Raw genomic sequence first — 72,089 nt, forward strand, 5'->3', positions numbered from 1 at the left:
ATAACAACACATAATATTTGTAATTAAATATGTAGATAAATTAAGTAAATAGTTTTTTTTATTTTATTAAGTAAATACTTTAGTTAACTTTTGATCAAAAAAGTTCATTAATGGCCTAATACAATTAGTTGGGGTCATTATTAATTAGACACATTTAGTTGGGGTTATTATTAGTTAGTTAGGACAAATGCTGGCTAATTAAGGTTCATGGTGATTAAGTGGTTTAAGTTATCATCAGCTACGTATAGTTAATTAGAGCCAATGAGACCAATTATAAGATAACTATTGTCAATTAGGATGGGTTATGACATATATTATGTAATTATTGATCAAATGTGGTCATTATTGGTCAATCGAGGTTAACTATTATAACTAGTTTTTCTTTATATGTTTGTTATTAGTTAACTAGTTTATTGATGGCCAACTAGGATCAATATCAGCTAGAGTTGTTAATTAGCACTATTTGGTCATTGATAAGTAAAAAGTGTTAATGATTGTCAAGTGGGACCAATTATATAGTATTTTGAACGAGGATAAAGTAATCCTACTTTACTCGAGCATATAACTACTTAACATCTCAATTGAGACTTGAACCCACACTGATTTAGTTGAGCGGCTTAATTACACTATTGCTACTAGGATCAACTCATGATTGTAGAATTAATTAAAATCTAGAAAAACCTATACTTTCCAGTCCAAGAATAATTAATCTATCATTCTATCATGTATGGTCGCAAATAGTGCCAACTATTTAAATGACAAAAGTTTAGTAGGATTTGCAATATTTGGTAAAAAAAAAAAATGTAAGCGGGAAATTATAAAGATTTCTAGCGGCTCTTTCATTGCTCCCCAAAATTACACGAACTCAATCAATCAATCGCTCCAAAACCCTAATATCCCTAAATCGAACCATCTTCTATTGTCCATCACATCATGAACCGCCCCTCCTCTCCAACATCACTATCGACGCTACCCTCAATCGCAAGAATCGAATGGCTGTTACACGGTTATCCAGAGGTTTAGTTCGTTTCTCTTTCGTTCTCTCTTATAGATCAGTTCGGTTATATTATTTCCATAGTCTATAGAACAAACTTTAAATCTTTGTTGATTAATTGCATGTCTGCTTGTTGATTATTAACTATTTGATTTTTTGTTGAGTGAGATTTCTTACGATGGAATTAAAGACAAGACGTTGATGATAGGTTTCTAAGAATATTTATATTTTAAGGAGTTATCTCTACATGTGAATGACACATTTGAACTTGGTATTTCTTGTGGAAATTATTTGAGTTTTAAGATTTGTGTTAGTTTTGTTTTCATAATCAGAAGAGCAGTTAGTACGATCAGATCTAGCCTTAATCGTTGTTGGCTGGTATAAGAGAGACTTGATATTGTTGTAAGGTATGATGCACATCAAGAATCCTCATTCTAATTAAGGTTTAACATTTACTTTTTGGTCAGAATATGGGACATATCAGCCAAAAAGCTTATACATGAGTTCAAGTTCAATGATTGGGAATATCTTTGTGATATGTGGCATGAGACAAAACAGGGTAAAGTCATAACAATATACTAAGGCTATGTGTAGTGGAGGGGCTACAATTGGAGGCGAATTGTGACACGTGGCGCCCAGTCAGCATGGAGTGAAAATTTGTTTTTTAGGTGTAATGGTGTAGGGGCTACAAATTGGGCCCACAGTGTGTTTTTTTATTATTTTCTTTTTATAATTAAACTAATTAAAAAAACAATCTATTTAAATAATTAAATAAAAATGCATTAAAATTAAAAAGAAATACAAAAAAAAACATAACTAACAAAAATACACGAATAATAAAAATAAATTATAATAAAAAAACACACAAAAATAAAAATACACATAAAAATTTCTATAAAAAGACTAATCTATTCGTCTTCGTCTTCGTCTTCGTCCCCGTCCTCGTCATCGTCCTCCTCGTCGTCCTCGTACTCGTCTTCGTCCTCCTCCTCGTCTTCGTCCTCCTCCTCAACGGGACGATTTTCCCACACGTGTTGAACCAAATCCGCCTTCAGTTGGTTATGTATATCACTTGATGAGAGCTGGTGAATGTTATACGTTCGTTGTTCTTGGGTTGGTTCAGGGAACTGTTCTGGAACGCTTCCTGGTATATAGTGTTGACATATTGCTTTTCCCTCGTCTTCTAAAATCATATTATGCAATATGATACACGTATACATGGCATCGCTCATTTTTGCCAACGTCCATACACGACAAGGGTTTTTCACATAATGCCAACGTTTTTTTAGAACCCCGAAACACCTCTCGATATCCTTTCTCGCGGACTCTTGCTTCTTCTTAAAATAATCTCTTTTTTCTTCGATAGGGTCTTGAAACGTCTTGACGATAATCGAGTACTCTGGATCTATCCCACCTCCCAAATAGTATCCGTGACGATAGAAGGTATCGTTGGCATAAAACGGTAAGACCGGCATGCTACGGCTGATATAATACTCTAACACGGGTGACGCGTTGAGAACGTTTATGTCGTTGTTGGACCCGACTGAGCCGAAGAAGGCTGACCAAATCCAGAGGTCATGTGAACAAATGGCTTGAAGACTAACCGTTGGCACTCCATGGTCACCACGAGTGTATTGACCTCGCCATGCGGTTGGACAGTTGGCCCACTCCCAATGCATGCAATCTATACTCCCGATCATGCCTAGAAAAGAATGTTTGCTTTTGTGTACATCATATTGCGAGTCAGGTCGTTTGAAGTAGGAATCCTCAGATAACGACGAGAGTATAATTGTATTATCCCTATACAGATAAATTATTAAACAATATTTATATTAAAAACAATAGTTAATACAAACAATTTAAATATTACCGATGCAAAAATTCTCCAACGCATCTCTCGTTGTTTTCTCAGCCATCTTTAAATACTCGTCATTGATATCGGTCGTGTTGCTGTATGCGATGATGCATATAGCCGAAGTACACTTTTGGATGGCGGAGAATCCTAAATATCCTCCTGCATCGGGTTTCTGTTGAAAATACTCATACTCCCGCTCCATATCTCCAACAATACGCAAAAATAAACGCTTGGACATCCGAAAACGACGTCGAAACATAGCGTCGTTAAATGTAGGTGAGTCGTCGAAGTAGTCCTTCATCAAACGAGCGTTCGCTTGCGTACGATCCCGAAGGATATATGACCGTCTACGTGATGCCGCAGATGGAGCAGAGTCGGACACCATGTTATTGACGACGGCCCGAACCGCGTTCGTGACCTCTAAATGCTCTTCCGCCACTTATCGGTGAATCTGATGAATTCTTCGACTCTCGTTTATTAATTGATCCAAAATCTCGGCAGAGTTCGTGGAATCCGGGGAACTCATTGAGTTTGAAGAAGTATGAAAATAATAAAAATGATTGGTATTTTTATGTTTGTGTTTGTGTATGATAAGGTGAAAATGGTTAGATAAAGTTTGATATATATATTAAGTTTTAAATTAATTTTTTTTTATAAATAGCCGTTACCCAACGGCATTATTATTATATTTTCTTTCCTTCTCCGCAGCGACAAATATATGCCGCCTCCGCCTCTTTTCGCCCAATTATCGCCCGGGGGGTAGTGTTCCTCCAAAAAATCGCCCCTCTTCGCCCTTATTCCCACCCACTACACACACCCTAACTGTTATATTATTACTCATTATTTAATTTGGTTTCATATTTTTTGTTTATTTATGTTATATGTTGTTAATGAAGATTGCCAAAAGAAGGTTATGGCTACTGGAAAGTGAAAATTAGATAGTAGAGATGGTTTGAAGAGTACAATACGCTATCACATTGAGTGTGGACTGTATTTGGATACTTTATTGTGTCGCCTAAGAGTTAGGGACTTACAAATTGGGATGCAGAAAAAGGTCGAATATCCACATATGCGGTTGCAATACATGTAAGTTTACTTGCTCATTTGTATCGCTTAAGATTTTGTTAATAAGTAAATAATTATATTGTTGTACTTGTCTTCTTTTTCTTTTTCTTTTTTCTCTAAAAGGAAGATACGATGAAGCTGAGAAACCAGCTATTATGGAATCAATGAGCGACAAGTCGGTTATTGAAAATGTTGGCTGAACCTTTGTTTGTTTTTCCTGGGTGGGGACATGATCACGTTATTGCTAGTAATATTATGGGTGCTATACAAAAATAAAACCGTCTTACGACAAATTAGTGGATGAACTTGAAACCGTGAAATGTACATGTGCAATCATGGAGCAAATACTGAGTTAAAGTAATATGACGCCTACACCAATCATATGAGTACAATCCCAACGTGATAGATGAGAGTGTGCTATAAACATCAACGAGTGAAGTAGTTTTAGATTCTATAAATCTGTTAGTGACCTATGTAGAGTTTTAGCTTTGTTAGTTTAATTATTGTAACTAGTACTTAATATGTTTTTGTGGTTTGAACGATGATGTTTCAACATCTTTAATTAAGTATGGCAATTTGGTCACATAGTTTATGTATTTCTTTTTTATTTTTTTGTATGGATTTGAAGACAATTACTTACGTATATCGTGGTTAATGTCTACACATAAATACATCTTTATCAACACATATATATTTTGCTCTACGAATATTAAAATATATACCTACACATAATATTACTATTACCAACACATATTTATGACACATGCCATCTGCCACATCATCTGCCATGTCATCTACCATCCAAGCAAATTATTATACTTTTAACTACACCTATTTATTAGTTTTAGCTACATATATATGTGTAGGTATAAAGTACTATATACCTACACATAATTGATGTGTGGGTAAAGATCTATTTCAACAGTCCTGAGGCAACACATCATGACACTTAGTTTATGTGTAAATAAAGACGACTTCCAACACATAATAGGCTTTTACCCACACATAATATGTGTGGGTAAAGACCCCAATTTCTAGTAGTGAGCATGAACTCGGACATGCTATTTATAGAGCTGATATTGGACCCCATCGCGCTACGCGATGGGTTCCTTGGCAAGCCCATCGCGTAGCGTGATGTAGGCTTGCCGAGTCACAGGGTAGACCTGCCACGTGGCGACACGTGGCAGGCGCCGCGCCATGTGGCGGACGTGTTGCCACGTGGCGGCAACCGTTGCCACCTTGTGCCACGTGGCACACGTGTCAACATCTGTCAGACACCCCATCGCGGTACGCGATGGGTGACTCTCTTGACCTGTCACGTAGCACGATAGGTCAAAAAAACAGATTTTTCATTTAAGCCCCTGGAGTTTGGAAATTGACAGAATTGGTCCCTGTACTTTAGAAAATTGACATTTTTGGCCCAATATTTACGTGATGTTACAGTCCTCCAGTTGAAAAACAACTTCAATGAGGCCATGAGTCCATCGAAAATGATCGGAAAAAAATGTCACCCTATCAATTCTGTCAGAAACAAGATGACGACTACAAGGAAGCGGCTGCCTGGTGTCCTTGAGACGGTCTTGTCCTTTCATAAGGCGGATGTTCAGAAGTATTTTTCCCAACAATAATGTATAGCAATTATAAAAAGAATCTAAACATGAAAGTTCTTTGATAAGGTGAAATATACCAATAATTATTCACCTTAGAGATGCATGGACGACTAGATGAGTATACTATTATATATAAAAGAAAACCTAAAGCTAAAGTGATTTAGTATTGGTCCAATCAGTGTGGCAGCCACTTATGTTTATTTAATATCTCGAAATCTTTTTTAATATTAATTCATTTGTAAGTAACAAAGAAAAGAAAAGAGTAGATTGCTGTGGTGGTAATTCTATAAGGTTGCAACTTGACGGTCTTGAGTTCGAGCTTTCTTGAAGCTGTTTTTCTCTTTTTTTATGTTTTTTTGATTGTTTGTTATTTTTAAATAGAAACGACCCTTCTTTAAGCTATTTTTTTTGTTTTTTGTGAAATAAAAATAGTGTTTGTATTTGAAGATTTCATATAGTATCAAGCAATGGAAAAGTAAGGTGGTGTGGTCTTTCGTTTTTTAATTTGTATTAAATACGTTAGTTTGATTAATTTTTTTTGGGTTTAGTTTGGTACCGTAAAGAACGTAGCCGGTAGCAACCGAATTCGCGTCAACTTACGGAAAACAACGTCACAGAACAGCCCGGCGCAACGCGCCGTGTAACAACCTAGTTATCTTTAAACGGATCAGTGAAATGAGTCAAATTTACCCGTGAGTTACAACACTACCACATGGGCTAATACTGACATGGCCCATTACCATACTGTAATTAAACAATGCAGTGATAGTTTATAGGTCCAACTTAACTTGAAATATGGATGATTTGCTTCTCATGGTCCATGAATGGTTGCCTGAGTTATAACCCAAAGTATACCCTAGATCATTTTGTTAAAAAAGATGTTTCTAATCAAATAGATTAAATTGTTAAAAAAACACCACGTTGTTTAAGTGAGTGAGAATTTTTTATGTGATAACCTTAAAAATTCAAAAAATAGAAGTGCATATGTATTATGTATTACAATCCTAAAATGTGAGACAAAGACGAAAATACAAAGTGCAACGACATATCTGACTCCTTTCAATTCATCTACCTAGAAATTATGACAAATACGAGTAAACGTATCATAGCCTCTTCACGTCTTTGGTATAAACCAAAGAGAGCTAAAAACATTGAAAATGACAGTTTAATGAACCGAGTTTCTACTAAATTCGTCAAGCCATATAGTTTTAATTAATGTCATTTAACTATATATATGCTAATATAAATGGAAGTGTTTAGCAATAATATATTAGAAAGTATTAATTGCAACTAATTAACACTTAACTTATGATTAAGGTGAAACAATTAGATGTTTAAGTTGACTAGAGAGACATCATTATGTGCATCATCATCACCATGATGCAATGCAATGCTATGCAAATGGTCCATGGACATAATTCCCTAAGCATGCCATGGTGGAGAGGGGAACCTTCCAACCCCAATACAAATCATGGTTTATGAATAACATAAATCTCCACTTGCTCATTTCTATTCATATTATAACCATACCTATGTCAATAATCACCTAGGGCCATTTAAATATATATACATCTAGGATTCCTTATACTAGTTTGTGTTTTATAATTTCTAGTATTATATACAAAGGGGAGAAAAAGTATTATATGATGGACAATCCATACACATGTAGATGTGTATGTATGTATTTAAGGTTTAAATTATGATTTTGATAAACTATCAAAATAATTTAGAGAGAACAGAATTGAATATTGATGTTGAATATATTTTGTGTATTTTATAACTCGTAGTTCTCTCTTTATATATATAGAAACAATACAAAACAAGATAATTTTCAAACTTCAAAAACTATCTAAATAAGCTAATGTAGATATAAGTAGGGGTGAGCAAGAAACAAAAAAAACTGATTCGAAACCGAAAAAACCGAACCAAAACAAAAACCGACGATTTGGTTTATGTTTTTGTAAAAACTGAACTAACGGTTCGGTTTTGGTTTTGCATGTAAAAAAACCGAACCGAATTGCTAATTTTTTGTTTTTTTTTATTTTATATTAAGTAATTTATATGAATTTAATAAATATGTAACTTCAAAATTTTTGATCATATGTATAATAGTCTATTATTTTACAATTAATTAAATTATTTATACCTAAATTCATTATTTTTTGTCCAACTTTTTTTTTCGGCTTAAAATTTTCAAGCTCAAATGGTAAAAACCGAAAAAACCGAAACGAAATCCGTAAAAACCGAAACCGAAACGAAATCCAAAAAACCGAAACCGAAAAAACAGTAACCGAACGGTTTCAAAAACTCCAAAAACCAAAGTTTTGGTTTTCGGTTTGGTTTTAGCCAAAAACCGCACCGAACCGCACCACACACACCTCTAGATATAAGAACAAAATAGAGACATATTTTATTTCTCAAACAACAATATATTATTTAGACGAAAGAAAACCGTAAAGGGGGGGGGGGAGCTTAAACGAGCTGAAACGTCAAAATAGATATAACATTATAGCTGGCTCCTCTAATTTAGTATTCTTCCTATGATATGAAATCAAGTACATAAATATAGATGTAGTATGCCGCTAATAAATATTAAAAATTCACATGTTAATTTATTAGCGTATTAAGTTTTTACTCATATTTTATTTAACTAGCATACTAAGTTCGGGAAAACATCAACTACAATAGTGCACTTGTGTAGTCAATAAAATATGTCTGACATATCACATATAAGTGTTTAAAAAGAAAATATTTTGGTTGTTTAGAAGTAAATAATGAAAGTGTGAGAAAGATCATGTTAACTAAATGGCTACTTGACCATTCAACCAAGTTATTCATGACTGGCCGTTATGTTGATTTATTTTAGTAGAATATTAATAATAAACACGTATAAAACTATGTGCTAATAAGCCGTATGCATTTATGTCCATATGTGTGCATGTATATATGTCTATTCATAACAATGTGCTACAAGAATTTTAACAAACATGCACGCATATGTAATCATTCTATGACTATGCAAATGACATATATGTGAGTAATATGTGTACATGCAACATGCATGTATCATGTATGTGTATCCATAAAACTATTGTCAAAAGAATATTACTAAAACACACACATGTATATTCGAGTAAAGATATACCCATCACCTCAATGTCTTACCTCCCTCAATCCAAATTTCACATCTAACAAACTTTTATTATATATTTTTTTCAATTATTGTCTTGTTTTGTCGTTTTTATTCTTTTAACTTTTTTAGATTCTAATATTATATATATCCTAATCCCCTTAACCAGTGTTGCAAAAATCCCGACTAGGCACCGATTAATCCCCGATTAATCGCTAGTCCCCACTTCACTGATTAATTTTGGGCTAGTCGGCCAATTAATCGGTTAACGGTCAAATCCGGCCAAAATCGACGGTTTTCGACGAAATTCCAACCAAAATCATTGATTTCCGGCGAGATTCCGACCCTAATCAACTATTTCCGGCGATATTGCAGCAAAAATTAGCGGTTTCCAACGAGATTCCAACCAAACTCCGCCTAAAATATGTTTGTGTATGTATAAAACTGAAAATTACATATAAAAATGTGTGTGTATATGTATAAAACTGAAAAATACACATTAAAGTCTGATCCGATTATTCCTGATTAATCGCTAGTCCCCACCCCACCGCCCGACCATCGACTAGCGATTTTTGCAACACTGCCCTTAACCATTATCGTGACAAATTTGCCGATCGCGATGATATTTTGTGAAGGGATGAAAGGATCGGAATAGAAGGGAACAATATCCCTCATTAGAATCGGCCAAAAATTTTATCTCGTCCCAAAACGACATCTTGCACATTCAAAAAAAAAAAGATGGGCTGTTATAAGATCTATTTATGTTAGTTACCTCATGTTTCTTTTTTGTTACATATAAAACGTAAGAGTTAATGAATCAAGCTTTTCATTTTTTGGTCGATATTATTATATAAGCTATTAGAAATTTAAAATCTTTTAATATATGAGAACTGTTAAAACAAGACCACCCATATGTAAAACATCTATTGTGGATTGTTGCCTTTTTCACATATTCAGATTTGCATACATGTATAGTATATTAGTATTTACTTTTATTAAGGTTATAAGCTAAAAGTAAAGGTGGGGAGAGCTATTTAGACATAATCATTGCTTTTAACATTATAACTTTCATGGCCATCGACTTTAGTCTTTTTGTTATTTCAATTTTTTATACTTCAATTTCCAAATATGCCTGTCAAAACGTACATATCTATATGTGTGTATATTATATACATGAAATTCCCATATATTAATACCTATAGATAGAAAGATAGGTGTGTACAATCATATAGAATTTCTAACAAGTGGAGCCTAAGGGCATTTGTGTCAAATGGGGTTTTGTCCAAACTCCCCAAAGATTTGGTGTCCATTTGGTTGTGAAAACAATCACTTTGATGTGTGAACCATTCTTTCTCATGATTCTGGTCTCTTCTTTTCATGTGCATGTGTTGGTGGGACTTCATTCCCCTTTATAGACCATCTCCCCTCTCTCTAATACCGATTTTTTTTTAAAAAATTGGTTTTTATTGATTCCAAATATTGCATTTTGGTCATTGTCGGTTCTAACTAACGAATTGGTCATTGATGGTCCCAACTATTAATGTATTTGTTCCTAACGGTCCGCGGCTAACAGAATCCTAACGCCGTTAATTTCAGGTCGCCGGAAAAACGTTTTTGACCGGGAAAATCAACTTTTTTTCTGGAAAACACCACCTGAATACCGCCACCACCACCAATTGATTCACCGCCAACCAATCACCATCACTTAAGCACCATCAACTGATTCCGATGATGGTTCTTGGGTTCCGGCAACCTCAATAATTGGGGTTTTTACTATAAAAAGGTTCATAAAGGTACGATACAAAGTTACCATGATGTTTAGGACAAAATTGTTGAGTTTTCTGGAAAAAAATGTGTGTTTTCCGGGCAAAAACGTTTTTCCGGCGACCTGAAACTAACGATGTTAGAATTCTGTTAGTCGCGGACCGTTAGAAACAAATACGTTAAACGTTGGGGTCGTCAGCAGCCAATTCGTTAGTTGGGACTGGTAGTGACCAAAAGACGATAGTTGAGACCAATAAAAACCAATTTTCGTTTTTTTTTTATAAATATATTGTAGAAATTTGATATCATATGACTAATTGCCTAGGCTCAAGTCTCAACCAACCAAAAAAAGGGAAATAAAACAAATCTAACTATATATATTGATGAATAAACTCATATACAACTATACAAGTTAATACAGAAAGGACTAGTTCGAAATGAGCTACCATAATAACTTATTTCCAGACAAAATTGAATATGGTTTTTCGTAGGTTTTGTACTTAGATATTAAACCATGTTGGTAAAATGTAAATCGTGCTAATGTTCACACTGTAGACAATAATTGTGCTAAATAAAGACAGGGAAGCTCAAATGGCAAAATTATGAATCCAACATATCATTCGCGTGCATTTGATACCCTATAATATTCACTTCAACGCTTATATGGAGAGAACGAATCGTCGCTTTGAAGATCATGATGTCAAATTGAAGATAATAAACTATATACTAAGAACACAAAGACGTCAACAATGTGTATTTGGACAACCTCCCCATAGTATATTGTGAGTGATATAGGAGATAGTCGATATTGTTGGTGCATACCTGTTACTCATATCAAAGTGCATCTTTTTATGCTTATAAGAAGTAGCAACATGAGACTCCATTGCTAATTCTATAAAGATCATATGCTCAAAATCTTCCCGTATCTACGCCTAAGGAACAAAATATATTCAAGTGTTCAAAACAAAGATGAAAAACAATATGCAGTCTTAAAGGTTGATACATGATCGCACCATGGGTCAACTGTGTGGTAACTACCAAGCACCATTGCACAATTTTCATAAGAGAAAATGTTCAAGACATGGATCGATCGCAAATTGATCATGTCGATCTGAAGAAAGATCTACGTACGAGGACTTAAGTTCAATAACCAACCAATTGTAAGATTATAATTGCATCCACTCAATTGGTGATTACCATATATAAAGATGTAAACCAGTCAGGGGGCTCTATATATACTAATAAGTCCTAATAATACCATAATGATAGTATACGTTCCAGTACCAACGACTTGATCTTAGAACACTGCATCCAAAATAAAATACCCAAGTTAACCATTCCAATTTCAAAAACTACAGTAGATCTAGGATTTAATCAATGATGAACCGGTCGATGGTTTGACAAGTTTCTTAAAAAACTATTTCAACAATTCAGGCAAATATCGAACATTCACATTCATACTCATTCTAGAATTATTCAGTATGAGGAAAGTTGACACATGATGATAAAAACGAGCGACTATAGAACCGGTGTACGTATAAAGAATTAAAGACATACAACTTTTACCGAAGTTAGTTAAAGGTTTTTATAAAAGAAAACAATGTTTAAAAGCATTATTGTTATGTTATAACCGTAAAGCTTGTGAATTGTAGATTCCACTAATTCATGCATTTATTAATTAGTTGTTTATTCTATCTACTACATTTAGAATTCATTACCAACCTATTTCTCAACCTTTTTTAAAATTCTTTAATTCAAATTTCTATCCTTAAATTTAAAATAGAATCGGATGAAATACTAACCTATTTCTCAACCTTTTTTAAAATTCCTTAATTCAAATTCCTATATTTAAATTTAAAATAGAATCGGATGAAAAACAGTAACTTTAATTTTACATTGTTACAAATAAAAGTGATACCATTTGGTTTTAATATATGTATGGTTTTCACTAAACCAACCAATGTTCACTTATATATTATATAAATATTAAATTAAACCAAAATGTCTTCTTTCTTCATTTTAAAAATAAAAAGCCAAAACACAAAAAACATAACATGCTCAACCGTCGTGTCCGTATTTACTTCAGTAACTACCTTTCAACCGTAAAAACATATAACCGCTACCCCTCCAAACCTATATATACATCCTCATATCCATCCATTCTCATAATCCATTACTATGGTGAAAGGAAGTGATCACAACAAGATGATCATGCCATCTTCTTCTACACCACCGCGGCACCGCCAACATACTTGCATCCAATCACCATTACAACAACGAATGCTGGCCGTGTAGTTCAAGCGATGGGGTTGACAAACCGCACCGAAAACCTACAACACACCGAACAATAAACAATTCCGGAGACGATGGAGAATTTTATTGGTTATATGTGAATTCATACTCTTTCGGCGGATGACGATATGATCAGAAATTTTGATTGATTACATAAGTTATCAAAATGTGCATAGTATAACCATTTTTTATGTAAAATTCATACCCATGTTTCAAATTACTTACATGGCAAACGAGTGATGGTCCGGCAAGTTTTGGAGAACGATATGCGCTTTCTATTGCCTCCTGCAATGTCCGATAGTTACCGCCGGTAACTACGCCGTCCTGTGCCACCGTTATTACTCTCGCCATTGATATTGATCTTCAACAATATTAATAGAGACATAGATATTTTTCCATTTTTTGATTAACGTAACTTTTCCATGTTTTTTTAATTAACGTCATGTAGAAAACGGGAGAAATAATAGCGTTAACTGTTAAGGCATTGGCGGTTACCGGCTAACCATCGCGTCTCTTCATCAACATTATTAGGGTTACGTGCATGACGGTTAACCGCGAACAATCGCATCTCTTCATCAACCATCGCAGTGTGTATCTAATAACCAATTAACCGTCAACGGATAACCGCCACCACTCCCACGGGCCTATAAATCTTCGTCATATCCACCGGTTCCGGCGATCACTCCTAAATTTTAATTATCACAATCGCAATGATGACAAAAATAAGAGCACCAACTACCGTCCACCGTTTTCTCTATCGTTTGTCACCGTTACACGCCCCACCGCCATCAAAATTTTCCTGTCATGTTTTCACACATCTGAACATTTCTGATGAAGTACAGGGCAAAACGTTGTCGGTGAAGTGGAAGTCAGTTGTGACCGGAGTTTTGGGAGAGAGCCGGAAACCTTTCTCTGACAAATATATTAAGTGTGAAATGAAGAAATATCATTCGATTGCTCTCTTGGAATTTAAAGTTTAATAATAATAAAATGATAGCCATAACGTGATATCAACTTATGTTTTTGACCACACCGTGTTAAAAATTTTACTTCCAAACCGGCCTGAACATTTTTTCCCCTAAAATGAACACAAATTATTTTGTTTTTACACTAATTATTACTAATGTATTTACACACACTAGAAGAGTGCCCCCTCGTACTTTGATAATCATGCAACAAATTTTTAGGTGTTCATTATTTCGTTTGAAACTGTGAGACCGTTCACCGTGAAACAAAATAATGAACACCTAAAAATTTAAATATGTACGGCCAACTCCGGTTTCTAGGTGTAACAAATCATGTAACAAATTTTTAGGTGTTCATTATTTTGTTTCACGGTAGAAACCGGAGTTGGCCGTACATATTTAAATATTAATTATTTACTTATTTAGTATTAGATATAATATATATTAGACATAGTTCAAATATAGTTAACCAAAGTTTTATTTAATACGAGCAAACTCATCTATTAAAAATTTTAATTTAGCCAAATTTACAGTGGTTTTTTTATAATATATGTTCTTGTTATGATTTCGCCTTCTATTTATTCTAATAAGGTTTATTGTTTATGTGACCAAAGTTATCTTTGTTCATGGTATGATTCTCTTAATAACGTATTAGTTGATGCTTAGTTTGAAGTTAAGATATATGCTGAGTAATAATTCTTATTTTAAATTTTGACTCGATTTTTTTTTATCGAAGTACAAACTATATCAGAACCTAATCATTGGCAATGGTTCGGTTTAGTTTGGTTTTAATTAAAAACAATTTAGTTTCGGTTTTCGACGACAAAAAAAACGTGTAAAGTTGGCTCATGATTTAATTTAAAACCATCAAAAGCAAACCATAAACACTTTTGCCCAAATTTTTTTACTTCGAAAACTATAGCAATATGATACTCAAATTAAAGATAATAAAATGCTTGATTTTATGATGACATTTAATTTAAAAAATATTAACGTACAAAAGTTATGATTGTTTAAAAACCGTAGGGGTAGTTGGGTTAAAAGTGAAAATAAAATAGTATATAAGTAAAAGACTAAGGATCAATATTGTAATTTTAAGGGATGGAAGTTGTAAACATATTAAGGAAATTGCAAATGCACGCGAGATTAAATGTAACAATGACATTTTTGCCCCTAGTTGATGTTGTAACTTATGCATAAAGTGTTGTACATTACTTAAAAAAAGCATTTTAATTTGCCCATCATTAGTATATTATGTATAGTATTGATAAGTATTATTCTTATACTAATATCAATTATCAAATTATCAAATTATGTAACGTAATGAAAAAATATTAGTTTTATCACCATTTATTATGAAACACCTTTTTTTCCTTTATTTGTACAAATCTCACCTAAGGAAGAAAAATTAACGGAAATATGTTTGGTGTTGTCCCGTTTCAAGATTTAAACCCTCAATGCCATCTAATTTTGTACAACGGTTACACTGACAATGCACCGTCTCTTTGCATGTGTATGATTAAGAATGATTGATTCATGTTTATTTTAAATCGGAAGTACTTTTAGGTTTATAATTGAGTTCAGGGACAAAGATCGATGACATTGGATGGTTGGGATTCGGAGATGGGCTTTCGTATAAATACATTGAAGTATAAGTTTGATCCATGGATTCTCTATTAGCATTTTAGCCCACAAACGTAGTTTTTTTAATTTGCTTTCATATTGTATCGTTTTTCATTTAGGATTATTTTCAACATAACAAAATCCAATTAGATTTCATATATTTATCCTAAGTTAGTAAGTTTCATATAGAAATATTTCAAGCCTAAAGAGAAAAATAATCACAAATATAAAGCAACATTAAATCCATTTTTTTGAACACTACTTTTTGTAGTGAATTTAGGATTATATAAAATCCAAATTCAACCTTATAAATTGTGCCATATCAAAATTTTATAACCAATAATAAAAAGTATATCAATATTCAATAAGTCGTAGCAAATATGGCATAAATTAGTTATGTTAAAATTCACGTACAAATAGTCTACATAAAAAAAGCAAACAATTTTATTGCTTTTAATCGACAAAAACAAGGGAAATTAATTGGGATGCAATGCTTATTTGTTGCAACTATTTTGAAGAATTCGTAAAACAACATAAGTGTTCACAAACACATGTAACGGTCCCATAAGGTTCGAGATACGAACATTGTCGCAACACACAAAAATTTCCACAAGTTATGGTACCGTAATACTATTATAAAAAACAATTCTGCCAATTAAATTCCCGCCGCAACGCGCGGGTTAATCTTGCTAGTTTAAATTATTTTTATTTCTAGATTGTCAATTTTGATTTACTATACTTTGGTAACACCTACCAAATTTAGAATGTTAAGTAAAAAAATTGTGTTTGATGTAGTGAGTTTTTATCGTTCAAAATCATATCATTTTCTTTTAAAGAATGCATTATTTCCTTTAGTTCCGCGTGAAAAAAGGACATGTTTATTGATTGTGCAATTGGCCAATTAATTTACTCTATGTTCAATGATATAACGTTGCATATACATAATTTATGTTTGTCAACGACAGGACAGTCTCTGAGATTTCAAATGCCTCAAATAACTACTAAAATATACCCCCTCTTTTCGGAACTGGAAATAACTAGAAGACGCTTAATGGTTTCGTACGGCAGCACAGGGCCAGCTGACGGTGACTTTTTACCATTGGGTCACCTCATTCAGAGTACCTCTTTCCAAATACAATTTGTTTACTTAAATGGATGTTAATTAATCCCAGAATCCAGTAGGTGTATTGATCATCCGATAATCCACAAAAACTGACCATACCCATAAAATTGAGCCTTAAGTGGCCGCCGAGGCCCGCCTCACATCTTGCCCGGTTTTGCTCAATGTGGTCCATCATAAGATCAACGAGTGTAATGTGTTATTTTGGTCACTTTGGTGCAAATAATACGCGATAACATGGGTTAAACATTTATAATACCAGTTCAGATGATGGATTGTAATGAACATGTATTATTTTGTTTTTATTAACTTAAAAAGGTTTAGTACGTTATGTTATAAATAGAAACTTGTTGATGTTAGAAAACAAGTATCGTGTATATATTGTAGATAAACAAAGTGATATTTCAAAACTAGTAAAAAAACACATATTAGTCCTAGTCGATATTCTTTGAAATTCCGGTCCGATCTGGTTTGATTCGGTTCGGCCTAGTAAGATAAAAGTGATTCCACTGTTGTTGATTTTGTTTTCAGTATGTCTCCTTTTAGATGAAAACCTATTACATGTAACTTCAAATGTCAAATGTGTTGATTTTGTTTTCACTATGTCTCCTTTTAGATGAACTAACACAAGCTTTTCGTTCGGTCAAGCATAAACACAAGGGGACACATTTGAATGTGCATGATATCACTTGCATGCCAATTGGTCGGTCAAGGACTCAAGGTTATATATATCTAATAAAATAATATATGATAGTAATAACTAATAACTATATTATCGACATAAATTCATTTATACTCGTCAGGAATTGACATGATGACATTGAAAAGCTAGCCAGGCTAAAAGAAACTTCGACATATGTAAAGTCAAAGGATTTAACTCTAAACACATATTATAAGACAAATGAAATCATGAAAGGGATTAGGATTTCACCTAATTTTTTGGGCTGGATCTTTTTTATTCCATGATAAAGATAAACCAAACTTCAAATTCTAATCAATTCATGTTTCTAAACCCATGATATTGATTCAATTACGAAGAAAAAACAACAATTTGTAGTGGATTAACGGTGAGGATATATATGTGCTTCACCAACCGGTGACCAGCTTGGGTGATTTTAAATCCAAGTCAAATTTTAAAATTTAAAAAAAAATCTATATATTGGAAGTCTAAAAATATTGAGGGCCTAAAGTTATTGCTTTAGCATCAAGCCCATTAGGCTGATCCTGAATAGATCGATCAACAAACTACTTTTGTTCGTGTTAAGTGGTTTTTCATTGTTTTGTCAACTTCGATTTATGATGTATACTTTTAGACATCACTTGGTGCAACAATGTTTTTATTGGTTTGATTCAACTCTCAAAGGCATGTCTCAAAGGAAATAGTTCACTAGTTTGGACTTTGGAGTACCACGAATCTATGTCGATAATCTTTGTTATTAATTAAAATTACTCAAGATAATCTAAAATATTATACAATGGTGAAAGTTTTATTTAAATTTTGTTAGGAAAAAGAAGACAAGGGTGGTGGGATGCATCATTGCCGTAACTCAAAAAAGGGAAGTAAGTGTTAGGGTAAGGAAAATAGTATTTACAAATTCATAGCCCATACTTACACACTAATTAAATATTACCTCATCACATATCTAAATATTATTAATTACGTACCAAAGGTTTATCCATTTAAATCTTTTTTTGTTTCCACTTGTTTATGTAACATGTTTAATTTATTAGCAACTCGCACTTTATTAGTTTACTAGGCAGGTGCCCGCGCTATGAAGCGGAGTACGTGTACAAACCGATGACGGTTAGTTTGTAACTCGAAATTGGACGCATAACACGTGCAAGCTAGTACGTGTGTAACTGACAGTTGAACTGTCACACCCCAACCTAAAGCGGAAATGTCGGGGCGTTATCTGATTGCCACAGCTTAAAAGGTACTATCATGCAATTGTAAAGCAACAATATCTAATTAATTTATTAATTGTCAACGAACATTTAAGTACAACAAAAATAGAGAAAATTACAATACAAAACCAACTATTCTTGTTTATGTTTAACATCCTAAGGTCATATCTACGTGAGCTTCAGTTCGATAAGCAATCCAATCTATAACCTGCAAATGCGTACAAAATATATATTTGTCAACAACACATGTTGAGTGAGTAGGTTCACGAGTTTTGACACGAACAAAATGATAATATATAATGATATAAATAATAGAGTAAAAATAAGCAAAACTGTTATCTGTGAGTATAAACAATGAAAGTGTTAAGCAAGTAATGAGTGTCGGTGAAACCATTGCCAATGCGATCGGGCTCCGGCCACTACGATGGTCGTATGATCATACTATAATGAGATTATGTTGGACCTCTCCGAATGTGATTCATGTAAGCAAGTAAGCAAATAGCAAATAACAAACAATCATTCAATTGATACACAACACAAAGATCATAGTTTGCGTTTGAGAAATAATTTGACAAATGGTACGCAAGTGTCCCCAAAACATTTGAAAACAAGTAAAATAGGGGAGTGATTACTCACCTAATCGAATGAACGAATTACAAATGAGGATCATGTGAGAAAGATAAATCCTTCAAGATATACCGTCAAGGATTCCTAGTTGAAATAATATAATATCAAGAATTAATTAATAATGAGATAACATGTATAATGAATTTAATGTTCCGATGTGATTTGAGTTATGGTTTTGATTAGAACGTTATTGATTGAAAGATTAACCTCTATGGATTAGTTGTTATTGAGAAAACAATATTATTAGTTATCATTTCATTAAAAGAAACGTTTGCTTATCATATATCCTAATTTACGAATAATTAGCTTAAATAATTATGAGATGCGATATATTATAGTAATAAAGGTTTAAATAGTTAATTATAAAAAGATTTATATTTTAGAATCTTTAACGAAACCCAAAGGTAAAATATAGTTAATTCGTCCAACGCGTTTAATACGTTTTATTACATATTCGTTTAAAAAGAACAATACAAATACATAACATATATATATATACATACTCACACACTAAAACCTTGTAACAAAATTTAGTTGATACAAAACGTTAACTTTATGATGTCGGTTTAACAAGATAATGTTTATTTTAAATTTAATAATAATTAATAGTTAAAAAATAATAATTTAAATGCTTAAAACACAACACAACAAATAGAAAGGTGGACTGCTGAGTTTCGAACCCTGGCCAGTTGGCATAGAGGTGCACAAATCGGTTTTTTTAAAAAAACCGGTTCGGTTATTAACCGGACCGGTTTTTTTTGGCCCGGAAAAAAACCGGTTCGGTTAATAACCGGACCGGTTAATAACCGGTTTTTGTATCTGAAAACCCTAACCGGTCTAACCGGTTAGGACCGGTTTTGGAACCGGTTAGAACCGGTTAATAAACCGGTTTTTTTATTAACCGGTTTTTTAATAACCGGTCTAACCGGTTAACCGGTTTTTTTTTTTTTTTTTTTTAAATAACCATTATTTTTTCACAGTATAAACAAACCGGTAACTACAAGGCAAACCGGTAACTACAAGGCAAAACGGACTGACTTCATTCTTTGCTTTCGTTGTTAGGGTTCTTTGCTTGGAAGATTAAAAACACATAACTTTCATTTATAGCTTTTACATTAAAAATACAAACATTAAATCGTTATCGCATATTCGTAACTCAAAAATACAAACATTAAAGAATGCTTAGACACGATTACATTAACAACTTGCTGTTTCTTACTCATTATTTTATTCGCTACCCGATCCCGAGCTATTCCTTAGGTAATCGTCGTACGCGGCTTCTTCATCGGTCATTGGTTGAGTGTGTCCTTGATTGACCTCGTCTTCATACAAGCCCGCCTCATAGTCCATTTCCCCCTCGAGTGAGCGTTGATGTTGTGCCCTATCTAAAGAGTCCAAGTAATCCTTGTAGCAAATCGACATCTCTACAGCTGGTGGAGTGAGTCGAGTCCTCCTAATCGATATAACCCTGCCAGAAACAGAAAAAGCAGACTCCGAAGCTACCGTGGAAGCTTGGACCGTTAGTAAATCTTTGGCCATGGCGGCGAGGATCGGAAACTCATCCTCCTTACCTCTCCACCAAGCCAGCAAATCAAGACTTCTAAATTCATCCGGAGTCATGTGTTTCACAAAGTTGGTACCACCATACCTTCCAAGTTCACTGCTTGGGGTGTTTACCTTTTGACGTTTACCGGCGTCTTCCCAAATCATGTAGTACATCCCCATTTCAAGGTCGGTTTGGGATTGGGATTGGGCAACAGCTCTTAACGAGTCATGAATTTAGGAAGACGACCCGTATTTTGTAAGGTAAACATCATACATGTTAGACAAGGTGGTGTTGAAAGTATTCTTTAAAGTTTGGTTATAATAGGGGTTTTGATCGTCGTTTAACTCTAGCTCATCACAAAATTTTTCTATTAAAGCTTCAACACCACCAACATTGATGCAAGGGTTTAACGCAGCAGCACATGTCAAAACAGCGGGTAGTTGTTGAAAATATTTTCTAAATTTTTCTTTCATTTTTACACCCATATCAAAATAAGGTGCACCCCTACAATGAAGTTCACTCAACTTTGTGCACATGACAGCAATTTTTGGTAAAGCAATGGGGCTTGTTGGATAGTAAACCCCGGATAAACTAGTTGTGCAAGATTTAAAAATTTGAAGGACCTCCGTAACGATCTCAATCAATAACCAGTTTATAGGATCGTACGGTGCACATTTACCCCTACTTGACAAAATTTGATGAAACGCAACTAGTGATTCTTTTTGTTGGATGGCTTTCTCAAACATATCACAAGTCGAGTTCCATCTTGTTGGACAATCCCAATTTGGCCCCAACCATTGACAATTAGTTTCTACACAAAATTTTTTGTATCTTGAAAATGTTTTATTGTTGCTAAAAACATCTCGTAACATTCTTTTAAAATTGTTTCTTTGCGTTTCGATCACGTTTAACCCATCTTGCACGGCCAAGTTGATAATATGTGCAATGCATCGGCTATGAAAAAACGCTCCATCACAAATAGGTTTATACTTTAATTTTAAATGGCCAACCGCGGCCGTATTGTTGGACGCGTTATCAAACGAAATTGAAAAGATTTTATGTTCAATCTTGTATTGTCGAATGACTTTATCCAAGAGTTTAAAAATATTTCTACCCGTGTGCGGGTAATCAAACAATTGAAACGCAACGGTTCGTTTCATCATTTGCCACGACTCGGGGTCAACCCAATGAGCCGTCACACAAATGTATGAGTCGGGCGAACCATTAGGTACCGACCACACATCCGTTGTTAAGTTTACACCAGTTTGTAAGTTTGAAAAGTATGAAATTAGTTCGGATTTAGCGTTTTTCCATGCTTTAAGACAATCTCTTCTAAGGGTCGAACGACTTACGTGTTGGTAGCGTGGTTGAACATACTTTTGCATCATCTCCGTGAATTGAGGGTTGTCGAAGTGGTTGAAAGGAAGTGTTTGTTGAATCACAAAGTTTGAAAACTGTTGACGTACCGCTTCAAGGTCGTACGTAAACACCGTTCCTTGATTCGTCAACTCCGGCTGCGAACTACTTCCCGATTCGTCCTTCAAGGCCTTGCAAAAGGGCCTTTGTACATGCGCTTTTAAAGTGGAGTTTGCATCTTTGCCATAAAACTTCAAACAATGTTTGCATCGAGCTTTTTGGCTACCGTTAGACATTTCGCATAGGTCGAAATGTTGCCAAACATCTTGGTTTCGTTTCGTGGGGATGACCCGAACGACCGTTTCTCCCGTGTTCGAGGCACCCATGTTGACGGATGAAGCAGCACTTTGGGAGGCCATGATAATCGACTACGAAATAAGAGCGTATGGAGTGGTAATGTGGTATAATTGAGCGTGAGATAACAAAATAATCGCGTATGAAATAAACGTTTAGAGCGTTTGGAGCGTTTGGAGTTGTATAATCGAGTGTGTTCTAACCAATACCCAACCTAAACTATATATAGATGTTTGTGGGGATAGAATGGTAAAAAAAAAAAACGGTCAAAATTGAAAAAAACGGCTATATAACCGTTTCACAAAGGAAATAAACCGGTTTTTAACCGGTTACTAAAAAACCGGTTAACCGGTTTTTCTATAACGGTAATAAACCGGTTTATAAAAAAACCGGTTATTTAAAAAAACCGGTTTTTTTTATAACCGGTTTGTTAACCGGTTTGGGCTCTAAAAAGTGTAACCGAAATACAAACCGACGGTTTGTAAACCGGTCAAACCGGTTTTAAAAAAACCGGTTTTTTTAAAAACCGGTTTCCGGTTTAAACCGGAAAACCGGTTCCCGGACCGGTTTTTTTGACCACCTCTAAGTTGGCAGGCTCAAACACAACACACGCACAGCACACCACTAGCTGCGCTGGGGTGCCTGATGCTTACGAAACACGAACAAAATTTTAAATACATTAACTCGATTTCCCCCCCAAATTGAATAAGAACCCTAAATCTGTAAATTAATCATTTCGCTAATTTTTTTCTTGATTAATGTTAGGGGTTTTGATTAAGGGTTCAATACGAAACAGAAGCACATATGGATTACCTCATAACATTACGAATTGATGGTGAACGAGACCCACACAGCCGGCACAGAAAAAGAATGAACGAGTTATTTGCAGGTCGAGTTAATCAAATTACGCTTAGGGTTTATGACGGCGCTGCTCTACAGAAGGTGTGGCCGCGATTAATTGAGATATTATTGATTCGAAGGTGTATTAGCGAGTTAGGGTAAAGACGGTTTAACAATCATGTCAATACGCGTAATTAACGGATTTTTTTACTTAATTAAAAGATTCTGTTAGGCCGAATTAAGTAAGAATAGCATATATATGATTTGATTTCCAAGTTTGATACGAAAATTGGGGTCCAAGTTAAGGTATTTGGTATACGGGTTTGATATACGGGTCACGGGTTTGGGTTTGGATCCAGATTTGGCTGACGGGTTGAAGAAAATGATCATGGATATTAATTTGTAATATTTGCATAATGGTATTTGTAGTTTAACTTTGATATATTTCGAGTTCAAAGCTTGTTGAAGGGTTATTTTGGGCATATTAACAAAGTTGTAACAATAGTTAAATGAATAAAATGATAACATTTACGAAATGGGTCTGGTAATGGGTATAAATTATAAGTTTTGATAACTCGAGTTGTCACATGAACGTGCATAATCGTCATCTGAATGCATGTTACATGCTTAACCGACTTCATGAGTGTAACTCACGTTGATTACTTGTGCGTTATGTGGTGTTGGGCGCTTACCAAGGTTGGGTAATGCTTTTACGTGGTGTTGGACACGTGTTTATCGGGTATGGTACGTGTAAACAGTGTCATCACGGAACTAATGCCTAAAATGTACAATAATTTCAAATAAATCGATTTTTAAACCAACCCATTTTGACACAAAACCCATCTGGACCAGACATCGTTTTAACTCGAAACCGTTTCAACCCGATACCCTTTTGACATGACCCCTTTCGACCTGAACCCATCCCGACCCGAACCTAATTAACCAGCTTTTGTATTGACATGTTCCGACTATAATTCATTTTGACCCATGATTCGAACAACCCGACTTTACCCATTGTCGTTACAAATCAGTAATCACATAAATGTTAATTTATTTAAATTAATAAACTCTAGCAATATCATACTCAAATTAAATAAAATAAAATGTTCGTTTTTTTAGAATAATTTTCTTAAAAAAAATATTAAAGTGTGAAAAGGTTATAAACGTTTAAAAGTCGTGAAGATAGTTTGCTTTAAATAAGAGGTAGATGTGTAATTATTATATAAATTAAAATAATATTATTAAAGTTAAAGGACTAAAATTGAAACTATTGTGTAAGAAACCTAAGATGTTATAAAGACAACATTACCCTTAAAATTTCTTAAATCTATGCATAGCATATTGTACAATAAGCAACAAGTTAGGTACATCTTAAAATTTAAGAGGTCTCTAACTTATGCTTTATTTTATATGTATATATTAATTGTTTCATAAACTAGCATTTTTAGTTCTAAAACGATCAAATTCAAGTAAACTAACATCATAATGCCCACATGGAATTAATGTTGCTAGAAGCCTAGAAGCAATACGTCCATGTCTTTTAGAAGATAAACAATGCAACTGTTTTTGGCATGATCTCGATGAGATTTAAGTATTTAACCAAACATTTTAATTACATGTACGTCTTTCTCTAAACCACATAAAAACTATATATAAGTCAGTAATAATTGTGTCTTCAAAAACCGTTAATTAACTATACATTATTATTTTATAGCTAGTGTGAGTACTATAGTAAGTACTAAACCCATTTTAAACGGTTAGGCTTAGTGTAGTGGGGCGACGATTTGGGCGAAAAGGGGCGATTTTTGTGGTGCACACCGTCCCCTGGGCGAATTTGGGGCGAAAAGGGGCGGGGGCGAGGTGAATTTGTCGCCTGGCATCACATTGATTTTATTATTATTATATTAATATGTGTTATATATATATACATATCATTATATTATTATTGTAGCCCCTACACCATTACACCTCAAAAACAAAAACTCACTCTTTGCTAATAAGACGCCACATGACGCAAAACACCCCAATTTGTAGTCCATCCACTACACATAGCCTTAGAGTAAGTGCAGGTGTAAAACACTAAAACTTTTAACTATAAAAAACATAACATATGACATAAATTAATAAAATAATGTAAGATTACCTTTTTACCCCTGAAAATGTTATGAAAGGGTGGGTTATGCGCGTGCAAAATGCATGGATTTGTAGCGTTATAAGCATGCAGGTTCACATAACCAGGTCCCCGCATGCCAACACATCCAACCCACAGCCCGGCCCACTGTTACACCCAAATCTTGGACACAATATGATTTTTTTCATAAATTTTAATATATTACCTTTTGTGCTCCTTTACTAACTGCATGTTTACAGAAATTAGCAACCTTCGGATTTGTTATTGAATCAATTAAAATATATCGTTACCTGCTAGACACTTTCACTAGACACAATAAGTACTTTTGTATCACATAATGTTAAAAACTACTTTTGTGTGTCAACTTCCAATAATAATGTTGGTTTTGTATAGCAAAAAATGTTAGAAACTGAATTGCTCGAGGATGAACCGTGATCAGTTTATTAGGCGGGTGACATTATATACAAATTAATAAGTTAGAAAGAAAAGAACACTATAATTGAAATGAACATAGAAGATGAAAAAAAGTTATAATTCTTGTTATTGCTATGGAGCCAAACTGATTAATCATAATATAAACGATTATTAAGGATACATATCTGTCGGGGTATGGTACTAAGAACCCTAATTTATTGTGTTTTGGGCTTATTTTATTATATGGGCTAATACATTTGTTTTTGGGCTGAGGGGGTTTTGTGGAGGTAACCCTAACTGGGCTAGGCCCATTAGGGTACCATGATGGTGGCCATGAGGCTCCCTATATAAGGAGGTCTCCACCTCCTTATCAAGGGTTGGCAAATAGCTCAATAAGAGCCACCACCATATTTTTGTGTCTGTGAACAAGAGATCCTCTGGATTTCTTAGCGGTCACCTCCACACCCCCAAAAGTCACAGCAGATCACAGCAGCGGTCGGAGCAGAAGCAAGCAAGTCGTGGTTCGTTCATCTCGAAGTCCGTGGAAACATCGTCATGGGTCAGGTCAGATTCATTTCACGTTCTACATTTGGCGCCATCCGTGGGACGGCAATGAACCACACTTCGCTTCTCGTTTCGGCCCTCCGATCTGTCCATCAGCATCTCAGATCTACGGATCTGTTCATCAGATCTACGGATCTGTTCATCAAGATCTACAGATCTGTTCATCAAGATCTCAGATATACATATCAATATTCCAGATCTGTTCATCAATATTCCAGATCTGTTCATCAATATCTCAGATCTGTTCATCAATATTCCAGATCTGTTCATCGATATCTCAGATCTACGATTTCTTCTCTCAGATATGTTCTTCCGTAGATCTAAAAAATATTTCCAGATCTGGAAATACTATCAGATCTGTTGGAAGAAATACACAGGAAGAAATACTATCGGATCTGAACAATGATCTGGGAATACACAGGAAGAAATACCCGATATTTTGGGGAAAACCCTCATATCTGTGCTGAATCAGATCTGGGTTCGCTCACGCATCAAGCATGCTCAAACATCAAGCATGCTCAAACATCAAGTATGCTCACGCATCGATGCTCAAGCATCAAGCATGCTCACACATCGATGCTCAAGCATCAAGCATGCTCACGCATCGATGCTCAAGCATCTAAGTATGCTCACGCATCGATGCTCAAGCTTCAAGCATGCTCACGCATCAAGCATGCTCAAACATCAAGCATGCTCAAACATCAAGCATGCTCAAACATCAAGCATGCTCACGCATCACGCATGCTCACACATCACAGATGCTCACGCATTCAAAATCTCTAGATCATGCGCGCCACCGCGGATCAACTTCGGATTCCGCATGCGCGCTCCCGGCGATCACTCTTCGCCACAGCGGTTTGCATTCGCGCCACGTGTCCTTGGGACACCTGGTGCTTTTTCATTGATTATTTTCTGACCCAGCACATGGGTTTTGCTGAGTTGTCCACCTTTCATTGGCAGCTGTCAACATCAGCATATTCTTATTCCCTAAAAAGATACATTCTGGAAGGTTGTCTGACGTGCACAATCAAAGTTGTCCAAGCATGCTCAAACATGCGCGCAGGCACCGAGCGCGCGAAAGGTCAACCCACAAGATACAGACCGAGGCTTAAAATCAAGATGTCATGAAGACGGCCAAAACCTATGCTCATGGCGCATAGCACATGCTCAAGCATGCTCAAGCATCAAGCATGCTCAAACATTTGCATGCTCACGCATCGATGCTCACGCATCAAGCATGCTCAAGCATCAAGCATCCTCACGCATCGATGCTCAAGCATCAAGCATGCTCAAACATCAAGCATGCTCAAACATCTAAGTATGCTCACGCATCGATGCTCAAGCATCAAGCATGCTCACGCATCAAGCATGCTCAAACATCAAGCATGCTCGAGCATCAAGCATGCTCAAACATCAAGCATGCTCACGCATCACGCATGCTCACACATCACAGATGCTCACGCATTCAAAATCTCTAGATCATGCGCGCCACCGCGGATCAACTTCGGATTCCGCATGCGCGCTCCCGGCGATCACTCTTCGCCACAGCGGTTTGCATTCGCGCCACCGCATACATGTTTTTGCATACATGTTTCACACTTCCTTTTATTAATTTGAGCAATATGACAACATTATATTGACATCAAACTAAAAATAAAACGAAGTAAAACATACATGCGCGAGCTTCAAGCTCAAACGTGTTGACGAGTCTTAACTCTAAAACGTCAGGGCCTTAGCCCAAAAATATGAGCCTTAGCTCAAACTTAAAAGTTGGGAATCCTCATAAACCCACAAGCCTCGCGCCAAGGGTGGAATACTCAAACCCACAGGCCTCGCGCCAAGGGTGGAATACTCAGACCCACAGGCCTCGCGCCAAGGGTGGAATACTCATAGACCCACAGGCCTCGCGCCAAGGGTGGAATACTCATAAACCCACAGGCCTCGCGCCAAGGGTGGAATACTCATAGACCCACAGGCCTCGCGCCAAGGGTGGAATACTCAGACCCACAGGCCTCGCGCCAAGGGTGGAATACTCATAGACCCACAGGCCTCGCGCCAAGGGTGGAATACTCAGACCCACAGGCCTCGCGCCAAGGGTGGAATACTCATAAACCCACAGGCCTCGCGCCAAGGGTGGAATACTCAAACCCACAGGCCTCGCGCCAAGGGTGGAATACTCAGACCCACAGGCCTCGCGCCAAGGGTGGAATACTCATAGACCCACAGGCCTCGCGCCAAGGGTGGAATACTCAGACCCACAGGCCTCGCGCCAAGGGTGGAATACTCATAAACCCACAAGCCTCGCGCCAAGGGTGGAATACTCAGACCCACAGGCCTCGCGCCAAGGGTGGAATACTCATAAACCCACAGGCCTCGCGCCAAGGGTGGAATACTCATAGACCCACAGGCCTCGCGCCAAGGGTGGAATACTCATAAACCCACAGGCCTCGCGCCAAGGGTGGAATACTCAGACCCACAGGCCTCGAGCCAAGGGTGGAATACTCATAAACCCATATGGCTACGCGCCATACTAAAAGGTTCGGCCACGAGCCGCGCAAGCACCTGTGACAACATTATTATTATCTGGCCGTTTGTGCCTCCATTATTATTTTGAAGACAAGCCGGGATAGTCATCCTGCGCAGAAGAGGCCCTTGTCGGCCAGTCATTATCATCATATTACAGCTCGTAAGTCGCCTCACGCGCCAGCTTTATTATTCTACAGCTCGTAAGTCGCCGCGCGCGCCAAGCTTTATTATTCTTAGCTCGTAAGTCGCCGCACGCGCCGGCTTTTATTACTCTCAGCTCGTAAGTCGCCTCGCGCGCAGGCTTTTATTATTCTCAGCTCGTAAGTCGCAATGCGCGCAGGCTCTCATTATTCTACAAGCTCGTAAGTCGCCTCACGCGCCAGCTTTATTATTTTACAGCTCGTAAGCCGCCTTGCGCGCCAGCTTCATTATTCTACAAGCTCGTAAGTCGCCTTGCGCGCCAGCTTCATTATTCTACAAGCTCGTAAGTCGCCTCGCGCGCCAGCTTCTTTATTATTACAGCTCGTAAGTCGCCATGCGCGCAGGCTCTCATTATTCTACAAGCTCGTAAGTCGCCTCACGCGCCAGCTTTATTATTCTACAGCTCGTAAGTCGCCGCGCGCGCCAAGCTTTATTATTCTTAGCTCGTAAGTCGCCGCACGCGCCAGCTTTATTACTCCCAGCTCGTAAGTCGCCTCGCGCGCAGGCTTTTATTATTCTCAGCTCGTAAGTCGCTTCGCGCGCAGGCTTTTGTTATTATTATAGCTCATAAGTCGCCTCGCGCGCAAGCTTTATTATCAGGCCCCGCGCCACTATTATTATGATGCGTGCTATATCTTATTCATACTAGTGCACCATCATCATCATAAGGATCACAACATGTCACCATCATGGAGAAAACCTCCCAAAACTCAAAGACAAGGCCGAAGAAAAGGGAAGAAACCGCCTCACGATCTAGCACACCTTATAAAGTCCAGTGCTCCACCTAAACGCTTGCACGCCTAGGAGCAACACTGGACTTGGGGGGCTTGTCGGGGTATGGTACTAAGAACCCTAATTTATTGTGTTTTGGGCTTATTTTATTATATGGGCTAATACTTTTGTTTTTGGGCTGAGGGGGTTTTGTGGAGGTAACCCTAACTGGGCTAGGCCCATTAGGGTACCATGATGGTGGCCATGAGGCTCCCTATATAAGGAGGTCTCCACCTCCTTATCAAGGGTTGGCAAATAGCTCAATAAAAGCCACCACCATATTTTTGTGTCTGTGAACAAGAGATCCTCTGGATTTCTTAGCGGTCACCTCCACACCCCCAAAAGTCACAGCAGATCACAGCAGCGGTCGGAGCAGAAGCAAGCAAGTCGTGGTTCGTTCATCTCGAAGTCCGTGGAAACATCGTCATGGGTCAGGTCAGATTCATTTCACGTTTCTACAATATCAGAGCTACAATGATAGAAAAGTTAGTAATTATAATTAATGTTCGAAACCTTGTACTCTCATTTATAAATTTTAAGTTTGGTTAAATTCTAAACCATATGTGCGCTATCACAATTAAGTTTCATAATTTCTTCTCTAAAAGTGAGGAGTCACAAATTTTTTTAAATTCAATTCATCCCACCTATAACGGTTTGCTTGATTTAATGAAAACCAAAAAAATTAACCGATTCACCCATTTACGGTCCAAGACATTTGAACCGAACCACAATGCCTTTCCTAGTCCAGCCGATCAACCGGGGTTGATGATAACCTTAGAAGTAAATGAGCTAAAGCATCATCATAAAGTAGAATTTGGTGTTATAACATGGATGTATAATTTTTTTTATTTTTTTTAAACGGCCAACTAAATTCTTATATGATTAACCTAAACCTGTCAATTTATATTCAAATTGTTTTTATAAAATATATTATGTGTAATTAAATCAAGGGTAAAAAAAGTGGAATATTTAGAAAAGAAGAGAGTAGCAGAAAGAACATATAGGGAGAAGTGAGAGAAGCGCTTAAAGCAAGTAGAGGGCAACTTTGAGACTCAGAATCAAGTGTAATTCCTTTCTGTCACCCCAAACAAACTAAAGAATATATATCACTCCCCTTTTTTTATATTTACTTACAATTAAATTATATATAATGTACTATATTTGCATAAAAAAATAATACACATCTTTAATTTTATCACATTATATTCTTTCACCATTTTGATATACTAAAGTTTTCTTTTATTATCATGTGATTCAATTAAAATGTTACAACCGAGAAAATTTTCCTTAACATCCACTCTCAAAAAATTGATATGCCAAAAATTTCCGTCTATACACACCATCTGATATCTAATTTCATACTGTTTTAAACGGCTTTCAAGATACAAGTCTGATTGCCGTTTTGACTAAAAAAATTCAAAGTTATAATCCGTACCTTGGAGGTGCATAACACTACCCCACCATGTTAGGGCGGTTCCCCTAAACATGCTTGAAGCGAAGTTTGTCTTTTTCGCTTCGGGGCATTCGCTGTGTAAAAACACATTCTCTACAGATTCGAACCATTGCAACAAGGTAGTCGCGCAGTTGGTTCCAAAGAATTCGGCCGGGTTGGCACTAGTAAATTGTTTAAGCAGGTAGGATGCGGGTTTGGGTTCAATAGGTGCAACAACGGGTGCGGGTTGGTTTACTTGTATTTGGGTCATAAGTTCAGGAATCACAGCGGCCATTTGCTTGGCGACAAGAGCGGCCATACGTCGGGTGGAGTCCCATCGCGGTTGGCGTCTTAGCGGAGGCATGCTAAAATTTATAAAGAAAATGGGATAAGTTTTGGGTAAAGGAAATGAATACCAAGGTGTATAAAATAAAATAAGATTTCGATTTTTTTTATTTTTGTGAATCATAGAGTTAGTATGGAGAAGATGTTAGTGTTAGATAAAATATAAAACTTTGTTTATAAATAACAAAACCGTAAACAAAACATAAATGATTTTGAGATAGTTAAAGCTTGAAAATTTGAGATTTTTGAGATTTTATAGAGTCGGAAAAATCGCGCGTGAAATCACCACGACTTGATATTCCAAAACTAAGTAAAAGGTTTTATAAAACACCACGTTGAAGTCTAAACATGTGCACGAGATCACCGCGACTTTTTCATGTTTTAGACTCAAATAACAATGATAACACAATAAATCGAGATACAACGTCATGTCAAAACACTAGCACACGAACCACCGTAGTACTATTGTTTTAACACCGAAAATTAGGATGGCGACCGGAACGCTCGCATTCGACTACTTAAAGAATTGACATTTATAACACGGTTTATGGCCTAGAAAACGAGCATTATAACTCAATCATCCCAGGTAAGTAAATCACCTTCTATCCTTGGAATCTTTTTATCAAATGGTCATTTTATAATGTCTCATTTTCTATGATGGCTACAAACCCGATATAAACGCAACCTTTAAGGGATTTGAAACAACGGGATCCAAGTTAATCTTGTAATCCATAAAACACAATGAAAATCTACTTTTTGCGTTGTAAGGTAAGGATACCTTGGAAATACTATGAAAGTGTGTGTATGTGAACATTTAGGATATTGGTGAATTTTAAACAAGTTTATAAATAAACATGCGATATGAACAATTAAATAGAGTAAACACGTATGAACACACGTATAGGACCCTAAGCATAACAATTCTAGGTCGTACGTCTAACCACCTACCTTAATTTTCATGGCTCTGATACCAATCTGTCACACCCCGACCAAAGGTGGCGGAACATGCCGGGGTGCAACGATTGCTCATAAGCGCATGACACTATTTAAAGCGACAATATTTAACAAACTCATTTCATTTCACAACATCAAAAATGTCACATAACCAAATATTTATAAGTCAAATACAACAAAATATAACAAAATATAGCAAATCAAATATTGTTCATTTTTGCTAATATCCTAACGGTATTTGTGACGTTTTCTTCACCGAACTCCAAAATAAACCTAGATGCAAACCTGTAACATTTCATAAAATAAAGTTTATCAACACAAAGGTTGGTGAGCAATTCATAAGTTTGAACAATAGATATATAGTATGAAAAGCCACAAAACTAGTATACAAAACCATAAATAATAGCTATAAACTTGGATAAATAGTTATCGCTAACAAGTTAGCGACACCCAACTATAAGGGGTTGCCAAATAGTTTAGGATTTTATAGTTATCGTTAATTGCATTACGTTAACGACACCTTGCCATGAGGGGTTTCCAAATGGTCTAGGATTTATAGTTCCACCATCAAAAGCGATAAACACATAGGCAAATAAGCATAGAACACCAAATCGAGCAATTATTCAAGTAAAGTATACAACAACGTTTGTGGTTTAAGACCCAAGTATAAAACATTTAGTTTAGATAAGATGAAATGTCACCCCCAAAATAAAAGATAGAAAACGGGGTATGAAGTTACTCACGTTCAAGTATAAAACTTGATCGGTAAAAGATGAATAACCGGATGGATGAAGTTTAACGAGCAAGGCCTAAATGACAATAAAATCTTGGATTTAGAATGGTTGTCTTGAAGATCTTTAAATAAAATAATTGTTGCAAAAAGTAAACAACTAAAGTTCAAGGTTTAAAATGTAACTATTTAAGAATTTATAATAACAATCATTTAAAAATGTAAGTTTGCTCGAAACCCGGTTAAAGTATCTAACCTTAATATTTACTTAACCAATGTTAAGTAATAAGGTGGGAAAAATGCTAAAATGCAAGTTCATTTGGGACAAAGATACTAAAACGGGTCTTTAACGAGTGTTCGGGTTGTCGGTTCGGGTCTTGACAAATGGTCAAACCCAAAGTCAACTTTCCAACATATTAATTGTTATGAGATAACTCATTAAAATATACTAACACTTAACCAAGTATGTAGATCTATTGTTTAGAACTAACAACGCACGTTAAGCGAGTGTTCGGTTTTGTCGGTCCAAACTATGTGATGAGATCACGTTGGATCCAACAATTCCAAGTACCTAAGAAAATAATTAAAATCAGCTTGTAAACTATTTTTAAAGAAATATACAAGTCTTGATAGCTAAAAACACACTTGTGTGTCTTAAGCTAGTAAAAGTCGTTATAGTTCGGTTTGGTTCGTTCTCCATCTCACAAATAGTTCATAGATGGTTTCTACATGCCCAAATATCATAAAACTTGTATATTGGTTTATAAATGAAGAAAACTTAAATTTTACAACTAAAAAGTTAACTACAAGTCTTTTAAGCAAAAGTTTCGGTTTAGTTCGGTTTTCATCTCCCAACGAGTTCATAGATGGATTCCATATGCTTAATATCAAAGAACTTGTAAAAATGATTTTTGAAACTCAAATCTAGCAATAAACATGTTTAAACAACTATTTTAACAAAACTAGTGAATAAAAGTTTGGTTTCCGGTTTGGACTAGTTTCGGTTAAACCGAGGTTAGTCTTATACAAACCCACACCATGGAACTTGTAAATAAGATGAACAAACTAAAAAGGGTTAGAAGTTAGTCATAAGTGATATGTATAATAAGTTATGTGTGTGTAAATATATATCAAGAACACGAAGTCCTCCATGAAGCCTTGCCTTATGACATTCGAAACTTAACCAACCGGAGTCGGTGAAGTAACAAATAAAGGAAACAATGGGTGTGTATTATATATATGTTGTACCACCATATTCAAGTGTTAGTAATATTAGATGAACAAGTTAAAATGAAAGACTATAGTTAGTTGACCTTAAGAAATCCAAATAACAAAATGTTGAAGATGAATACTTGGATTTGAGAGAGATTTGGAGAAGATGAACAACCAAAATGGTGTATGGAGCCTTGCTTTTATAATGGTAAGAGTATGGTTCATACAAATAGGGTAAAGATGCATGTGATGGTTGAAATGGTCAAACAAGTTTTTGGTAAATGGCAAAAATAGTCCCCAAAGTTTGGTTTAAGTCATTTTTAAAGAGTTTTAAGGACCAAAAAGAATGTTTTCAAGACCCAACAAGTGTAAAACAATATTGTAACATAAAATCCATCATTTTGATTATATCATAAGCTTTGGTTTACAAAATGGGTCGGTTTACAAGATAAACGAATACAAAAACGAGACCCGAAATTGACGAATGTCACACACCCCCCACACATACACACACCACCACCCACCCACCCACCCACACTTCTCTCTTTCCTTCTCTCTCTACTCGATTTTAATTTCTCAAAAAATGCATGTCATGGCCACACCCCAATATTTATTAGGAAACCCCACATGCTTAACCTCTAAAAGAACTCAAAACCCCCCATTTTTGGTGCTCAAATCATCAATACTTGAGCTATTTAATTGCTTCTTGCCTTGAAGTTGTTGTTTGTCAGAGCATAGAAATCAAGGAATAGAATTAGAATAGAAACTCTAGAGAGAGAACATCAGTGTGACCGCATTACTTGGATTCTCTTTTGTTTCTATTCTTATTATTATTAATATTATTATCATTTCTCTCACAAAACATCATAATTTGAAGCTTCGAAAATGGCGTACGTTTGAGTGATTCTGGAACCTATTTGGATCAATGGCTAGTCTTCATTGGGACAAAACAGAAGAAACTTGTTTTTGTTTTGATTTGAGAAGAAGAAGACAAGAAGAAGGCAAATGCACAAAACAAAAACATAAAACAAAGACACATTTGTTTGGAACAACACAAGTACATACAAGAATGTATTCCACTTTTAACTTCCAGTTCAGCCCAATCATTTCCTCCTTTGTATTTTTCCTTTTGTTTATTCCAGCAATCTCCGCAGCACAATTCGAAGATTTCCGCCGAATGAATCAAACTTTCCGGCCGGGTGAAGAGTCGAAGAAAATGAGATTAATCAGAACACATCTGTTGAAGATCAACAAACCGGCTGTTAAAACAATCCAGGTATATATATATGTGTGTGTGTTTTTAATTAATTGTCAAAGTGTTTTTGACCAGAAGTGTCTTACATCTAATCTCATACTATTTCAAACGACTGTTCACATAGAAATCTTAGTGTTGTTCAGACTTCTAAATTTAACATTTTGGTCAAAACGGTAGTTTGGTTATGTAAAATCAGATGGAGATGGTGTAGCTATAACATTACGGATTTGAATATTAATTGAATTTTATTTATTTTGATACAGAGTCCAGATGGGGATATAATGGATTGTGTCATGGTTCATCACCAGCCAGCTTTTGACCATCCTATGTTGAAAGGAACAAAGCCATTGGTGAGTTTAACTTTTTAAATTTTAATTATTGAAAAAAAAAAATACAAGATTAATTATTTTTCTTGTTCTATATAATTTCATATTAATTTTTAAATAATTAGGATCCACCGGAGAGACCATACGGGCATCAACATCATCATCATCATGCCGGAATGGAGTCCGAAAACTATCAACTATGGAGCTTATCCGGCGAATATTGCCCCGAGGGAACAATTCCTATTAGAAGAACAACCGAGCAAGATATTTTACGAGCAAATTCGATTAAAAGATTCGGTAGAAAAATAGTGAAGTCAGTGAGAAGAGATGCTTCTTCTAATGGTGGCCACGAGGTAAAATTCATAGAACATAATATTATTATTGGGAACATAATAAGTAATAACTTTTGGACCGAAAACTCGTTGCTAAAAGTATAAATTCCGTCGCAAATGGACAGCATGCTGTTGGTTATGTGAGTGGAGATCAATATTATGGAGCAAAAGCAAGCATAAATGTTTGGGATCCAAAGGTGACGGATCGATTCGAGTTCAGTTTGTCGCAAATGTGGGTTATTTCTGGTTCTTTTGGTGATGATCTTAACACCATTGAAGCTGGTTGGCAGGTATTTTTGTTTAACATACATGTACATGTATGATGCATATATATAGATTAATACATAATACACATATATGATATGTGTTCATAATTTGTATGTAACAGGTTAGCCCGGAGTTGTATGGAGATAACTACCCTAGATTCTTTACTTATTGGACTGTAAGATTTAACTCTTTTAACTAATCATTTTGTGACATAATGTACTTATTGAAAAAAATTTGTAATTAATTTTAATATATTATTATTTTAAATAAATTGTAGACTGATGCGTATCAAGCAACTGGATGCTACAATCTATTGTGCTCGGGTTTTGTTCAAACGAACAATAGGATTGCGATCGGAGCGGCTATATCTCCAACGTCATCGTATAATGGTGGACAGTTTGATATCAGTTTATTGATATGGAAGGTAAATTGTTTAACCGTGTCACAAATAGTTGTATTTAAAATTTTTTGTTACAGATTTTGAAATTTATGTTGGGAATTGGTAAAAGAAATTTAAATAATTATAAATAAAAAGGTTTGATTTTGTATAAAAAGGAAAAGTAATAAAGAGATACGAATCATTTGGTTTCTTTAAAGGGTGGAAGTGTAATCATATATTTAAAAGCAGCCTTGCCTTATACACCATGAAGAAATTATATCCTATGTTCTTTATCTAGAAATAAATTATTATACCTTCAAAATGGATGGGTTGGATCGGCTAGGTAATGAGTCAAAATGAGTTTAAGTTAAAACGAGTCATTTAGAGAAAACGGTTATTTTGTTTCTGGTTACAACCGGTTTTGATAAAATGAAATGTTTACATGTCAAAACGGGTAACTTAAAAAGATGTAAAATTAATAAAGTGATACTACATGGTCTTTTAAAGTATTTTGGACTGATTTGACGCAAGATCCGAAGCATGGAAACTGGTGGCTTGAGTTTGGATCGGGGGTTTTGGTTGGATATTGGCCAGCCTCTTTGTTCACTCACCTTCGGGATCACGCGAGTATGGTACAATTTGGGGGTGAAATTGTGAATAGTCAAGCCTCGGGTTCTCATAAGTCAACTCAAATGGGAAGCGGTCATTTCTCGGGTGAAGGATTTGGGAAAGCTTCATATTTTCGGAACATGCAAGTTGTTGATTGGGATAATAGCTTAATCCCGTTAGTCTAATCTGAAAGTATTAGCTGACAATCCTAACTGCTATGATATTAGAGGTGGGATTAATAATGTTTGGGGTAATTATATTTATTATGGTGGGCCGGGTAAAAACCCGAGATGCCCCTAAAATGCATTGGGTCGGGTTATCCGTTGAGTACAAATACAAGGATGACGTTTTTACAATCAGTTTTGTTGTTTTATTTCGGTTTGACGATCCATTTACTTTTTATATGGGTTATTCTTTCAATTTTTAGGGTTTGTGATGAATTATAGCTTGATGAAAATCATGTGAATTTGTGGTTTTGATTAAATTAAATGGTTTATATGTTATGATTAACAATGTATTTTCTTTTTCAATTTATGTTAATTTTGTTCTACGCACGATTAGTAATTTAAGTTTATAGAATGGAAATTTTTAAACCGTCGTTCTATTTATTAAAGACGAAAATACATTGCTTTTAATGGGTATTTGATGCTAGAGGTGCAAATACCGGTTGTGACCACAACAGTTAATAACCGAGCCGCTTATTGCTCCCAGATAGGTTCCTATTAGTTACAAACCGGTTTCTTAATGACAGGTTATTGGGTCTAACTAGTTTCGATTGGTGAACCGGTTATAATTAACACCACTATTAGACATTTAGACGGACCAAAATCTGAGTAGATAATGGGTCGTTCAGAATCGGGATATTTTATCAAGGCCCAGTAGTCGAAGGTAAATGTAGGCCCAATGTATGAAATACCTCATTAGTATTAAATATTGATATTGAATAATTGATGAGGCTTATCGGGCTCATGCTAAAATCTCTAGTCAAACTGATATTCAATTTTTATAGATGTCTTTTTACTATGCCAAATTCATAATATTATGTTTATTCTTTCACCAGAAGTGGATTACAGTAACCAATAGGTCCGCATTCATTCCCTTAAAGCTCCAGATCTTCTTAAAAGATGAGATTAATAATTAGTGTTTACTTTCTTAAAGTGTCACAAGCTGTTGTATAACCGTTTTATGCATTAGAATTTACAGTTAAAAGCAAAATGTACAATTGTGTAGTATTTCTTAAAGTCTTATGTTTATAATCGGTTATATATCTATGACCATAAAGGCGGTGGCTGGCCCCATGATTTTTTTTCAACAACGCCATCAAGTTTTTATGTTCAAATGTCTATCAAAAAATTTTGAAATAAGGTCGATTTCCATTATCCTTCAACTGAATTTTATGTTGTATGATTCTTTGTTAGTTTCCCAAACTTTGCTCATCATGTGAGTCCCTTTGGCGTGTCAATGAGATATCCGTAGTTATAAATTATTAACTTTGATATAAATGTTATTAAATAAGGAAGCAAACTTTTAGCAACTAAATTGCTAGCACAAAAAAACAAAGTTGCTAACTTCTACCAACCTTTAGTACCTTTTGACCTTTAGCAACTTGGTAACAACTCCTTTGCTACCGAAGTTCTAAGATCCTACCGAAATATGAAATGTTACCGAGCCTTATTAGCTGCTTAGCTCACTAGTTGCTGACAGATAAATTGGCTACCGCATGAATGCAACTTTACATAATCAATGTTGATTGTTTCCCGTTAAACATCATTATGGCATAATAAAAATTTCACGCTAAATTAGCAGCATGATCAAACTAAAGTCATTGCCCTCTTAGAGCCTACAATATGCCAGCCTCTTGTCTTTGACAAGGTGGAGCCCCTTGGAACACCCAAGGTATCAAAGTCACAATAATATTGAATGAACGTGTACTCCGCTCCTACTAATTCGTATCAAAGTTTATCATGATTTCCTCATTTGTTCTACAAATGAATAGGATTACCAACATAACATGAAGAAACTAAAATGAGCTATACTTTTACATGGGTATGAATGTATGATAACAAAAGAAAAGGAATCTACCAAATTATTAGTGAGATAATATATATAACTAGTGTTATACCTGGAGCGTTGCGTTGGGGTAGGTCGGTAAAACCTGGGCAGTACACCCAAACGTTGTCGGTCCCGGAATTGAGGCGGTAAATCGTTGGGAATTCGGTCGGTTCTGTTACGTTATTTATGGTATTGAAACTAAAACAAAAAATATATAAAAACTAATGTGTGTGAACCAATGGGGCGACGTCAGTCGATAAAACCGGAGCGTTGTTGATCCCGGGGCGTTGGGTGGTGAGTCAACGTAAATTCGCTTAGTTTTTCACGTCCGTTAAGGTACGGGATCTAAAAAAAGGCGAACTAGGCATTTAGTCGGTTTTCGTTACGTTCATTACAGTAGAGGAACTAAAACAAAATGCGGTAAGTCTACATGAATTCGATCGGTTTTCGTCACGTTGGTTACGATGCCAGAACTAAAACAAAAAAAAGTCGATATTTGGTCAATTTTCATTATGTTTATTACGTTACTAAAATTAAAACAAACAAGGAAACAAAATACCATTGACCACTATGGTGCCGCCAAGTGACCCAACAGGGTACTTGCGACACCAAAGTTGTCAATTGTTTATATTAGTAATAACTGGTGTCACTTGACCCATAGGGTATGACTTGGTTCCGCCACTCGTTAGTCGGTACATATTGACAATTTGTAATATGTATTTTTAAATCAATTTACGATTTAATATAATATATTTAAAAAATAAAAACTGATAACGTGAGAAGTAAGGCAATTAGACATTGAGAAGCCAGCTCATATCTCTCATATAAGTTGGTGGTAATGAGGTTTGATCCCCCTACCTCTCACTTGTAAAGTGAGTGCTCTACCATTGAGTCAAAACCAATTTCTTCTATTTTAGTGGCGATGCCAATCATATGCTCGATTCATTATGCTATTTTCAATCTCTTGTTCAATCTATGTGTGACATCGTTGATCATTCAATTTGCTTGTTTCATTTTTTTGTCCAGAGTACGTGACTTTTGTCAATAAAATTATTCTTCTAGCCCTGGTTCGTTCACATGCTTCTATTTCAAATTTTCAGGAATTCGGACTCGTTAAAAACTTAAAATGCTCTTGTTGATCGTTTAATCTGCTTAATTAGTATATTGTTGAATTTGTTGTTCATTTTGCTTGATTGCTTCATAATTAATAGTTAAGTTCTCTGGTATTGAATTTGTTTTGAATGTAAGGCAGCTTTAATTTATTTGTTGCAAATGTATTAATACAATTAATAGAATTTAGAATTTAGGTAGTTTATAAATACATTAATTAGTTGATGTGCACTCTCTGAAATATTGTTTTCTTCTAGGTATTACTAGGTTTGAATCCCGACTCATGTTTGCGTTATGAAACACGGGCAACATAGAACTTAAACTTGGACAATGGTATATGGCAGGTGTTATCGCCCTTTTATCTCTGTAGTCTTTTTAATACTTCATAACAATTAAATATTAAAATTTGTTGAATTTAGACACAATATTAGAATTTAATTATAGTTACTTGATGTGTTGATTGGTTTTGGTAATAAATATTCTAACAATGAAAATCTGGTCATTCAAAAATTTTGAGACTTTATACCAATTTATTTGGGAAAACAGCCCAAAATTCTAATTTGTTTTGGGCTTCATAAACAATGGGCCGCCATACCAGTTACCACCAGCCATTTGTCATATTTTTACATGATGTGATGATTGTTGAATAAATTATAAAAAGTTTAGAATAGTTTTTAATAGGATATGGAAAACAGAAAAAAAAAATATAATGACAATAAAAAATCACAAAGAATGGAGATATAGATGAAGACAGGTTTCCACAACTAAAGACACCCACTACTTTTGAAAGCAATTTTCTCATTCGATCTCTCTCATCTTAAAAAGTTTTAATACTAAAATGATCACCTTACCAGGTTGGAAGAAGAACATCGAGCGTTGTTAGCCTAACAAAGCAAGTGGATTTGTGGTAAGAAGACACGTTTTATATGTGTGTAATTAAAAGAGTTGTTGGAAGAAGAACATCGAGCGTTGTTAACCCAACAAAGCAAGTGGGCTTGGATTTCGTTTGTAAATCTCATGATCACTTGACCACTGACCAGGTTGGATTTAAAAACGGTTTTAGCTCAAAACAAGAAGTCCCTACACGCTCGGATATGAATTTTAACTATATTTTTTTTATTAAACTTTATCTGTGTTTTTTAGCAAGTCTTGAAGTTTTTTTATTTTATTTTTATTTAAATAAAATACTATATTCGTTTTATATTTTCTTATTTTCATTTTATAGGAATTTAGTTAAAAAAATAAAAAATTTAAAGGGATGAAAGATGAATTGGGGTGAAAGATGACAATTTCACTCTTGAAAGATGGATTGTGATGAAATTGTGGAAACCTGACATGTCGTCTGCATGAAGGAGAGAAATGGTGATTAGTGAAAGATAGTTAGGGATGAAATGACCACTCCCACCATTAGACTATGTAGTGTATTCCACAATTTGTTTCTCTCGCCTCTATGATAGCTTAGCATCACATTACACTTCACAATTAACTCAAATTCACTCTCTTTCATTGTATCAATGAAATACTCCACTCTTTTTGTCATTCATTTTTGGAAAATTGGTTTTAAATAATCTCAACTATGCCCCATTAGTAAATATCAGTCCCAACTTTACACTTGTCTGCTGGCAGTCCCAACTATTTATGTATTTGTTTCTAACGGGCCGCGACTAACGGATGTTAACTCCGTTAGTCTTTGTCTGACGTGGCCAACCCAGTTGGCAAAAACTTGATTACGTGGAACGTTACGTGGCGGCTGACTGTGTATTATTATTATTATTATTATTATTATTATTATTATTATTATTATTATTCAGTTATTATAAAATCATCCTACTCCCCCATCTCCCCTATTTTCTTAGTCCAGTACTACCAACACCACCCCTCGTTTTCCCGGCGAGCCACCACCACCACCCCTCGTTTTCCCGGCGAGCCACCACCACCACCCCTCATTTCCCCGGCGAGCCACCAACACCTTCTCCAAACCTGCAACTTCTTTATCAAAATAATCTTCCATGGCCTTCTAACTATCCACACTAAACGCTTCCCCAAAAACAAGCACACAAGAATCATACCTAAAACGAGCCATGTGCTTCCGATCAACCCTAAATACTCCGGTAATAAAGCTTCAGATCCAGATCCGTAGCTGATTTTCCAATTCATGCCATAATATTTTATCGGGTATTGAACAATGAAGTGATTAGGGCGGTGGCTTGTTGGACAGATATTCCAGATCCAGATATGATTTTCCAACTCATGCCATAAATTTTTCCAGATCTGATTTTCAAATTCATGCCATCACCGCCGGGTCTGATAGATATTAGGGCGGTGGCTTGTTGGACAGCCGGCGGTGCCGCCGCTGATTATTATGTAGTCGTTGGTGTTAGCTAGTGGAAGGTGGGTTGCGTTGAAGGTGAATTGCATGTACGGTGTACTTAGGGTTTGGTAATATGTAAATTAGGTGAAATGGTGATTAATAATAATAATAATAATAATAATAATAAAAATAATACACAGTCAGCCGTCACGTAACGTTCCACGTAATCAAGTTTTTGCCAACTGGGATGACCACGTCAGACAAAGACTAACAGAGTTAACATCCGTTAGTTGCGGCTCGTTAACATAAATAGCTGGGACTGCCAGCAAGCAAGTGTAAAGTTGGAACTGATATTTACCAATAGGGCATAGTTGAGATTATTTAAAACCATTTTTCCTTCATTTTTTATAAAATTAAACTAAAATAACTATAAACAAAAAGTACATAAATTAAAGCTAAACTAATATCAGAAAAACTATATTAAAATAAAAACAATAAAATTGCATGTATTAAATATTATTAGTAGAACTAAAAATGAAATTACTTAATTTTAAAACTTAAATGACTAAAAACTATAATAAAAGACAATTTTGGTTTGCAACGCTTCCAATGCTCATCTACGTGTTACATCTGTGACATCAATGTTAGCTTGGAGGATTTTAAACTCATCATGTCTCACAACATCCTCAACTTGCCTCTTTGTTTTCTTCATCATTTATTCTCGCAGTTTAATTTTTTGCTCTTTAATTTTCGTACAACTGGTGTTAAAAGAATTGAACTTTTTGGACAACGATTCCAATTGTTCCGCCATTAAGTTTGATGACAAACTTCCCGATCGTTTACTTTTATCCCTCCCAAAAGGGCTAATAAGTCTTTTATCTCGAGGATATCATCTAAATCACCCATGTACGTTGAGATCATTTTGACAGCATGCATTGGAGTCAATGGAGACATAGTCATTGTATTCTGAGGTCTTTGTGTGTTTCGAACTACATAAATAATGAGTCGCGGTGGGCACTGCGTGCCATTTCGGTCTACCCTTTACAACATGCCAAAATGGAAACTGAGTAAATTTTGATCCCTCGATGTTTGAGTATTTTTCCTGTGCTTTGTAGTTGTTTAGAAGGTTGTTGTAGATACTGATAAACTGTGTGACTCTCCTACTCACCTCATGTCGCTTCAAGTTGATTTGATATTAAGTTCGGTACGGTTCACTGTTTATAACAACGTAAAAGTGGCTGGTAGCGTGCTTGTAAAAACCATAGTTTTTTTGCGAGATGCCGAGGATGATCTTTAATAACGTCCCGCAACTCGTGATTATAACCGAGGTTTTTAGCTTAGTTTCCGAAGTAGAAAAAAGTGAAAAGGTTGATGTGGCATACGGGAAACTGTTGGATGAGTCCCTTTGCACTAAAAGCCACTAGCTAGATTGAACGTCAAAAGTATGGGTCTAATAAAGTCAAATAAAGAGGGTATACGTAAATAATGAGGACGTAGTTAATTCATGTAACTTGATGATATGATTTAGACATATGATTATTATCTACTATTATTGTTATAGATGTTGTGTTGTTATATGCTACATACTAGATTGAGAGTCAAAAGTATACGTCTAAAAAAGTCAAATAATGAGGATAGACTTTAAGAGTGAAAACCTTGTTAATTCGTTAAGATGATATGATATTGAAAAGTAGGGCTGACAATTGGGTATCTGCTAAGACATGATAAGACCTGTTAATTGAAAAAAGTGCGGTATGTGATTTTTTTATTTTCTTAAATAATTGAAATTAGTAGGCTAGACTCCCTCATTATCCATTATTGGTACACAAAACTTAAAACTGCCTTATAGTCATGGCATATAAAGTAGTTAAACGAGTCGTATTCAAGTTTTATATTTGTGTCACGCGCGTCGCCTGTTACCTGTTAAGACACGAATTGCCAGCCCTATTGAGAAGACCTTACGCGCAGTACGCCAGCTGTACCCGCAGGGAAAGCCTCCCAATGGTGAAGTACCCCGCTTGTTCCCGCAGTTGCGGATACAAGCCATCAGGGGGGGACTTGAAGAGGTAGGTCCCAGCAGAGCCCAGTTGGACCCGCAAGACTCACCTTGAACAGGGACGTCTGCGCAACGACCAACTGCTTCCGTAGGACCCACCATGCTCAGAGAAGACCTTACGCGCAGTACGCCAGCTGTACCCGCAGGGAAAGCCTCCCAATGGTAAAGTACCCCGCTTGTTCCCGCAGTTGCGGATACAAACCATCAGGGAAGGCTACCCGCACTGATAGCAAGGCTACACGCACAAGGCACTAACTCTTGCTACTTCAGTAGTCACCTGAAGGAATGAGCAAGGCGGGAATACTCCCGCCCAAATGAGACAGTCCGTATGCTTCTGGAAGATCTTTTGTACTATACCTACCAAGGTATGGGCAAAACAGACGATCTGACCAGAACAGCCCATGAACCAATCACAGGGTGACAGCTCACCGACAACAGTACGAGGAGAAGCACCCTCTAGTACTGTTTGTCACTATTAGCCGCTGCCTACTCACCAACCCTTACTATGGGACGTGCGCAGCCTACAGTTGGTAGAACAGTGCATAGCCGGCAGTAAAGGAACAGTATACAGCCGACCTTGTCACTGCCGGCCGCAGCCTATCCACCAACCAGCATGGCTTGTGCGTAGCCCACTGTTGGTAGAACAGGAATACTATTCAGCCGGCTGTACCTTCTAGGAAACCTACCTTCGGCTATAAATACTCCAACACCTTGGAATGGTAAGGACATCATATGATATATCATTATCTTATCTTCTCTAGCAATCTCTTAATATACACTTATATTCAGAGCAATCTAGTCTGATTCTCACGCCGGAGGGTGGTCACAAGGAGGAACCCCCACCTTCTCAGTGACGAGCTTACGGTGTCTGTTTTGCAGGTCACCTGAAGAACAACCTTCTTTGCTGGACCTCATCCTCGTGGAAAACATTACTTAACCCCCAGATTATCCGTAATCTGCCCGAGGTCGATTAGTGTTTCTTCATTAGCGCCATCCGTGCATAAAAGCTAGAACTAATTCTTAGTTTTTTCAAAATTTCTGAAGAAATGGTTAACGTTACTCCGGTCCCAAAGCCAGTGAGTGACCAAGAAACCCCGGTAACCACAACCCCAGCAACTGGGGGGAACACCGGCGGTTACACAAATTTTACGAACACTACCCCGGTTACCCAAGCCGGGACAAGTGCAGTAAACAATATTTCACTGGGGTTCGCCGATACCCAGTTAGAGAGACAAAGAACGAGGCTCCCTCGCCAAACACTCGATCAAGTTAAGGCGTGGGCCGAAGCACGTCAGAAAGAGTTCCAAGCTGAGTTGGATGAACGCTTGCGTTCACTTCAACAGGCTGACGAATTCGGCAGTACTTGCAAACATCTCAACATGAACAGTGAGTGCGAGTACTCTGACGATGAGCAGGAAGAATCCGATACCGACGCAAACCCTCGCCACAAGGCAAAATGGAAGCGTAAGGAAACGGACTTCCAACCGACAAGGAATTTTGAAGAAACCTTTAAACCAACGAACGCGGGGAGAAACCCGCGTGACTTCTCCAAAACCTTTAGACCAACTGCTGCAAATGCAGGAAAGTCTAAGTTTGCAAGGGACATTGCGGAAGCAATCGCCTCGAGAAGTGCCAAACAAATGTCCATCATCGGCACTTATGATGGTCTATCCGACCCAGACGACCACTTGAACAGATTCATTGCGGGGGCAACCGTCAGTAACTGGACGGAACCCACGTGGTGTTATATGTTCCAGATGACTCTGGTTGGAGCGGCCAGGGCATGGTTCGATCGTTTACCAGTCCACCACATCTATGATTGGGCGGACTTTCAGAACAAGTTCAGCCAACACTTCAGCTAACAGAGGAAATATACTGAAGAACAGTGGACGATCCTCAACTGCGTTAGAGAGGAGGATGAATCTTTACTAGACTTCATCACTCGCTTCAACTCCAAAAAGCTAAGTCTGGGCAACATAAGTGAAGATCTTGTTCGCGCCGCTTTCATCCAGGGCGCCGAATACCCAGAGCTTATCCGCACATTGACGGGTAAGGACGGCATGCCATCCACATGGGATGCCATCATGACGGCGGCCAAGCGCTTTGCCGAGACGGAGAAGCAACTGGGAGGGATCTTCCCCAGAGTACACACCTCTACACGCAAAGGACTAGAGAAAACAATGTTCGGATCGCCCGGCAGAACAAAAAGAGGAAGCTAGGTATTTGGCAGTCAAGGGTAAACTTTGACACCTCATCCAGCTCTCACCCTCTTGTTGGCGGAAGAGATAACACACACCCTTCAAGCCGAAAACACCGGTGGACGCCACTAACCAAAAGCGTCACGGAGATATTTGCCACCGAAAAACTACCATGGCCAAAAGCTCCAATGATCCGGCAGCGACCTAATGCGGATCAAAGCAAATCCTGTGACTTCCACGGGACGAAAGGTCATAGTACGGAGGAGTGTACATCCTTGAAGGATATTGTTGAAACATTCGTCAAGGATGGAAGACTTGCACACCTTGTGGCATCAATCAAGAAGGGAGGAAGGAATGATAACCGATACAGAGGCAACGGACGAAAGCCCGTTGACATCAGCATCAACATGGTTCATGGCAACATCAGAGGAAGAAAAAGGCGAGCGACAGAACCATGCGCGTGGAAGGAAGCTGAGGTGCGCTTCCCGCGAGTGCCAGGAGGAACCAGCAAAGAGGCCCTATCGACATCAAAAGCCAGCTGGGGCACTACATCACTTCTCGCACTCTTGCTGACAACGGCGCCTCGTCAACAGTGATGTACAGGCAGTTCTTCGACAAGCTAGATGACGAAGACAAGGAACGCCTGGAAACGATCTACGCCTCAATGGAAGGGTTCGACGGCAGCACAAACACCCCCTGGGTATCCTATCTTTCCCCGTCACTCTTACGGAAGGGAATCACTCACGCACAGAAGACGTGGATTTTGTCGTGATGAGAAAGCCACACCACACATACGACATTCTCTTCGGACGAGATGGGATGGCAAGATTCAACGCCGTGGTATCCTCAGTCCACGGCATGATGGGATGGCCAACAGCTGAGGGTGTAGCGATGATCACCGGCATTCCCCAGGTATGCATCGCATCTGTCTCATCTAAACCCAAACCAAAGATGGCTAAACCAACCATCACCGAACGGGAAAGATGGGCCTTCAACGGCAAATACCCTGACCAGGCCGTTACCATTGGCCCAACAGTTGTTGATCCCACACGCACCTTACTCAAACGCTTACTACAGAAAAACGCTGACATCTTCGCGTGGACACCAGCTGACATGACTGGTGTACCCCGAAGTAAGGCAGAGCATAAGCTCAAGTGCGATCCGGCTGTTACGCCAGTCGTACAAAAGCGCAGAGTAATGGGGCCAGAACAAACTAACGCATGTAGAACCCAAGTCAAGGAACTCCTTGACGCAGGCATCGTACGCGTTAGTAGATATCAAACATGGGTTGCAAATCCCGTTATGGTACCGAAGAATAACAAACAATGGCGCATGTGCATAGGTTTCAAGGACTTAAACAAAGCATGCCCCAAAGATTGTTATCCGTTACCCGAAATTGATCTTAAGGTGGATTCGTTAGCACCGTTTCGCCTTAAATGCTTCCTGGATGCGTATAAGGGGTACCATCAAATCCACATGGCCGTTGATGATCAGGACAAAACCGCTTTTCGGACGCCCGATGGCACATTTTGTTACCAAATGATGCCATTTGGACTTAAGAATGCCGGGTCCACATACCAACGCCTGATGGACAACCAGTTTCGTGCCCAAATTGGGAGGAACTTGGAAGTCTACATGGATGACTTGGTCATCAAAAGCCCTGACGCAGAAGCGATGTTGAAAGACATCGAAGAAACTTTCAACACGCTCAGGAAGATAAACATGAAGCTCAACCCGAGCAAGTGTGCCTTTGGAATGGAAGAAAAGAAGTTCTTGGGGGTCATCGTCACTAAAGATGGCTTCAGAGCGAACCCTGAAAAGGTCGAAGCCATTATCAAAATGGAATCCTACTACCATCAAACAGGCTCAGACACTGAATGGACGACTAGTCGCACTTAATCGCTTTTTGGAAAACCACGCGGATAAGTCGTTTCCTTTCGTGTCAACGTTGAGAAACTGTTTGAAGAAAACGCACTTCCGCTGGACACCAGAAGCGGAAGCAGCTTTTCAGGAGATTCGGTCACGCTTGATCGAACTCCCAACGCTCACAGCACCAAAAGCGGGGGAGGAGTTAATCCTATACCTTTCCGCAACAGATAGAGCAACCGGGGCGGTCCTGCTGGTTGAACGGAAAAGCATCCAGATGCCAATCTATTATGTCCGCCGTATCCTAACAGACGTAGAAACCCGGTACTCTACCCTCGAAAAATTAGTCTTAGCACTTATACACGCTTCACGCAGGTTAAGACGATATTTCCAGGGTCACCCAATCACCATTCTCTCCAACTTCAAACTTGCAAACGTTCTACGCAAACCCGAGTTATCGGGACGCCTAGCCAAATGGGCAATTGAGTTGGGGGAATACGCGATAAAGTATAAGCCAAGACCAGCCATAAAAGGTCAGGTTTTGGCCGACTTTATTGCGGAAGTGCCTGCATCGCGGGAAAAAGAGTGCCAGGAAGAGGCTCAACCCTCTCCAGCACAGGACATCAATGATGTCTGGCGACTCTACACTGATGGAGCAGCCAGTAACGAGGGTTCAGGCGCAGGGCTGAAACTAACCAACCCGGCAGGCCAAGAATACACTTAAGCTATTCGACTGGATTTTCCAAGTACGAATAACGAAGCCGAGTATGAAGCATTCTTGGCCGGGCTGAGAATTGCGCGTAAGATGGGAGTGAAACACTTGGAAGCCCACGTGGATTCCATGTTAGTAGCCAATCAAATCAACGGAACGTACACGGCAATGAACGACACAATGGCCCTGTACCTCGCACAAGCAAAAACCCTTATGCGCGATTTTAACGATTGCAAAGTCATACACGTCAATCGTAGTGAAAACAAATCTGCGGATGCGTTAAGCAAGCATGCATCATTAGCCTTCACCCACTTGGGAAAGGACATCCGCATTGAACTCCTCGAGGCACCTTCGGTCCCGCACAAGGAAATTTGTGTCATCCAAACCGGCATAGAAACGTGGATGACACCAATAATAAAATACCTTGCGGCAGGTACACTACCAGAATCAAAAACACAGGCAAGAAAACTACGCTGTAAAGCACTGAATTATCAACTCATCGATGACATCCTTTACAGACGTAACTTTCTTGGCCCACTCTTAAGATGCGTGGACAACCAAGATGCTGACTACCTCCTAAGGGAAGTACACGAAGGCATCTGTGGAGTACACGCAGGTCCACGCGCTGTTGTAGCTAAGCTAAACAACGCGGGATACTTTTGGCCGGGGATGCATACGGATGCGCTGGCATACATCAGAAAATGCAGGTCTTGGCAGCTCTACGCACCCAACACGCACCGCCCAAAGAATGAACTTGTTCCAGTCACCTCTTCATGGCCATTTCAGAAGTGGGCCATCGATGTGACAGGCCCATTTCCTACAGCAGCAGGAAACGTTCAGTTCCTAGTGGTAACCATCGACTACTTCACCAAGTGGATAGAAGCAAAACCCTTAGCCCAAACAACCGCGAAACATATCAAAAAATTTATTTGGGAATTTATTATTTGTCGTTTTGGACTTCAACAGAATTTGGTGAACTTTGCTGACAAGAAGCTACAAAAGTGGCTGGAAGAACTTCAAATCACCCACACTTTTACCTCAGTGGCGCACCCGCAAGGTAATGGTGAGGTAGAAAGAGCAAATAAGAGCATCGTTGTAGGCATAAAGAAAAGACTCTTGGAACACAGATCCGGCTGGGTGGACGAGCTTCCGCACGTCCTTTCGGCAAACATAACACTGAAAAAGGCCAGTACGGGAGAAACCCCGTTCAGCCTCACTTATGGCACTGAAGCCATGGTCCCGGTCGAAATTGGTTTACCCTCACCAAGGGTCTTGATTCAGCCAGAAGACAATGATGCGGAAAGACGGTTAGACCTTATGCTAACCGAGGAACGCAAAGACTTAGCCGCAGTGCGTGAAGAGAACTACAAGCGACAAATGCAAAAGTACTACAACACGCGGGTAAAACTCTGCAACTTCAATGTAGGAGACTACATACTGCGTAACAACGAGGCTTCGAACCAACAACGCCCAGGAAAACTGGCCCCGGTCTAGGAAGGGCCATACATTATCAAAGAAGTTCTGGGAAAGGGCGCATACCGGCTCGAAAGGCTCGATGGCACTCCCATCCCAAGAACATGGAATGGAGCTCAATTACGCAAATGTTATATGTAGATCAATTCCAAACTTGTAAAGAAAAGGCCTAGAGCCACTTCTAATGGAAATGATTCTCCTTTCACAATGTGTTGATAGCCTTACCTTTATACTTATGAACTTCCCACACTGATGTGCCGGTATTCACCGCATAAATATGGGAAGAAGTAAGTCGTTACGTGCGGAAGGCGGCAAAACCCGCATAAACACAAAACGGTAAAAATTTCAAAAGTTTTAAGGAAAACCTTCACGCAGGTCAGATGTAAGTAAAGTTAAGCCATCCTATTAAGTGCAAGTGACGGTCTTACCCGCACAATCACGAACGAGGAGGCAAAACTTCAACCTATTATCTACCACGTTCAAAGGTTAACTTATTCTAAACACTTAGAAAATTTCAAAGGAAAAGATGAGAACTTCCACGCAGGTCAGATATAAGTAAAGTTAAGCCATCCTACTAAGTGTAAGTGACGGTCATACCCGCACAATCATGAAAGAGGAAGCGAAACATAAACTTATAATTTGCCACGTTAAAAAGTTAACTTATCTAAGTACTAAAGAAATTGCTAAGTTAAATCAAAACATGCGTAAAATAAACAAGGCAAGGAATTAACACAATCTTTATTCCATCAAAATTCAAATATTACAAAGATTGCTGGGTCATACCCGCATACAAAAGGAGCTGTACAAAAATAAAAATCTACTCTAATGGTGGAAAGGGATCTTCAGGATCAAGCTTCAGGACCACTTCCACTTGGACCCGCACCATCAGTAGAACGTGGCGGTTCAAGGAAAGCTTTAAGGATAGCTAGCCCATCATCAGCAGCAGCGACTTCGTTCACCTTCTCCACCACCGGATGCGGAAAGGCGGCATACTGGTTCACTGCTTGGTCATAAACAGCTTCAGTATCCACATCATACAAAGGGAAGTTGGAAGGCGGGATGCCTTTCTCAACAAACCCTAGACCAAGCAGGAAGCCGGCCTTTTCCCCATCCTCATGAGAAGCGTTGAGGGCTGCGCTCATAGCATCGTCATAAGACGTTTCCGTGAAGACCCGATGCACAACCTACAAAAAGAAAAAAAAATACAAGTATCAAAACCTTTTCTATCTACAAAGAAAAGCGTAAAGACATTATGAAGTTAAGCTTACCTGAGACAACGCTTCTCGAAGAAGCCATTCCTTGGTAACCAGAGCTTCCTGGAGGGCAGCTTGAGCTTGGGTATGGGCGCGTTCGGCTTCACTTTTGTTGAGGTTGGCAAGCAACACTTCGTTAGCCGCAGCCTCTTCAACGCCCTTTAGCTTCCGCTCAGTCTGGTCAAGCACCCCCCTCTGGTCCAGGATCTCTTGGAGCTTCTTCGCGTCTTCCATCGCCAAGGCATCATGAGCCTGTTGGAGCGCCTCTAGTTTGGCTTTAAGTTCCTCATTCTCGAGGCGTAGAGGCTCAGCAACAGCTTCAGCCTTGGTGGCCCTTTCAGTTGCGTTCCGAGCAGTTTCCTTAGCCAGCCGAAGCTGTTCGTTAACAGCTTGGGCAGCCTTGGAACGGGCCTCTAGACGGGCCTGAACTTCAACTTCAAGGGCCTTGAACGCCTTCTCCTTCTCCGCAGCAGCCGCGGAGAGCCTCCTATTCTCCTCCCAGACAGCCCGCGCCTGAGCTACTTCTTGGATACGAGCTGCTTTTAACTTGTCGTTTTCACGACAAAGCAGCTCGACGCGCGGCTGCATCCGGGCCAGGAGAACCCGAAGCTCATTGGTTAGCCTACCCTCCTGGTAGCTAGCCATGGCTTCCCCCAAGGAAGGGTTGTTCCTCGGCGGATGTTCCATCGTGGAACATACACTTCATTGGAATCCGACACTGCAAAAAACAAAAGCAGTTAGGAAAAGATTATATAAAAAATAAAAAAAAAAAAGAGGCCAAAAGAACCCTACGCACCTGTAGGGTCAACAACAGGCCGATAGCCGCCAAACCCATCACCTGAACCCAAGGGAAATCCGTCCAAGAGATCAGGTAGATGGGAAGGAGGCAGAGGTTGGCGAGAAGCCCCATGCATACCTGAAGGATCGGCCGTCGTTGCCGATGACGGAGGAGGCATGGTGAAGGCCGCCTCAGTAGTAGAAACCAACGGAGGTGAACTCACTGTAGGTGAACTCACAACCGTGGTCGCCGCTGCGGAGTCCGCAGAGAAAGTAACCGCCGGCTCAGTGAAAGATGCAGTAAATATGGCACTGACAGCCGGCGGTGATATCATCACAGCTGGAACAGTTGGCTCAACGGAGTGAGCAACTGAACCAGCGGAAGCAGGCGCTGCCGCCTGGGTCGTCGCCTCAGGAAGGCTGACCAAGCCTACCGTCATGGGTCCGGAGGTACTCCTCCCCGCTTCACCCTGGAATGCGGTAGCATCCACGCCTGCACAAAGAAGATAAGTATTAATGATGGAAAGCTATGAAGTTAAAAATAAGGGAAGTTTGTACTTACGGGTTTTCTTGAGCCTAAAAGTGCGGACAGGCGGGGATGAACCCGATGGAGCCGGCCTCTTTACGCCGCTCACCGTTGTCATCCTGGGCTCTCCGGAGGTGACAGTCGTCGCAGCCTCCGGAGCAGTGGTCTTATCACCACCGGGATTCCCCGCCACCTCCTCGCTCTCGGTCTCTGAATCAGACCGAGGCACCGGATCGGCAGTGGAGGCCACCTTCGCCTTCCCCTTCCCGCCGGCAGCCTTCTTCTTCCGCACCAACGAAGGACCATCTGCGGATTCCTCATCAGAACACAAGATTAGAGGAATTCCAGCAGAGGTTTCAGCATTGAGGGGTCGAGGGTTGAATAACGCCTTACCTGGCCGCCTGGCGCTCAGGATCTCGTGGCCTGGCGGGTAGACCTCCACGAACCGATCCGCCGTCTGTTCAAGGATGGGCAACTCGTTCTCATCTAGAGCACGAGTACCCATCCGAGCGGGACTGTCAGCCTCCCGCGGATACAGGAGCGACTGCAAGTCGTTCCCCTCTGTAATAAAAGAAAAACAGTTAGAAGACAAACCTGTATAAACAAAGTAGACAGAGCATACCGTAAGGGACAGAGTTCAAACCGTATTCAAGGACGATCGGGATCTTTTGCGCCTCCGCATCCTTCCACACCCGGCTCATCCCGAGCATCACCATCCCGGACTCCGCAAAGCGGTAAACCGGAGATTGAACTCGGGATATCTTTGAGAACCATTCCGCCTCCTGGTAGTTGGAGGCGTGAAGGCTGGGGAGTGCTTGCCCATTCTTGAATTTCATGGCAAGGGAGATGGCGCGAGCGGATATAAAAAAGAACTCCCGCTTCCATGAATGAAGACTGCGCTCGGTGTGCGCAAATCTTCAAACCCTTGATCCGGGTTATCAGAGTATACCACCCCTGGATGCACTCCAAGAGTAGAAGGTCATCAGGCAGTCGACGAAGGGCTCAACGACCAGAATCCGGCACACCCACTCGAAGTGGCGAATCTTCGCGATCGCCATCGGGTGCACCTCGGTCAGGTGTACACCGTGCCTCTCCAGGACACGGTACACAAACCTTTGTCAAAGGGAACCTAAGATTCCCATATACAAAGAATGCGGCATATACCCCGATCTTGCCTCTGGGGGCATCATACACCGTCTGATGAGGTTCAGGAAACTCAGCTCGAGAGACTCGAGCATGAACTTCCTGACGACGTACTGATATAGATCGACAGGCAGAGCACACTGGCACTCGCCAGCAGTACTCTTGTCATCCTTGTCGGACGTGATGACGGTGTGCTCGCGTACACCCCAGCCTCCTGGGCTGTAGCCTCAAGATCGTGAACAGAAGACATCTTGCAGGTACGAAAAAGAGAACGATTTCAAGAGAATGCTCGACTGAAAAGGTGAGTATTCGCCGGAAATCGTTTTGAAGATGAAGAGAAAAGTGAAAGTGTGGATTACAAAGGATCCTCTCCCCCTTTATATACTAATCGCAATTAATGCGATGAATTTAATGCGGAAGAGAGAGAAATCGCAGGTGCAATGAAACTATGACACGTGGCAAAAAGCAAGCTGGCAACAGCTGTTGAAAGGACGCGTGCCAGTAATTTCGCGGCCACGCGCCCGAAAATTTGCGCCCACGCGCCTGGAATGACCATATACTGTCACGTCGCCATAACTTCCTGCACGTCCTGACACTGTCAGAAGAAACCGTCGGACGACGTTTCAATAGTTGGACTGTTCTTATCCTTTCACCAACTCTTTGAATTTCAAAATTTCAAAAGATTCAAAAGCGGGAAAATACCCCTTACCTTGGCAACCAAGTAACTATAAGACAGGTGCGAGTAAAGTGTTAAGGTAAAACCCTTCACATACTTAGCACCTGCAGGGAATTGACGCCAGGAATACCTTGGAAGTAAAGTAACCGTAAGACGAGTGCGGGTACAGTGTCAAGGCAAAACCCTTCACATACTTAGCGCTCCGCAGGGAATCCAAACCAAGAAGGATCTTTTGGGTCATGCTTGCGGAAACGGGAATAACATCCCCGCATGGCGGGAACGTCGAGAACTATATTGTTTGAAACTCCAAGATGGAATTGGTGGTTTTAACATAATTGATCACTATGTTGAAAACTACCAAAACCCCATGGAGAATCCACACAAGTGGGACTCAACGCTCCTGACTTGCGAGGAGGTTACAGACCTACCCGCTTCATACCCAAAGATCAAGCAGAAAAGTCGGGAATTTCTGCGTGACATTAGGAAAACCGCGGGAAGAATCCCCACGGAAAACCTAAAAACTAAAAACCCTTTTCAAAACCCCTTGCTAGTCCAAAAGTTCACCTCACTTACTAATAATTCATGAGAAGAACATTGGACTGGGGGGACTTGAAGAGGTAGGTCCCAGCAGAGCCCAGTTGGACCCGTAAGACTCACCTTGAACAGGGACGTCTGCGCAACGACCAACTGCTTCCGTAGGACCCACCATGCTCAGAGAAGACCTTACGCGCAGTACGCCAGCTGTACCCGCAGGGAAAGCCTCCCAATGGTAAAGTACCCCGCTTGTTCCCGCAGTTGCGGATACAAGCCATCAGGGAAGGCTACCCGCACTGATAGCAAGGCTACACGCACAAGGCACTAACTCTTGCTACTTCAGTAGTCACCTGAAGGAATGAGCAAGGCGGGAATACTCCCGCCCAAATGAGCCAGTCCGTATGCTTCTGGAAGATCTTTTGTACTATACCTACCAAGGTATGGGCAAAACAGACGATCTGACCAGAACAGCCCATGAACCAATCACAGGGTGACAGCTCACCGACAACAGTACGAGGAGGAGCACCCTCTAGTACTGTTTGTCACTATTAGCCGCTGCCTACTCACCAACCCTTACTATGGGACGTGCGCAGCCTACAGTTGGTAGAACAGTGCATAGCCGGCAGTAAAGGAACAGTATACAGCCGACCTTGTCACTGCCGGCCGCAGCCTATCCACCAACCAGCATGGCTTGTGCGTAGCCCACTGTTGGTAGAACAGGAATACTATTCAGCCGGCTGTACCTTCTAGGAAACCTACCTTCGGCTATAAATACTCCAACACCTTGGAATGGTAAGGACATCATCTTATATATCATTATCTTATCTTCTCTAGCAATCTCTTGATATACACTTATATTCAGAGCAATCTAGTCTGATTCTCACGCCGGAGGGTGGTCACTAGGAGGAACCCCCCCCCCCTTCTCAGTGACGAGCTTACGGTGTCTGTTTTGCAGGTCACCTGAAGAACAACCTTCTTTGCTGGACCTCATCCTCGTGGGAAACATTACTTAACCCCCAGATTATCCGTAATCTGCCCGAGGTCGATTAGTGTTTCTTCAAGAGGGTATACGTAAATAATGAGGACGTAGTTAATTCATGTAACTTGATGATATGATTTAGACATATGATTATTATCTACTATTATTGTTATAGATGTTGTGTTGTTATATGCTACATACTAGACTGAGAGTCAAAAGTATACGTCTAAAAAAGTCAAATAATGAGGATAGACTTTAAGAGTGAAAACCTTGTTAATTCGTTAAGATGATATGATATTGAAAAGTAGGGCTGACAATTGGGTATCTGCTAAGACATGATAAGACCTGTTAATTGAAAAAAGTGCGGTATGTGATTTTTTTATTTTCTTAAATAATTGAAATTAGTAGGCTAGACTCCCTCATTATCCATTATTGGTACACAAAACTTAAAACTGCCTTATAGTCATGGCATATAAAGTAGTTAAACGAGTCGTATTCAAGTTTTATATTTGTGTCACGCGCGTCGCCTGTTACCTGTTAAACCTGTTAAGACACGAATTGCCAGCCCTATTGAAAATGGGTTTTCTAGGGACGCCAAACACCCTCCGCCCATTTACGCCTCGTGTAGGGCTATATTTGGGGGGGGGGGGGGATGGGGGGGTCTCTAGTAGGACCCTGTTGAAATGGTTTATACACATTTTTATTGTAATTATTATTATTATTGATTTATATCTCTTAAACAAGAAATATGAGGACCATGTATATTTTTAATCACTTTATTGTATGAACTATGGTACTTCGTATGTGTTTATTTGTTACAGGTTATTGGCCATGAATGATATTTTGGACTTGTACTAGCACGGTATTAAGTCTCGGGATGGTTGGCATTCAACGCAGAGCAAAACTGCTGAATAAAATAATGATTTATGATGCTGAAGCTCGTCGCGCTACTCGATGGACACCAAAGCAAAAACTCGACTATTTTTTCCATCGCGATTAGCGATGGACTTGATCTGAAGACATCGCGATATGCGGCAGGTAATTAAATCGTGAAAAAAATATTATGTTGATTATTATATTGAGTTTTATGAACCCCAATTAGTTATCATTACTTCCAACCATTTCTAGGAGCTTATTGACGAAAACCATAGCTCTCTATCATTTTCATATCATTCCTCATGGCCTCTTACATCAAAATCGAAGATCTAACAAAGACGGTGAGCTGCTAGTTTATTCGAGTCACCCCGAGGGGTAGATTATTGTAATATTTTTAGTTTTTCTCATGTTTAAAACTGATTTATTTGTAATTGTTGATTGACAATATATGATCATTGATGTTTGGTATCGTTGAACATTTAGTCGGTTTAGGTTTATTTTTATTTGAAGGTTTAGTTAGTTAATTGTTGTGATACATTTTCATAGGGTTTTTTTGATTAGTTTAAGTTCCATAAAGCATACATTTGCCCTTTATTGTGTCACGCTTGCAATGGGCATTTGGTTACCGGTATTTGTGTTTCTTGATGCCTATGATGTGAGTTATTTAATTAAGTCATATTTGTTAACTGATAATTAATTTAATAAATGATATGAGATTTGTTAGGGAACGAAAATTTGACTCTGCGGATACATTATCCTGACATATGTTCTAGGATCAGTTATCCTTAGACAGATCCTGTCAGGATCAAGGATCCTCAATAGTTGGTATTACTAACGATTGTTTCTCATGTGTAGGTTAATATTTGATAGGTATAACGGCTATAGGACGTGGTCTACCTAATATTTCGCTACAAGGCACCTGCAGCACGTGGTCAAATGGCTGTAACACGTTTAGTGGGGATAATGGCGGATTTATAGGACTTCTTGTTGACTCACAAATAGTTAAGTACTGAGGATATGTTATCCTTGAAGACATGTCTGGATCAATTATCCTTCTGAAGAGTTCTATAGCTATGTATAACGGCTGTATGACCAAGTCTACCTAAACTTTCGCTACAAGACTCCTTTATGCACGTGGTCAAAGTTATGGGAGCAGCTAGTGGAGTAGTTCCTTAAAAATAGGACTTGTTAGTGCACGGAAATTGGACACTGTGGATATGTTATCCTGGCATATAATATGGATCAGTTATCCTTAGAATATGTTGCAGATCCTGTCAGGATCAGTGATTGTAACAGCGTGAAAATTTCGAGTTCAAAGTATCAACTTTCCAAAGTCTAGGGACTAAAGTTGCCAAAATCCAAACTTGAGGGTTAAAATGAAAAATCTGATTTTTCTATCCGTTGCGCTACGCGATAGGTCATCAGAGAAACCCATCGCGTATCGCGATGGGGCGTCTGACAACGAGACACGTGGTATGCCACGTGTCCACACGTGGCACATCGGTCGCCACGTGTCCCGACACGTGGCCACACGTGGCGCAACGTCCGCTACGTGTCAACACGTGGCACAACGTCTGCCACGTGGCGACACGTGGCAGACCTACGTTGTGACTCACCTGTGCTACGTCGCGGTACGCGACGGGTGCCCAGGAGCACATCGCGTACCGCGATGGGACATCAAATTTCGTTTATAAATTGCAGCCAAGGGGTGGATCATTCTTCACACCAAAACCTGCTCTCAAGTCTCTCTCTAACTTCTCTCTAAAACCCGACAATCATATAAACGATTTCCTCGATAAGCGTGCCTCGAATCTCGTTTGTGTATCATCGTTTCCTTAAAAGTTCGTACCACCCTCCACCCACATACCAAGAAGGTGTTGTTGAAATGGCAATGAATCTCGATAAACGTGTCAACGAGTACCGAAGTTTGGAGTAATCGTTTGACAATCGAGAAGTAAAGCGGCGTCGGAGTGCTACTCAAGTCCCTAGGATTTCGGTACGCCATTAAGGTTAGGCGTAATATCTAATTCAATATAATTTAATATTATATTCAAGGCTTTGGCCTTAAGTCGAGGTTATACTCGATACCTCGATAAAAGAAAAGAAGAGAAAACATAACAAAGAAATGAATGAAAGATTGAATATTGAATGTGTGATAACATATATATGTGTGTAAGTATATATGTATATATTCTTTGTTATGAAATTATTATGTAATGAATAAAGAGTATTTTTAAATAATAAAAGAAAAGATTACGTTTCTTGGAGAAGAAGAAACGTCGGATTTTTAATATAAACTAAAGGTTTATAATTTACTTTTAAACAAGAGGATTTCAAGTAAATAAGAACTGAACTAGAGGTTCAATCGAGGATTGAGATATAAGACTAAAGGTCCTTAAGCCGGATCGTGTATCCGACTAATAAACATTTATACTCGTAACTATAGGTTCGAGATAAAAGAAACGGAAAGACCCTTGGACGGTGAGTGAAGCCGATCCTAAAGAGATAAGGTGAATACGCCCCCAAACTTTTAAACTTGTTTTCAAATGAGTCAAACTTGTTATATGAAATTGTTAACAATGAACTATGTGTTCCTAAAATAGTTATAACTATGGGTATAAACCTAGCCCTCAGGCTGTGGTATACGTATGTATGGATCCTTACATAGGTGGTACTATGCGATGTATGGGCATGATCGCACAACCCTTGGTCGTAGGACGCTCTTCTGCAGAGAGTACGACCGTATGTGTATATTTACGGGTACTTAACTAAGTCAAACGTTGCGGTGTTTATGAGGTGACCTAGTGTAGAGGCTCTAGTTTATAATGTGTTATTTGACTTTATTATTCCTAAGCCACGTTGGGCCGAGACAGGAGTAGTCTTGAGGGGTAATAAAGTAAAAAATAAGTTATTTTGCGTCAGCGTGTTCACCAGCATTCGTTGCTGACGTATTTTATTACATTTTGCAGGTGAACAAAGTTAGAGCTTGGAATGACGAAGTTCTATGATATCCGATGGCTCGGATTTTATTTGTAAACTTAAATATATGTGGTTTGTAAAACATAAACAAGTAATCTTTTGTACAACTTAAACGGGTGTCTTTATAATCCCGTCTTTTGATTGTAAATATAAATATTACATTTTCGATCCTAAAGTTTATAAGTCTTCCGCAATTAAACGTAACTCTGATTTATTTACAATTACGATACCAACTTATGGGTCGCACTCCTAGGCCTTAGGGGGGGGGGGGTGACAGGTTGGTATCAGAGCCATCGATCTTAGCGAATTGGGTATCATAAAACAATACCCAAGCTTCGATCCAAGTTTAGGAAATAATTGCTTATGTGTTTTAGGGATAAGATAGGCTGGTAACCTTTCTTTCCCACTCCACACTCTAAACCACCCATATTATAGATGTCGTTTAAAGCTCACATCGAAGACTTTATGCGCAAGGCAAAGGAGGCCGGAATTGCCGAACCCGACCCCGAAGACAACATAAGTGATGGTTACTATGAAGCATACTTCAACCAAGATGTGGAACACGACTTGTCCAAACCCGTATACTACCCCGGAAGTCGACACTACTCGATCGATGTTCCCGACAGTCCACCAAAACAAGGAATGGAGCCACCAAGACACTCAAGCTACCATCCATCAACAATACCGATGTATAATCCTTCCAAAATACCGACGTATCATCCAACAGAGATCTTCACTTACCAACCCTCAGAGATACCACAATACTATCCAGCCGGATACCTACCTAACTCACAACCATCCTCCGAGTGGATGAAATATCTCTCCGAACAGCAATAATGGCATGCCGGAAGCTCCACTCTCAATGAAGTCAACCCCCAATTAACCAATAATGAAGGGCCGTCCTGTAGACCCAAAATGAGAATAATGATGCCTTCTAAGACTTTCCAGATTATTCCAATAAACAATGAAACCACACAACCCATGGAGGAAGATGAACCAGAAGAGGAGGAACCAGAGGAGGAAGAGGAATAAGAAGAGGAGAAGGATTCCAAAAAAGAAGAAATTGAGGAAGAGTCTGAAAAAGAACCGGAAGAAGAGCATCCTGAGGATACCAACAAATTGACAAGCCCAATGGAAGAATCACTCACTTCCCAAAACGCAAGCTATGGCTCTATGGATCCATACGTCCAGCATCTTGAAAAATTGAAGAATCAAGCTTCATCAAGCTTCCCACCATTCCAAGGAGAAATTCCGTCAATTCAAGAGCAAGCCGACGAGATCCGAGAGCAGAATCAAGCTGCCAAGACCTACCTCTACCTTTTATCCAACATGGATTATGTTCCGTATCCAGAACCGAGGAACCATTACGAAATGGTAACGCTGGGTTACCGTGACCCACCTCCGCAGTATGGATACCCCAATACAGTCCCTCAATCGTATGAAGAGCATTTGGATCGCGCATTGCACGAGACCGATGAATGGAGGAAGAAGGTAGACGAGGAAGAAAAGAAAGTTGGAGAAACAATCCTTCGAAAATGCAACAAGATATCGAAGGTTGTGAAGAAATTCTTGAAGAACTGAAGATGGTGGCCATATGAAGACTGTGTGTAAAATAGTCCTGTCTGTCATGTGTAATATAAGTACGAATAAAAGAACGTATGAAACGTTCTAATGTAATGATTAGGACGAATTATATATATATATATATATATATATATATATATATATATTATATATCGTTGAAACGATATATATATATGTGTGTGTGTAATATATAATATACATATCCGTTCGTGATATGTATATATGAAATAAAACGTGTGTTTAAAATAAGTAATGTTCTTAAAATTTCAGACCAAATTAAAAAGAAAAAGAAAGAAAATGTCTGAACAAAGTAACAACAATGAAAATGCTCGAAAAGAACAAGAATTGAGAGATAAGGGGCAGGCCCCGAGAACGAGTGAGAGGAAGAAATTCCTGAAAAGTACATGAACAAAATCCAAAAGATGATTAAAGATGCTGTTAGGGAAGAGTCAGCGTTTAGATCTCAATCTAGACAATCTAGACATTCCCGATTCGTTAATCCTTCCGTTCATCTCTCTCGAAAAATCGAGAAATCCCGTCCAAATCCATCTCATGATGAAGAAAGCGATCATGGGTCCAATGCCGACGAAGGCATTAGGCAAAAGTTTAAGAAATTGAAAGTTAGTGGGTGTACTTTCAAAGATTTCAAATATTATGGACCGAAAGAGTTCCATGGTGACAAGGGAGCCATCACAACCGTGAGGTGGCTTGAAGAGATGGAGACTCTTGTTATCACAAGCAAGTGTTCCGAGGAAGAAAAAATTCAATACTCCGCTCTCATGTTCAAAGGTGAAGCACACGAATGGTGGAATGCTCTGTTGATGAGCAAAGGAAGAGACAAGATGTACGGTCTGAGTTGGGATGAGTTTAAGGCCATGGTGATGGCGAAGTTTTGTCCCATACACGAGACTGATCAGATCCAAACTAAGTTCCTTAACCATAAGGTCGTAGGGACAAACATTCGAGAATATAATACCAAATTCCTTGAGTGTTGTCGCCTTGTTCCCCAGCTGGTTAACCCTGAGTCCAGCAAAGTCACTCGATACATATGGGGATTGCCACGGGAAATCCGTGACATGGTGAGGTCTCACCTACCTCAAACCGCTGACTCTGCTATGGAGTTGGCCGGTTATTTGATGGGCGGCATGGTCCGCAATAAAGAGGAGGATAAAAAGGTGACACCAACGGCTGCTCAAGGAAAGACTGGTGGAAATTAAAATTTAGAGGCAAGGGCGTAAACCGGAACAACTCTACGCTATGCAAGACTTGTAGGAGGTACCACAAGGGCCGATGCAACTTTGCCCCGTCTACTAAGGTCTGTGAGTCCTGTAATCGTACGGGACATGATGCTGCTAACTGTTGGAAGAAGAAGATAACTTGCTTTAATTGCAAGGAAATGGGCCATTTAAGTTTTGAGTTCCCAAAGAATAAACCTGTTGCTGGTGGTGCGGGTGGAAGTGGCCAAAACAAGAAAGGAAACGCTCGAGTCTTTGTACTCGACACAAAAAGGGCCGCTGATGTGCCGGAAACCATCACCGGTACGTTTCTAGTCAACGACACCTATGCTAGAGTTTTGTTTGATTCGGGTGCCAATTTGAGTTTTATAGATTATAGTTTCTGTAGTCTATTAAACGAACCATTAACTAAATTAGATAAAACTCTAAGCGTCGAGACTGCTAGTGGCGAACTTGTTAAGATCTCCGAAGCCCTTGAAAATGGAAAAATACTTTTAGCTGGTTATATTCTACCTATTTGTTTGTTACCCATAAGTCTGGCTGGTTTTGATATTGTACTTGGTATGGATTGGTTATCCGATAACCATGCCCATATCATATGCAATAGCAAAACTATTGAACTTCAAGCCCCTGATAAACGAACGATTCGAATTGAAGGGGATAAAGACGCTGTCCAAGTTATCATAATCTCCATGATTAGGGCTAACAAATGTTTGAATCAAGGATGCCTCACATTCATGGCCTATGTCACTGAAGAATCCAAGCCAAAAGAAATCAAAGACGTTCCTATCGTTTCCGACTTTTCTGACGTCTTTCCTGATGAACTTCCTGGTATTCCTCCCGATCGTGAAGTAGAGTTTAGAATTGATCTTATTCCTGGTACTGCTTCGATCGCCAAAGCTCCGTATCGTTTAGCGCCGACTGAAATGAAGGAGTTGAAGAAACAGCTCGATGAGATTTTGGAGAAAGGTTTTATTCGACCGAGTTCGTCGCCTTGGGGAGCGCCAATACTATTCGTCAAGAAGAAGGACGGATCTATGCGTATGTGTATTGATTATCGTGCGTTAAATAAAGTTACAATCAATAATCGATATCCACTTCCCCGAATAGACGACTTATTTGATCAACTTCAAGGTGCTAGCTATTTTTCTAAAATCGATCTTCGTTCTGGCTATCACCAATTCAAGGTTCAATCCGAAGACATTCCAAAGACTGCTTTTCGAACAAGGTATGGACATTATGAGTTCACGGTTATGCCGTTTGGACTGACTAATACTCCAGCTGCGTTCATGGACATGATGAATCGAATCTGTAAGCCTTACTTGGATAAATTTGTTATCGTCTTCATCGACGACATACTTATTTATTCTAAGTCAAAGGCTGATCATGAAGTCCACCTCCGAACATTGCTTGAAATTCTTAGAACCAAAAAGTTATACGCCAAGTTCTCAAAATGCGAGTTCTGGTTGCACGAGGTGCAATTTCTTGGTCACGTCATTAATGTTAACGGTATTCAAGTGGACCCTGCTAAGATTGAAGCTATCTTTAAGTGGGAGGTCCCGAAGTCGCCAACCGAGATCCGAAGTTTCTTAGGTTTGGCCGGCTACTACCGTAGGTTCATTGAGAACTTTTCTCGAATCGTCGTTCCTCTAACTTCTTTGACTCGTAATAACATCAAGTATGAATGGGGAACGAAGCAACAAGAGGCATTCTATATACTTAAACAAAAGCTCACTCAAGCACCTATCTTGGCTTTGCCAGAAGGTACTGAGGATTTTGTGGTATTTAGTGACGCATCTCACTCAGGTTTAGGATGCGTACTTATGCAACGAAAGAAAGTAATCGCTTACGCCTCTCGTCAACTCAAAGTACACGAGAAAAACTACACGAATCACGATCTAGAGTTAGGTGCCATAATCTTTGCACTTAAGATATGGAGGCACTATCTCTATGGAGTAAGATTCACCGTGTACGCTGATCATAAGAGCTTGAAACATATCTTTGATCAAAAAGAGTTGAACATGCGCCAACGCCGATGAATCGAAACGCTCAACGACTACGACTGTGAAATCGTTTATCATGAAGGTAAGGCCAACGTTGTGGCTGATGCCTTAAGTCGCAAGGAACATGAGAAACCCAAAAGAGTCCGAGCGTTGCGTCTAGAACTTCAAATTGATCTCATTGAACAAATCAAGTCCGCTCAAGCTCAAGCAATTAAGGAAAACCAAATTGCCGATGAAAAACGCAACGGCACCATTGACTCGTTAGTCAAAGGTGACGATAGTATCCTTAAACTCGGCAATAGGATTTGGGTACCAATAGTTGGAGGATTGCGTGAGAAAATCTTGAACGAAGCTCACAAGTCGAAGTATATGATGCATCCCGGAAGTGATAAAATGTACCGTAATCTCAAGGAGAACTATTGGTGGAATGGAATGAAAAGGGATGTCGCTTCGCACGTTGCGAAATGTTTGACGTGTTTGAAAGTCAAGGCTGAACACCAAAAGCCTTCGGGATTGCTTCAGCAACCCGAACTTCCCGTTTGGAAGTAGGAGTTAATTACTATGGATTTCATTACCAAACTCCCGAAGACAACTCGACAACACAATGCTATTTGGGTGATTGTGGATCTATTGACGAAATCCGCACACTTTATACCAATCAATAAGTTGTACTCTATGGATAAACTAGCGCGTATCTATGTAAACACCATTGTCGCTTTGCATGGAGTACCGCTATCTATAATATCTGATCGAGACAGTCGTTTTACATCTCAATTCTGGAAAAGCTTCCAACAAGCTCTTGGTACATAGTTAAACCTTAGCACTGCCTATCATCCACAAACCGATGGGCAAAGTGAAAGGACAATTCAAACGTTGGAAGATATGCTCCGAGCTTGTGTAATCGATTTAGGTGGAAGTTAGGATGACCACATACCCCTAATGGAATTCTCGTACAATAATAGTTATCACACAAGTATTCAAGCCGCACCATTTGAGGCGTTATATGGTCGTAAGTGTAGAACGCCCGTGTGTTGGTCTGAAACTGGAGATAATCAATTGTCTGGACCCGAAATAATCCAAGAAACTACCTACAAAGTTCTCAAAATCCGAGAACGACTTAAGACGACACGTGATCGCCAAAAGAGCTACGCCGATATTCGTCGTAAGCCATTAGAATTTAATTTCGGCGACAAGGTTCTGTTGAAAGTCTCGCCTTAGAAAGGCGTTGTTCGCATCGGTAAGAAATGAAAGTTAAGTCCTCGATTCGTTGGACCTTTTGAGATACTCGAACGAATTGGCAATGTTGCATACCGTTTACGATTCCCCGAGGAATACACGATGTATTCCATGTTTCGAATCTGCGTAAGTGTTTAACTAATGAATCGTTGGCTATGTCATTAAACGACGTTGAAATTAATGAGAACTTAAAATTTGTTGAACGTCCAATACAAATTGAAGATTCGAAAACAAAGAAATTAAAAAGAAGAACTTTGAAAATTGTGAAAGTTAAATGGGACTCGCGTAGAGGGAAAATACTCACACTTGTTCGAGTAAAGCAATCTCGAGGACGAGATTTGTTTCAAGGTGGGGAGGATGTAACAAAGTGAAAATTTCGAGTTCAAAGTATCAACTTTCCAAAGTCTAGGGACTAAAATTGCCAAAATCCAAACTTGAGGGTTAAAATAAAAAATCTGATTTTTCTAACCATCGCGCTACGCGATAGGTCATCAGAGAAACCCATCGCGTACCGCGATGGGGCGTCTGACAATGAGACACGTGGTATGCCACGTGTCCACACGTGGCACATCGGCCGCCACGTGTCCCGACACATGGCAACATGTGGCGCAACGTCCGACACGTGGCGCAACGTCCGCCACATGGCGACACTTGGCAGACCTACGTTGTGACTCACCTGGGCTACGTCGCGGTACACGACGGGTGCCCAGGAGCCCATCGCGTACCGCGATGGGACATCAAATGTCGTCTATAATTAGCAGCCAAGGGTTGGATCATTCTTTACACCAAAACCTGCTCTGAAGTCTCTCTCTAACTTCTCTCTAAAACCCTTCAATCATATAAACGATTTCCTCGATAAGCGTGCCTCGAATCTCGTTTGTGTATCATCGTTTCCTTAAAAGTTCGTACCACCCTCCACCCACATACCAAGAAGGTGTTGTTGAAATGGCAATGAATCTCGATAAACGTGTCAACGAGTACCGAAGTTTGGAGTAATCGTTTGACGATCGAGAAGTAAAGCGGCGTCGGAGTGCTACTCAAGTCCCTAGGATTTCGGTACGCCATTAAGGTTAGGCGTAATATCGAATTCAATATAATTTAATATTATATTCAAGGCTTTGGCCTTAAGTCGAGGTTATACTCGATACCTCGATAAAAGAAAAGAAGAGAAAACATAACAAAGAAATGAATGAAAGATTGAATATTGAATGTGTGATAACATATATATGTGTGTAAGTATATATGTATATATTCTTTGTTATGAAATTATTATGTAATGAATAAAGAGTATTTTTAAATAATAAAAGAAAAGATTACGTTTCTTGGAGAAGAAGAAACGTCGGATTTTTAATATAAACTAAAGGTTTATAATTTACTTTTAAACAAGAGGTTTTCAAGTAAATAAGAACTGAACTAGAGGTTCAATCGAGGATTGAGATATAAGACTAAAGGTCTTAAGCCGGATCGTGTATCCGACTAACAAACATTTATACTCGTAACTATAGGTTCGAGATAAAAGAAAGGGAAAGACCCTTGGACGGTGAGTGAAGCCGATCCTAAAGAGATAAGGTGAATACGCCCCCAAACTTTTAAACTTGTTTTCAAGTGAGTCAAACTTGTTATATGAAATTGTTTACAATGAACTATGTGTTCCTAAAATAGTTATAACTATGGGTATAAACCTAGCCCTCAGGCTGTGGTATACGTATGTCTGGATCCTTACATAGGTGGTACTATGCGATGTATGGGCATGATCGCACCACCCTTGGTCGTAGGACACTCTTCTGCAGAGAGTACGACCGTATGTGTATATTTACGGGTACTTAACTAAGTCAAACGTTGCGGTGTTTATGAGGTGACCTAGTGTAGAGGCTCTAGTTTATAATGTGTTATTTGACTTTGTTATTCCTAAGCCACGTTGGGCCGAGACAGGAGTAGTCTTGAGGGATAATAAAGTAAAAAATAAGTTATTTTGCGTCAGCGTGTTCACCAGCATTCGTTGCTGACGTATTTTATTACATTTTGCAGGTGAACAAAGTTAGAGCTTGGAATGACGAAGTTCTATGATATCCGATGGCTCGGATTTTATTTGTAAACTTAAATATATGTGGTTTGTAAAACATAAACAAGTAATCTTTTGTACAACTTAAACGGGTGTCTTTATAATCCCGTCTTTTGATTGTAAATATAAATATTACATTTTCGATCCTAAAGTTTATAAGTCTTCCGCAATTAAACGTAACTCTGATTTATTTACAATTACGATACCAACTTATGGGTCGCACTCCTAGGCCTTAGGGGGGGGGTGACAGGTTGGTATCAGAGCCATCGATATTAGCGAATTGGGTATCATAAAACAATACCCAAGCTTCGATCCAAGTTTAGGAAATAATTGCTTATGTGTTTTAGGGATAAGATAGGCTGGTAACCTTTCTTTCCCACTCCACACTCTAAACCACCCATATTATAGATGTCGTTTAAAGCTCACATCGAAGACTTTATGCGCAAGGCAAAGGAGGCCGGAATTGCCGAACCCGACCCCGAAGACAACATAAGTGATGTTTACTATGAAGCATACTTCAACCAAGATGTGGAACACGACTTGTCCAAACCCGTATACTACCCCGGAAGTCGACACTACCCGATCGATGTTCCCGACAGTCCACCAAAACAAAGAATGGAGCCACCAAGACACTCAAGCTACCATCCATCAACAATACCGATGTATAATCCTTCCAAAATACCGACGTATCATCCAACAGAGATCTTCACTTACCAACCCTCAGAGATACCACAATACTATCCAGCCGGATACCTACCTAACTCACAACCATCCTCCGAGTGGATGAAATATCTCTCCGAACAGCAATAATGGCATGCCGGAAGCTCCATTCTCAATGAAGTCAACCCCCAATTAACCAATAATGAAGGGCCGTCCTGTAGACCCAAAATGAGAATAATGATGCCTTCTAAGACTTTCCAGATGATTCCAATAAACAATGAAACCACACAACCCATGATTATGAAATTATTATTTAATGAATAAAGAGTATTTTTAAATAATAAAAGAAAAGATTACGTTTCTTGGAGAAGAAGAAACGTCGGGTTTTTAATAAAAACTGAAGGTTTATAATTTACTTTTAAACAAGAGGTTTTCAAGTAAATAAGAATTGAACTAGAGGTTCAATCGAGGATTGAGATATAAGACTAAAGGTCTTAAGCTGGATCGTGTATCCGACTAACGAACATTTATACTCGTAACTATAGGTTCGAGATAAAAGAAAGCGAAAGACCCTTGGACGGTGAGTGAAGCCGATCCTAAAGAGATAAGGTGAATACGCCCCCAAACTTTTAAACTTGTTTTCAAATGAGTCAAACTTGTTATATGAAATTGTTTACAAGGAACTATGTGTTCCTAAAACCGTTATAACTATGGGTATAAATCTAGCCCTCAGGCTGTGGTATACGTATGTCTGGATCCTTACATAGGTGGTACTATGCGATGTATGGGCATGATCGCACCACCCTTGGTCGTAGGACGCTCTTCTGCAGAGAGTACGACCATTTGTGTAAATTTACGGGTACTTAACTAAGTTAAACGTTGCGGTGTTTGTGAGGTGACCTAGTGTAGAGGCTCTAGTTTATAATGTGTTATTTGACTTTGTTATTCCTAAGCCTCGTTGGGCCAAGATAGGCGTAGTCTCGAGGGGTAATAAAGTAAAAGAAGTTATTTTGCGTCAGCATGTTCATCAGCATTCGTTGCTGACGTATTTTATTACATTTTGCAGGTGAACAAAGTTAGAACTTGGAATGACGAAGTTCTATGATATCCGATGGCTCGGATTTTATTTGTAAACTTAAATATATGATGGTTTGTAAAACATAAACAAGTAATCTTTTGTACAACTTAAACGGGTGTCTTTATAATCCCATCTTTTGATTGTAAATATAAATATTACATTTTCGATCCTAAAGTTTATAAGTTTCCGCAATTAAACGTAACTCTGATTTATTTACAATTACGATACCAACTTATGGGTCGCACTCCTAGGCCTTAGGGGGGGTGACAGGTTGGTATTAGAGCCATATTAAGTTTTGACCGAAGTAAGACTATCTTGGTTAAGGGATTTTTCCCTCGTGATCAAACCTTTGTGTTCACCAATATTACGCATATACACTTGCCATTATCGAGTTAGCACCTTACCTCACATAACAGATTTGGATACTTGATCCTTAGCTGATTTTTGTCCAAAACAATTTGGCGCCCACCGTGGGGCAATTGGTGCTATAATCCATATTATTCTCATCAATTTTTATTTTTTCATACCCTAGACACTTGCAATGGCCTCTCAATCAACCTCTACTCCATCAACAATGTCGTCTTCAGTTTCTCTCTCATCAAAGACCTTGCCGTCGATGCCTCCGCCAATCACGGGAGCACCAAAGGCTGCTGCTTCGGGAAGCAAGACGCAACTACCAGTCTTTCATAGCTCAAAAACCGATGCTACCACGCCGGTGGTTAACACTAACAATGATGTTTCATCTATGTTTCGCATGTAAAGGCATATATGGAGCAACAGAACAAGACCAACCAGAGGATCCTGCGTGAGATTGAAGACATCAAGAAATCTAAGAGGCCAGTAGAGGATCTCACCCCTCTGATGCCTAGGATGCTAGATTTCACAAGTCCAGGATCCCTGGCTCAGTTTCCGCAAGGATCATCCATCCTTCAACAAGGATCCATGGGTCCTCAGACTCAAGGATCCTCAGCCTTTCAGCAAGGATCATCCATCCTCCAGCAAGGATCCATGGGTCATCAGATCCAAGGATACTCGGATTTCCAGCAAGGACCATCCAGCTTCAACCATGGGTCGATGGGTCAACCGATGCAAAGTTCCTCGATGTTCCAAAGGGGATCAGGGATGCTTCCGCCAGGATCCTTCGGGATTCCTTATCAAGGATCCTTCTTTCAGGATCAAGGATCCTTGGGATCCCACCATCGATCTTCCGAAGTCC

At 38.9% G+C, this 72,089-nt stretch overlaps 2 pseudogenes across 1 annotated transcript; one reads left to right on the forward strand and one right to left on the reverse strand.

The window, feature by feature from the left end:
- Positions 1-1,902: 1,902 nt before the first annotated feature.
- LOC143540070 (uncharacterized) lies at positions 1,903-3,406 on the reverse strand (annotated as a pseudogene).
- A 31,540-nt stretch (positions 3,407-34,946) lies between these two features.
- LOC143540052 (protein neprosin-like) lies at positions 34,947-38,228 on the forward strand (annotated as a pseudogene). The gene is made up of 8 exons (XR_013136537.1): positions 34,947-35,602; positions 35,845-35,931; positions 36,033-36,260; positions 36,365-36,529; positions 36,628-36,681; positions 36,784-36,930; position 37,104; positions 37,417-38,228. The product of XR_013136537.1 is annotated as a protein neprosin-like (transcript).
- The last annotated feature ends 33,861 nt before the right edge of the window (positions 38,229-72,089 follow it).

This window comes from Bidens hawaiensis, unplaced genomic scaffold, assembly GCF_021521415.1.
Source record: "Bidens hawaiensis isolate Kalapana, Puna unplaced genomic scaffold, B.hawaiensis_p1.1 tig00012136_1, whole genome shotgun sequence".
NCBI lineage: Eukaryota > Viridiplantae > Streptophyta > Magnoliopsida > Asterales > Asteraceae > Bidens > Bidens hawaiensis.